At 34.0% G+C, this 69,514-nt stretch overlaps 2 protein-coding genes across 2 annotated transcripts in view; both read left to right on the top strand.

Annotated features, from left to right (window-relative positions):
* The window catches only part of LOC105256474 (retrovirus-related Pol polyprotein from transposon 412), a 3,706-nt gene extending 960 nt beyond the window's left edge, over nt 1–2,746 (top strand). Inside the window, exons 2-6 of the mRNA XM_025414102.1 lie at nt 1–138; nt 254–334; nt 832–1,503; nt 1,613–1,942; nt 2,048–2,746. The exon at nt 1–138 is cut by the window's left edge and continues 85 nt beyond it. Coding sequence (XP_025269887.1) covers nt 1–138; nt 254–334; nt 832–1,503; nt 1,613–1,942; nt 2,048–2,746 — 1,920 coding nt within the window. The remainder of the gene's footprint in view (nt 139–253; nt 335–831; nt 1,504–1,612; nt 1,943–2,047) is intronic.
* Nucleotides 2,747–48,670: 45,924 nt separating this feature from the next.
* LOC105249388 lies at nt 48,671–57,903 on the top strand. Its single transcript, XM_020026974.1, has 3 exons — nt 48,671–48,753; nt 48,845–49,295; nt 57,776–57,903. Exons 1-3 carry the CDS (start codon nt 48,748–48,750, stop codon nt 57,901–57,903), a joined length of 585 nt encoding a protein of 194 aa, XP_019882533.1. The 5' UTR covers nt 48,671–48,747.
* The last annotated feature ends 11,611 nt before the right edge of the window (nt 57,904–69,514 follow it).

Below are 69,514 nucleotides of genomic sequence, written 5' to 3'. Positions count from 1 at the left end.
TCGATCGCGAGAACAACCCGTGTTCGCAAAACCAAACGAGTTCGGCTGTCGAAATCTAATCCGTTTGTCTGCTGCGGTTTAGTTGAGTTGTCGTCGCGCGAAAGCCTAAAATTAGCTAAATTCTTGAAGGATCATATAGTAGGTGATCCGGATAAACCGGGAGCGACCCCGGAATTTAACCGAACATAAAATTGATGTCGGCGGGCATACTCCGATTAAACAACCGTATTACCCCGTTTCGTCAAAAATTTAGGAAGCGATCTACGCGGAAGTCGATAAAATGTTAGCGGCAGGAATTATTGAACCATCTAAAAGCGAGTGGTCAAGTCCGATCGTAATGATAAAGAAACCCAACGGCAGCTATCGATTTTGTCTCGATTTTAGGAAGTTGAACAGCGTTTCGAAGAAGGATGCGTACCCATTACCATACATGAACGCAATCCTCGATAAATTGAGATCAGCCAGTTATATTTCGATTATCGATTTAAGCCAAGCATATTTCTAGATTCCGCTTGAGAGAAACAGTCGCGAATTAACGGCGTTTACAATACCGGGTAAAGGGTTATTTCATTTCACCCGAATGCCGTATGGCCTCACCGGTGCCCCCGCGACATTTCAACGTTTGCTTGATAGGCTTATAGGCCCGGAAATGGAACCTCTCATGCTTTCGCCTACCTAGACGATATTGTTGTCGGGATGCGTACTTTTGAAGAACATCTGACTTGGCTAAAACGCGTATTGAATCGAATTAGAGAGGCAGGCCTTACGATAAATCCTGAAAAGAGTAAATTCTGTCGGCCTCAGGTAAAATATCTTGGATTTCTAATCTAGCAAGAAGGGCTTAAAGTAGATCCTGACAAGACCGCACCGATTGTCGAATATCCGCCACCGAAAAATATCAAACAGTTACGACGTTTTATAGGGATGGCGTCTTTGTATCGCCGATTTATACCGCAATGTGCAACGCGTTTAGAACCGCTAACTCGTTTCCTCCGGAAGAATTTCTCTTGGGAGTGGGGGGATGAACAAAAATCTGCATTCGAATCAATTAAATCGTGCATTACGTCGCCGCCTACGCTGTCGTGTCCGAATTTCGAACTGCCGTTTACGCTGCAAACGGACGCTAGTTCGGTTGGTTTAGGAGCAGTTTTGACACAGGAATCGGAAGGCGTGGAACATGTAATCGCGTTCGCGAGTAGAGCGCTGTCGGAGGCCGAAAAGGAATACTCTACGACCGAGCAGGAATGTTTGGCTGTCGTCTGGTCGATTAAAAAGTTTAGACCGTATCTTGAAGGATACAATTTTAAAGTCATCACAGATCATAGCAGCCTACGATGGTTACATAATTTAAAAAATCCTACAGGCCGTTTAGCACGATGGGCTCTAGAATTATTAGAGTACGATTATACGATCGGAAAGGAGCATTACATCATGTTCCTGACGCGTTGTCGCGTACGAGACTACCGACGAATTATGTGCTGTCGCAATTACCGGAGACACTTGGTACGATGCACGCATTCGAGACGTGGAGAATGAGCCGCGTAAAAATTCCGATTGGAAAATTGAAAACGACCAACTTTATTTTTGAAAGCCGAACGCTGTCGTATCGCAGGTTGTCAACGATCTCGAGCAGTGGAAGCTAGTACTTCCTAAAGAAGCGCGCGCGAACGTTATTAACGAGGCCCACGATGTTCCGCAATCGGGTCATTTAGAAGTCGAGAAAACATATCAGCGTGTAGCGACGCGATATTTCTGGCCGCGTATGTTTAAGGAGATCGCCAATTATGTTCGACATTGTGACATTTGTCAAAGAACGAAGGTAGAGCAAAATGTGCCGATGGGTTTGATGGGACGCCGAGTTGTTGAAACTCCGTGGACGGTAGTAGCAGCGGATATTATGGGTTCTTTTCCGCCGAGTAAAAGCGGTAACGCATATATTCTAGTAATACAAGATCTATTTACTAAATGGATTGAATGCAGTCCGCTTCGGAAAGCAACGGGCAAAAAGATCCGCGAACAATTGAATGAATTAATCGTGAATCGTTAGGGCGCGCCGCGAGTACTCTTGACGGACAACGGCACGGAATTTATCAATCGCGAATTGCAGGCGTTTGCGGACGAACACGGCATAGTTCACTCTACGGTACCTCCGTACCATCCGCAGGCTAATCCGGTAGAGCGAGTCAATAGGATACTCAAAACTATGATTACGGCATTTCTCGAGAATGATCACCGTGAATGGGATATACACTTGGCTGAGTTCCGATTCGCTTATAATACGACGTATCATACTTCTTTACAAGCTACTCCAGCATTTTTGAATTTCGGCAGAGAACCACCGCCGGTTAACACCGTGCGTGGGAGGCAGCAGCCAGCCGTCGAGGTCGCGGAGACGAATCCCGCGAATTGGAAAGAGCGCATAGAAAGAATTCAGGCTTTACGGAATTGGGTAGTAGAAAATTTAGAGGCTGCGCATAGTAAACAGACGCATTATTACAATTTGCGAAGACGAGATCACCGTTTTGCGATAGGCGAGCAAGTTCTGAAGCGGCAGCATGTACTGTCGTCAGCCGCTCAGAATATTTCGGCGAAATTAGCGACTAAGTACCACGATCCGTTTACTATCGCGAAAATGTTGACGCCGGTAGTGTACGAATTACATGATAGCGCTCAGAGATCAATAGGCAAAGTACATATAAAGGACCTGAAATCATATAACGTTCCACCTAATCTCCCAGACAACTAAAATACTAACCGATAACAGGAAGGATGTCGAAAGAATTTCGCGAAACATACCGCGATGTCATCGAAGCTGTCGATGAGTTACGTCCGGGATTCTGGACGGCAATGGCTGACGAAATGAGGCACGTCATGGAGAGCCGCGTCACCACACAAGGCGCGGTGGTGCGCGAATTCCCGGCGCAGCTCGAAGCTGGCCTGCAGGCTGTCGTCACGACCCGGGACGCGAGTACCCAACGCGCCGTGGAGATGGGCAGCGAAGTGGCCGTCCAGGTAACCCCGAGGGATCCCGAACCAGACTCCACGTTCCCGGAGAATCGGCAGATCATAAAGAAGGAATTTCCCTGGGATAACCCCTGGGAGCGAGAGAATTCTCCTACCCGCTGGGAGTGGCCGAAGCCTCCCGCCGGACCTCCATCGCCAGAGTCCTTAAGTCCACCGGAGGGCTGCTGGAATTGTGGCTCCCATAATCATTTGGCCCGAGAGTGTCCGAGGGAAGAGAAGAAGATATATATATACTGCTTTAGATGTGGCACACCGGTAGTGACCGTCAAGTCTTGCCCAAATTGCCGCGCCGGATGGTTGGCGCAGGGCTCATATAAAAAAGGAGTAAGCCACCAAGGGCCAGATTCCCCTAGAGGCCGCCGAGCAAGGGATAACCTTCGGCCGAGACCATATTAATGCTGTCGTTTATTCCGCGCATCCAAAGTTTTTTTTTATTTTTCTCTCTTTCTTTCTCTTTTCTTTTTCTTTTCTCTCTCCTCTTTCGTTGGTTGTCGTTCCCGTGGACCAAATATTATGTAATATCGCGAGAGAGAATAAATAGATTTCTGCTGCTTCCTGTTTCTGAGTTTATAGTTTTCCTTTTCTTTTCCGTGCCGCAATCCATTTTAGTTGCGTTAGCGTGTGGCGTCGCGATCGTCGTTCGCGAAGACTCGTAATCAGCGGGACCGCGAAGAGACGACCCCGCGAGCCAGAATCATGGACAGCGGCTAGTCGCTTAACGTTGTTTTTTTTTGTTAGTGAGAAGTTGCGGTAAATTTTTTGTGTTACTATTTGTGTTCGTGTCTTCCTCGGCTCCGGGGACTTTGGTCGCCCGAACGTGTACGAGCGGACGCAGATAGCGTCCGATTAGTGGCTATGGGTGACCGAAACCGATATGTTCTCTCCTGGCGTGGGGGGGTGTGACGTTGCCATCCTGTCGCACGTCCATCCGCCCCGATATTTTTAACGGAGCGCGGGCCGAGCGGCCGCGCCAGAATCTACACCGGGAGAACAATATCGAGCTCCCCGGAGAGACGAGCATTATTGTTATTTTTGTTGCATTTATCAATTATAATTGTCATTTCTTTTATTGTATCGAGCAAATTTCGGGCAATCCGCCGGAAAAGATGCGGAGGGCGAGAGGGCAGCAAGGGATTGCGGGCGACCGGCGACATGGCGCCTAACAGCGACCGACAGCGGGAGAAATAGCGCTCGGAAGATCAAGCAACAGACGCCAAGGAGGCAATCTCGTTCCTTTCTGACAGGACCGGACAAAGAGCTAATCGGCGCTATCTCCCCCGCAGAGGGGCAAGGACGATAGCTGAGCTTCCACCGGCCATTGAAAATGAGCCCGCGACAGCGAAATTTTGATGTGAGGCCGTTTCGCACCAGGCGCCTAAATACCTCGCATTTCACGAGGCGCCAGGATCTCTCGCGTGCCGCGATATGATTGGCCGCGGGGCTGCGTACCCCTCTATGCGGTCATTGACGCCGCTATCGACCCGGGATGTAAGGATCCAGGGATCATTCTGGTGCGGGAGCTCGACTTAATAAGTCGCAGTTATAGTCGTTGTCGTTTTGTGAACTCTTTGTCGTGTATCGTCGCCGCTATCGAGACAACCGCAAAGGACGAGGCCGAGGATCATCCCCAGCGTAGGGAGAAGTATCGATGAGGTTACTCATCTTTTATTTGTGAGCCATATACGCGATTTGATCCGCCGGCCGGCTGTTCTGCCGCCGTCGCCATTTTCGTGTTTCACGACCGCTCAGACTCAAGATCGAGCCAGCGAGATTTTAGTGAATTTTGGGGCGATCGGAGGCAAGCGACCGAGGAAGAGCGGACAATCGTATTGTAGGCATTAATTGATAAGGTAACGTTCTTCTCTCTCCAGGTCTCGGGGTATTCATTACGCGTAGCTATCTATCGCCGAATATCGACCGCGTGCGCGAAGGATCGCGAAAAGCACACGCCGCCCGTGTCGTCGTGTCGGGTCGCTGCCGCGTGAAATATTCCCGTAAATTATCTCAGGGCGATTTTTGTGTCGGATTTCGTGTATGTCGTCGTCGATTGTTAAGAGTGCGTGTGAGCGTTTATGGTATTTTATTGTATTGTGTGCGTTAGAGTATTTGCGTCTTTGTCGCGCTTATTACGCCGTCGAATAGAACGTAATAAATGCTAATAGATTATTTGCGTCTTTGTCGCGCTTATTACGCCGTCGAGTAGAGCGTAATAAATGATAATCTGTGTCTGTCGAATTTGTCGTGGTGCGAAATAATCGCCAAGGTACGACCGAGAGTGAAATTTGAGCGGCTTGCGCGGAAGAAAGAGGCGAAATGCCGGCAGAGGAAAATCTCCGGCCGCCGTCGGCTATCGAATATCGAAAATATCGTTCGCCTGTCGCATACGAGATCCGTCTTCGCAAAACTATTAGTTATTTCCGATCTCTGGTTAATTAGGCTGTCGAGCTATTAAGTTGACGTTTAAACTTGCGAATTGGGAAATTGTGAAGAAAAGTTAGTAGCGATAAATCGTCGATTTGGTTGTCAAAATTACGATACCTTTTGAGTGAATATTATCCGCGAATATTTTCGTGCCGAAAATCTTTTGTCTTTTGAGAAATATCGTTCCGTCCCGCAAACTCCGACCATAAAAACAAGCTCGGATAAACAACAAGAATATGTTAGCGCTCTCGTTTTCGGTTGTCGATTTCAAGCGAACACTTGCTTTGAATAACGTCTTATTATTCGTGCCAAGATTAATTTGATTGTGTATTTCGTTTTCGTATTTTCTTGAATTTATTGTGAACCGTCGTTTTCAAACTGATCTGTTATTCAAGTTTAGTTTTATATATTTTTTTTTTATATTATTTCTCTATTAATAACATTGTTACATTTCTTTGTTAAAATCGCGTAATTTATTTGAGTGTTAGTTTCTCGTGATTGTCGATACCCGTTTTGTGTCTGTCGCATTTTGAATTAGTGAAGTCTCGCATAATCAATTGCCTTTCTTCCAAAACCCCTCCCCTCTACCGTTAGGCGAGCTAGTCGGCCCGTGGCGAAGCAGGCTATTATTTTTCGCGTTCTTTGTAGTTTCGTGGAAAACTGATGCGTGAAAGACTGAATCTGGCGCCCAACCTATCGAGATATCGAAACGGCCTCCGCTCCGCTGCAACTCGCGCAAGAACGTCCTTCATCCCTGTTCCTCAGAGCGTGAGTACATTAATTTCGCTATTTTTTTTTGACGGCGTTTTCGCTCCCCCGCGCACGCTCCCCTTCAACACCTCGAGGAGTATCGCGAATCATTTAAATTGAATTGAAGAAGCGTCGCAATATACAATATATATATATATATAATAAATATATTATTTATATATACATATTTATATTTACCACACTGTTGTTACAAAGATATAAAATATATATACATACATACATATATATATATACTATATATATGTATATATATATATATATATATATATATATATATACAGGATGGGGAAAAAGTATGAAAGCAAACAATTATTTCCGAAACTATTCATTTTTCGACAAAATGTCTTAGACATAATTTTTATAGTATGAAAAGATGTATTATGTGGCATAGACGGCATGACCTTGAAATGACCCTTACGAGCTGCATACAAATAACGTAAAAAATTTCAAATGGAACTCGTCAGTTTTTGTTACAGATTCTTGTAGCTGATGTCGAAACGTTTACAAAACACTGCATATGAGCACCATTCCCTTAAAAACACTCCCAGTTACGAAACAATTGTGATAATTCGTATCGACGAAATTGAAAATAGACAGCGTACGTGTGATTACATGAATGTGTATAACGCGACTGAACGTCATTATGAGAGATCAGTACAATAGTAGCGATTACTGCAACAAATGGAGAATAACCCGCTTCGATCATTTCTGCCGATACGAAAGACACGCGAAGTTCGTAAAATCAGTTAAGGCGTACATCGAACCGTACTCAAGGAAAGAGATTGCGTGATTCATCCAACCAGTTAAGGCAAGATAAGTGCGATTCATCCAACCAGTTAAGGTAAGATAAGTGCGATTCATCCAACCAGTTAAGACAAGATAAGTGCGATTCATCCAACCAGTTAAGGTAAGATAAGTGCGATTCATTCAACCAGTTAAGGCAAGATAAGTGCGATTCATCCAACCAGTTAAGACAAGATAAGTGCGATTCATCGAACCAGTTAAGGCAAGATAAGTGCGATTCATCCAACCAGTTAAGGTAAGATAAGTGCGATTCATCCAACCAGTTAAGACAAGATAAGTGCGATTCATCCAACCAGTTAAGGTAAGATAAGTGCGATTCATCCAACCAGTTAAGGTAAGATAAGTGCGATTCATCCAACCAGTTAAGGCAAGATAAGTGCGATTCATCCAATCAGTTAAGACAAGATAAGTGCGATTCATCCAACCAGTTAAGGCAAGATAAGTGCGATTCATCCAACCAGTTAAGGTAAGATAAGTGCGATTCATCCAACCAGTTAAGACAAGATAAGTGCGATTCATCCAACCAGTTAAGGCAAGATAAGTGCGATTCATCCAACCAGTTAAGACAAGATAAGTGCGATTCATCCAACCAGTTAAGGCAAGATAAGTGCGATCAGTAAGCAATGTCAATGTGCATACAAATTGTTTGTATCACAATTGTTTCGTAACTGGGAGTGTTTTTAAGGGAATGGGGCTCATATGCAGTGTTTTGTAAACGTTTCGACATCAGCTACAAGAATCTGTAACAAAAACTGACGAGTTCCATTTGAAATTTTTTACGTTATTTGTATGCAGCTCGTAAGGGTCATTTCAAGGTCATGCCGTCTATGCCACATAATACATCTTTTCATACCATAAAAATTATGTCTAAGACATTTTGTCGAAAAATGAATAGTTTCGGAAATAATTGTTTGCTTCCATACTTTTTCCCCACCCTGTATATATATATATGTATATTTTTTCAAAATATAATATACGTTTATATATAGATATTTATACATATTTACCATATAAATGTAACAAAAATATAAAACATAAAAAAAGCTGTAGGAGAGAAACATATCGAACATATATTATATATATCGATATATACAGAGTGTCCCAAAAGTCCCGGACCGCTCGAATAAACATAGTTGTTTTAAAAAAAAATATGTAATTGCAAATTACATATTTTTTTCTTAAAAGCAACTATGTGTTTTCTTTACACCAATTGATTTCTCTCATTATTTTGTACATAAAAGTATTAAGATGAGAAATCGAAAAATGAATATTTTACCAGATATTTTATGGTTTATGCAAAATTAAGAAATGATTTCAAGCTTCATAAGTCAAAAAGAACTTAATGAAAAGATACTTAATTATAGTATTTTGGAAAGCTCTCGAGATAAGGTACAAGAATATGCAATGAAAAATAGTAGGTTCCATTTGGGAAATTGAAGGTGACCTTTATGTGACCTTCAAATCCAAGGTCAAATCATTGCCACTATCTGATGGCCCCTTTCAAGCCGTACAACTTTTGTCTGAAACATTTCTTTCTAAAGTGCACAGTTTATGGAATATTCGACTGGTCCTGGACTTTTGGGACACTCTGTATATATATATATATATATATATATATATATATGTATATATATATATACATGGGGTATCCTATTTTAAGTGTCTACCCCAAATATCTCTCTCATTTTTGATTTTAGAAAAAAATTGTTCAGACATGTTTTGTATGATTTCGAGGGGGCCATAAGATTGTACCATTGATTTGACCTTGAAGAGTCATTTGAAGGTCACGTGAAGGTTACGCCAATTTTTTTAAATGGGACCCCTTACTTTTTATTACATATTCTTATAGCTGACCTCGAGAGCTTTCCAAAACACTGTAATCAAGTGTTTTTTCGTTAAGTACTTTTCGAATTATAAAGCAAATTTACAAAATTTTGATAAAAATATAAAATATTTCGTAAAACATTCACTTTCCGATAGTCTTATCTTACATGATCCAACCAGTCAAGGCAAGATCCGAGCATGATCTAGCCAGTCAAGGCAAGATCCAAGCATGATCCAGCCAGTCAAAGCAAGATCCGAGCATGATCCAGCCAGTCAAGCCAAGATCCGAACATGATCCAGTCAGTCAAGGCAAGATCTTCTTTTGTGTACAATTATTTTAAGTGTTCAAAAATTTGGCCATTCACTTGTATGCATAGCTCTAGTCTATGATGAAAGTCATCCATAACTTTTTCAAGAACACTTACATTAATATTTCTGCAAGCCTGTCTGATCCGGTTTTTTATATTTTCAACGGTTGTAGGCTTTTGCGAATAAACTATATCTTTAATGTAGCCCCAGAAATAAAAATCTAGGGGCGTCAAGTCGGGTGATTTTGAGGGCCATTCTTGAACTCGGCTGCCCATACCAATCTACCTATTCGGGAATTTATTGTTTAAATATTGTGTAACGGCTCGAGATCTATGAACCGGTGCTCCATCTTGTTGGAACCACATTCGTCTGAGTAAATTATTGTCGATATGTCTCAAGAGGTTGGGCAGGTCATCTTGAAGAAATCTTAGATAGATTGCCGCATTGAGATTTTCTTGAAAAAAATATGGACCAACAATAACATCTCCCAGGATGCCTGCCCAAACGTTAATGGATCATTGCCGTTGAAACTCTTGGCTTCTCTGCCAATGTAGATTAGCATCTGAATGATAATGGCAATTATGTCTATTAATGCCTCCTCTATTACAAAACGTGGCTTTATCAGAAAAAAGCGTATCAGCAATGAACCGGGGATTTTGTTGGATTTGATCTCGAGCCCAGTTACAAAAACATACACGGCGTTGGTAGTCCCTCTCTTCCAATTGCTGAGTTAGATGAATGTGATATGAGTGAAACTTGTTGAGTTTGAGAACACGATTGGCTGTTGATTTAGATATACCGTGTTGCCTCTCAATTTGTCTCGTAGAGATTTGAGGATTCAAAGCAACGGCACCTATAATAGTCAATGATGTGACTTCATCAGGGCCCGATTTTCGCCGGTTTCTTCTAAGAAAACCTTGTTCAGCTCTGTCGCAGAATCTTTTTATTACTTTCCTATCAGGATGGCGTCTGTCTGGAAATCTTTCAGCAGTCTTTAAAGCCTTTCTGCTGCCGAGTAATTATTCCTGGCTTCACCCAAAATGTGAATCATGTCAACAATTTCATTTGGTGAATAAGAAGCCATAATTACAAAGAAAAAAAGTGCCAAAATATCAAGAATTCCTGTCTTATCAAAAAAAAGTCAATGGATAATAATATGCGTCTGTCTGAGACTTCGCCAAAATACCGAAAGTTGCCCAAGTAAGAAATTTGAAACAAGCCTCTTGATATTTGTTTCATTAAAAGAATTGACAATTGCACTTTCACGATTGTTACAGTTCATTGATTATCAGGCAATACAGGATTTTGCCTTGACTGGCTGGATCATGCTCGGATCTTGGCTTGACTGGCTGGTTCATGTAAGATAAGACTATCGGAAAGTGAATGTTTTACGAAATATTTTGTATTTTCCTATCTTAAAAAGTGCATGTTAAGTCGATAACTCGAATATATCGAAATGTTGAAGTCTCCTTTTCTGCGATTGGATGCTATTGCATTCCGATATATTCGGGAAGTAGCGCTCGAGCGCTTCGTCATCATAATCTATTTGTTATTCTGCTCTTTCGTGTTACATAATAGTAGTGCGTTAAGAAAGAAGTAAAAAGAATCTCGAAGAGGATAGAAGAAGGAGAAAGAGAGAAATAAGAAAAGTCGAATAAAGAAGGTATATAAATATGTGCATAAATAATGCTCTTTTTTAAAAGAAAGTATGAAAAACTTTGATCACAAAAGGTCATATTACTTGTACATATTTATATTTACAATTATATTTACAATATGTATAAAATATATAAACTATATTATAATTATATGTATGTACATATATATATATACATATATATGCATAATATATACGTAATATATACATTTTATATATATATATATATATATATATATAATATATACATTACATATACACATATATGTTAAATACACATGTATGTAAAATAATATAATAATTATAATTATAATTATTTTTGTTTGTAGTGAAATTACACTAATTTTAAATCCTCTCTGCATTATTGTATGTGCTCTTAATAAAACATTAATACATAATAGAGCAAGATAATATATGGAACGCCGAGCTAAAATGATCGTGTTCTCATTATTTCCATAGATTAATAAAAACGGACAGGAGAAATGTCGGTGTGGGGCTGAATAGTTCAATGGTAAGAGCAGTCGCCTGGCAAGCGAAAGACTCGGGTTCGATTCCCGATTCAACGACTTCGCTCCGATATTTTTCTTGTCTACATTTCTCCAGGGGCATAAAGGGGGTGTTATAGAAGTCTCAAACCAAGAGAATCTATAACTTGGCATACATGTATAGTATATGTCTTAAAAATTTTTTCGCGAACAATTAATGTTCGAAAAAATTTACGCATTACCATTCGCGTTTTTTAGACTCTTATTGCTCGTTTCTTAATTATCATGTTGTATAATATATGGAAGTTATTTATAAATATGCATTATATGTTCTACGTTATCTTATGTACTATGCGTAGTAATGATTTAAGAGTATATATACTAATGCGAATAGTATTCATTATTACTAATCTAATTTCAATATTGCTGGAAGAGTTTGCTTATAAAGAAGCTTATACAACAAACTTGTTATCTAGGAAATCTTATATACTATGCATAGTAATGCTTTAAGAATATATGTATTAATGCGAATAGCATTCATTATTATTAATCTAATTTCAATATTGCTGGAAGAGTTTGCTTATAAAGAAGCTTGTACAATAAGCTTGTTATCTAGGAAATCTTATATATTATGCGTAGGAATGATTTAAAAGTATATGTACTAATGCGAATAGCATTCATTATTACTAATATAATTTCAATATTGCTGGAAGAGTTTACTTATAAAGAAGCTTGTACAACAAGCTTGTTATCTAGGAAATATATAGCTCCTTTATATAAGCTTTTGTATAAACTCTTCCTGTAATATTTAAATTTGATTAATACGTAATGTTGAATTCTAATTAAGTTAGTACGTATATTCTTAACTCATTACAATATGTTATTTATAAAAATGCATGTATTAAACTTTATCTTATATATACCATAATAATGTACTAATGTGGATAGATTTAAATTTATTAATTTAATTTAAATATTGTAAGAAGAGTTTGTTTATAAAGAAGCTTGTATAAAGAAGTGCCTATACATTTTTTAGAATATTAAGAATACTAATACAAGAATTTTAGAATATTAATACAAGATAACTTATATATGTAATACATATATTTTTTTAAATAGTTTAGTTTATTGAAAAACACTAATAAGAATTGTATATAGGTTATATTCAAAAAATGTTTTTAAAAAATATTTAAAATATGTTAAATATATTCAGTAAATTTTTATCAATAAAACAAACAATGTAGGTTTTATAAATATTTCCTATATATAATTCTTTAGTTTTCAAAGGATCAAGTTATTTTTAAAGTTTTACATATTATACTAATTATCTTGCACAAACAATAATAATCCAGAAAATGTATAATCACTTCTTTATACAAACTTTTTTTATTAGCAATTTTTCTTGCAATATTTAGATTAAGAATGTTGAACTCTATTTGCATTATAGTAAATATGTTCTTAAATAATTATTATTGTATATATATAAGATAAAGTATAATTAAAGATAATACATATATATTTATAAATAATTTAGCTAAAAATAGCAAGAATTATAGTAGAAAATATTTATGAAGTATTTATTATTTATTATGTTAATAAAAATTTAATGAACATAGTTATATATATGTAATTGTATAAAGATACGTATAATTCTTGTTATTTTTTAATAAATCAATGTATTATACGATGTATTACTTTGCATACAAATTAACTGGTTAAGAAGTATATATATAATAATGCAAGGAGAGAAAGTTTAAAATTATTAATGTAATTTAACTATAAATAAAAATAATATAATCTGTATTATAATATATACAGGGTGTCCGTAGATTTTCGACCAAAATGAAATAAATAAGTAGATTGGCTCGAATTAAGAAGGAATGACCTGTATTGTTTTGGGATTGTCGCAATAATTAACGAAATATTAAATAAAACAGATCGGCCAATCTGCGTGAGTAAAAGCGCGCGGCGACGAGAGTCGTCCCACCGTAATCCGATACTACGAGCGCGGCGAAGCGGTGGGCGGGTCGCCCTCCGAGACATGATGGTGGTTTGCGATATATCGCAATACCGCGCCGAAAAATGACCCGTCCCCCCTTTTTGTGGCGAGAAAATGATGCGCTATCATTTCCACACAACCTTGCGGTAGATAGCATGGTGCGCTTTTTTTATAGTGGTTTCCTCCATAGGCCTATTCCACTCTCAATTTAAAAATTATTCAAAATGCCATTTACTATACGCTGAATATATCGTAAATGTAAAAAATTAATGGACAGTACCTTTACAAAAATTGATTCGTGGTTGAAAATCCCTCGATAAAATGTATTGCACACGTTGATAATGTGATACGATGATAAAATTCTTCAAGAATCCTTTCTTCATCTCGTACACGAAGACGCACTGCTGGACCGGTTATCCCAATATTATGCACGACACTCAGTTTCACATAATTATTGCACAACACGTAAAATTGTACGGCCACTTGGTTTTCGTGCACGCCCGAGAAATGATTCCATGTAAATTGCAGCCGCACGATAAGTATTTTCTTCCGCTAGTCCGTATGCCACAATCATATCCGTATATTCCTGCAGAGTACACTTCATTTTCTCTGTTAATTTACTACGCAAACACAAGATTTTTATTAAAACGTCTTAGCTCTCGCACGCTGTTACCAGACTGCGTACGCCAGCAGCACGCAACTACAGCTGACAGCTGAGCGGACATGTGAGTGTAAGCGTACGTGTGAGTTCGACGCCTGCGCACTATGATTACACTCACAGTCCGCTCAGCTGTCAGCTGTAGTTGCGTGCTGCTGGCGTACGCAGTCTGGTAACAGCGTGCGAGAGCTAAGACGTTTTAATAAAAATCTTGTGTTTGCGTAGTAAATTAACAGAGAAAATGAAGTGTACTCTGCAGGAATATACGGATATGATTGTGGCATACGGACTAGCGGAAGAAAATACTTATCGTGCGGCTGCAATTTACATGGAATCATTTCTCGGGCGTGCACGAAAACCAAGTGGCCGTACAATTTTACGTGTTGTGCAATAATTATGTGAAACTGAGTGTCGTGCATAATATTGGGATAACCGGTCCAGCAGTGCGTCTTCGTGTACGAGATGAAGAAAGGATTCTTGAAGAATTTTATCATCGTATCACATTATCAACGTGTGCAATACATTTTATCGAGGGATTTTCAACCACGAATCAATTTTTGTAAAGGTACTGTCCATTAATTTTTTACATTTACGATATATTCAGCGTATAGTAAATGGCATTTTGAATAATTTTTAAATTGAGAGTGGAATAGGCCTATGGGGGAAACCACTATAAAAAAAGCGCGCCATGCTATCTATCGCAAGGTTGTGTGGAAATGATAGCGCATCATTTTCTCGCCACAAAAAGGGGGGACGGGTCATTTTTCGGCGCGGTATTGCGATATATCGCAAACCACCATCATGTCTCGGAGGGCGACCCGCCCACCGCTTCGCCGCGCTCATAGTATCGGATTACGGTGGGACGACTCTCGTCGCCGCGCGCTTTTACTCACGCAGATTGGCCGATCTGTTTTATTTAATATTTCGTTAATTATTGCGACAATCCCAAAACAATACAGGTCATTCCTTCTTAATTCGAGCCAATCTACTTATTTATTTCATTTTGGTCGAAAATCTACGGACACCCTGTATATTTAATTATATATATACGCATAATTAAATACACCACAATATAGCTTATATTCTATATACATTGTAAATATAATTGTAAATATAAACATGATACAAATGGTATGATCTTTTCCCTACTTGGTTCAATCATAAATTTTTTTCTCTAGCATGAACTCGTGAATAGTAGAAAATTTTATTGACACAAATATTGAATATATGTTAACTTTTCCTAAGTTTACGTTACAAAAAATGATTTATGATTAAGATTTTATTAATATAATATTAATAATAAGATCTATAAAATTATTTATATAAAATTATATATTAATATAATACAATTTAAATATACATATATTTATAAATAAATATATATATATATATATCGTGAAGTCTAAAAGATACGAAAAAATGTTTCAAACAAAAGTTATATGGTTTTAAGGGGAACATAAGATAGTGTTATTAGTTTGACCTTGAGGAGTCACCTGAAAGTTACGTGAAGGTCACCTTCTACCTTTTAAATAAGACTTTCTGTATGTTTTGCATATTCTCGTAGCTTATCTTGAGAGCTTTCCAAAACACTATAATTAAATTAGTTTTTATTAGTACTTTCTGAGGATAAAATCATTTCTTAATTTTATATAAATTGTAAAATATCTTGTAAAATATTTATGTTTCGATTATCTTATTTTAATATTTTTATGTATAAAATAATGTGAGGAATTGATTGATGTAAGGAAAACATATAATTGTTTCGAAAAAAAATGTAATTGTTAATTGCAAATTACATTTTGTTTTCGAAACAATTATGTGTTTTCTGTACACCAATTGATTCTTCTCATTATTTTGTACATAAGAGTATTAAGATAAGATAATAAAAAAATGAATATTTTATAAAATATTTTACGGTTTATGTAAAATTAAGAAATAACTTCAAGTCTCATAATTCGGAAAGTACTTAATGAAAACTAACTTAATTATAGTGTTTTGGAAAGCTCTCTAGCTACGAGAATATGCAAAAACATACAGGATGTCTTATTTAAAAAGTTGGAGATGACCTTCACATAACTTTCAGGAGACTGTTCAAGGTCAAACAAATGACATCATTTTGTGTCTCCTTTGAAACCATACAATTTTTGTCTGAAACATTTTTTCGTATCTTTTAGACTTTACGAGATATTTCGATATCTTAAGATAAAAAACTCACTCTGCATACATAAAGATATGTATGCATAAATTATACATATGTATGTATGTATGTATTATTTGTATAATTTCTTATATATTACTTTTTTAAATAAATGTAAATTATTAATATTTATTTCTTTTGTTTCAGGAAAGGCGAGAAAGTTATAAAATTGATATAATAAATAGTAGAAAAAGAGGAAAAGAAGAGTGAAGAAAGAAAATCATTTAAGAAAACTTTTTATATTATAAGTTATTTTAATTTATTTACAATTAGTATTTTATATTTAATTATATTTTAATTTTATTGTAATTTTATTATAATATATTTTATTATATTATATTTACAAAAATTTAATTAATATTTAATTTTATTACAGTAGTATTATTAATTAGGGTGGAGTTCCGAATAGGTGAACCCTCCGATTTTTTTTAGACTATACTATTTTTTTGTATTTTTGTGCGCTGATTACGAATATGATAATGAAAATTTGCGACTAGGTCATTTTCAAGGTCAAAACTCCAAAAAATTGCAAAAAATATCAGTTTTTTGATATTATTTCGATAAATATTCATGTATCAAAAAAATGTCTCAAATAAAAGTTATAGTTCTTGTAAAAATATATCATTTATGTTCTATACATTTTTCGCCTAAAATTAAAAGTTTTCGAGAAAATCGACGTTAAAGACGTTGCACATCGTTCAGTTGTACACAGAAGTTCTTTCGAAAAAACTCTGGGGATGAAATAATTTGGACAAAAAACTCTGGGGCTAAAACGACTTGGGAACAAAATAGGTCGGGGGCATATTATAGGGGGGTTCGGGGGGCGAAGCCCCTCGAGAGGCAAACGTAGGAGCAGGAAGAGGGGAGGTGCAGGGGGGGCGAAGCCCCCCCGCCTATGATATAGCTATCTATTATAAAAATTTAAAATAACTTTTAAACATAATATGCTTTTCACCTTGCGTTGGGGTCTTGCTAATCTTTTCTGTATCTATTTTTAGTATTTATATTTTAGACTCATCAGATTTTTAGTAAGGCGAAGATTTCATAAATATAAATTCTATACGCACACACACCTTGCGTAGGGATCTTGCTAATCTTTTCTGTATCTATTTTTAGTATATTTTAGACTCAGATTTTTAGTAAGGCGAAGATTTAATAAATATAAATTCTATACAAGAAAAAAAATATAAAAAAAATTAAAAAATACAAAAATACAAAAAAAAGTATGAAAACAAAAAAAAATTGTGTCAGTTCTTTGTCACGTCTTAGTGGTTGACTCCGGGCTTGGCTGAGAACGAAGAATATATTAATGTTTTCTTTCATGTTTCTTAGTGCAAAGAGAGAGGATCTTTTCTTTTATCTCATTATTTTCGAAAACTATCAGTTTTATGCAAAAAATGTATAGGACATAAATGATATATTTTTACAAGAACTACAACTTTTATTTGAAATATTTTTTTAATACATGAATATTTATCGAAATAATGTCAAAAAAGTGATATTTTTTTCAATTTTTTGGAGTTTTGACCTTGAAAATGACCTAGTCGCAAATTACCATATTCGTAATCAGCGCACAAAAATAAAAAATAATAGTATAGTCTCAAAAAAATCCTCCGATTTTTCAGTTCACCTATGCGCCACTCCCAACTTAACATATACCGTCATTTACCTATTTACCACTAATTTTAGTCTTTAACGTCGATTTTCTCGAAAACTTTTAATTTTATGCGAACAATGTATAGAACATAAATGATATATTTTTACAAGAACTATAACTTTTATTTGAAACATTTTTTTGATACATGAATATTTATCGAAATAATGTCAAAAAACTGATATTTTTTGCAATTTTTTGGAGTTTTGACCTTGAAAATGACCTAGTCGCAAATTTTCATTATCATATTCGTAATCAGCGCACAAAAATACAAAAAAATAGTATAGTCTAAAAAAAAAACGGAGGGTTCACCTATTCGGAACTTTATCCATTAATTATTATATATTGTAATTTATTTTATTTTTTATGTATGTGTAATTAATAAATAAATTATATTATTTAGAAGTATTGATATTATTATTAATAATAATTATTATTAATAATAATTATGATATTGATGATAATCGAGGATATGAATGATATATAAAATTTATATCATTTAATGATGACACTGATGATATAAACTATTATACAGGGTGGACCATTTTAATCTATAATGGAAAATATCTCGGAATGTTGGTGAGATACAACAAAATGTTTCAGACAAAAATTGTATGGTTTCTAGGGGGACATAAGATGGTACCATTGGTTTGACCTTGAAGAGTTATTTGAAGGTCACATGAAGGTCACCTTCAATTTCTTAAATGGAATCTACATTTTCTCATTACATATTCTTGTAGCTTATCTCGAGAGCTTTCCAAAACACTATAAAATATTTTTTTATTGAGTACTTTTCGAGTTATGAGGCTTGAAATCATTTCTTAATTTAACATAAACCGTAATATATCTAGTAAAATATTCATTTTTCGATTATCTTGCTTTAATACTTTTATGTACACAATAATGAGAGGAATCAATTGGTGTAAAGAAAACACATAGTTATTTTTAAGAAGTAACATAAAGAAAACACATAGTTATTTTAGTTATTTTTAAGAAAAAATATGTAATTTGCAATTAACAATTACATATTTTTTCTTTGAAACAACTATGTGTTTTTTTTACACCAATTGATTTCTCTCATTATTTTGTACATATAAGTATTAAAGCAAGATAATCGAGAAATGAATATTTTACTAGATATATTACGGTTTATGTTAAATTAAGAAATGATTTCAAGCCTCATAACTCGAAAAGTACTCAATAAAAAAATATTTTATTATAGTGTTTTGGAAAGCTCTCGAGATAAGCTACAAGAATATGTAATGAGAAAATGTAGATTCCATTTAAGAAATTGAAGGTGACCTTCATGTGACCTTCAAATAATTCTTCAAGGTCAAACCAATGGTACCATCTTATGTCCCCCTAGAAACCATACAACTTTTGTCTGAAACATTTTGTTGTATCTCACCAACATTCCAAGATATTTTCCATTATAGATTAAAATGGTCCACTCTGTATAATATTGATGATAACAACAATGATAATGATAATAATGACAATGAAGATGATGATAATGATGATAACAAAATAATAATTTTAACAATAATTATAGTTTAATAACCATAATAATTAACTTATTTATGTAATTTAATTTATTTAAAATCAGAAGAACAGCAACAATTTTATTAATTCCTTGAGCGTTGTATCGATGTCGATCCATATTTGGTCTTAAAGTAAATGACAATTGTAACTCCAACAATAATTCGTCAGATTCCGTTCCTAAAGATAATATTAATTTTTATCTTAATTGAATTTAATCTAATAATAATAATAATTTATAAATAATAATAATAATATAATAATTATATTATTTAAATAATAATATATAAATAATAATAATAATAAATTATTAATATAATAATAGTATGTAGATTATTTAATAATTATAATATAAAAATAGTAAAAGATATTTCAATAGTAAAAAATTTCTTGTATAAATTATTTTCTTTTTATTAATATTTATTAATAATATTACGTGTATATGTTAAAATATACAACACATCAGATTAACACATTAACACATAAGATTTTATAGTATATATAGTATAGAAAATTCTTTTAAAATGAGACATAAAATTGTACGTACTTTAGAAGAAAAAAAAGAATTTTTACAACGACATCGAGAAAAAAGAAGGGAGAATCAATGACGCCGTCGTGAAAATAACAAATTAGTTGAAAATTCTTCGAAAAAGTCAAATCAACAAACTATTTGTATTGTTGATATATCAAATGATAATCGTGTAATAGAATTAGATTGGAAAATTGAAGAAAATCCTTTAAGTGTTAGATCAACATTACAATTATCTGTAGAATATCAAACTCGTTATCGATCACGGCAGAAAAAACAACCTTGTTTAAATAATATTAATACACTATATATCACTTACTGATGTAATTGAATATTATATTGGTCCTATGGATGTGTATTGTATTCATTTTAATGCAAAACACTTTGCAGCTGAAAAAGTTTCTAATAGAGGATATTCATTTCATGATTGTTGTAATCATGGTGCAGTATGTGTGCAACCATTGCCTGAATTTCCTCAATTCATTTATTTGATGATAGTCACATAAAATCTAATAATTTTTTCAAAATATTCGTAGTTATAACAATTCATTTTCATTTGCCTCATTTAACGCTAATTTAATTAACTTTCAAGGTAGACGACCTGGTCCATATTGTTTTAAAATACAAGGATAGATTTATTATCAAATTAATAAAGCATTATATGCTGCACGAAAGTCCTACTTATGGCCAACTTTTTATCGTAGATTCAAAAGCAATAAATCTTAATCAAAATTCATACATAGATTTTGAAATTGTACAAAACCTTGAACAAATAATGCGGGAATTTAATGTATTTGCTCAGTCTTATCAAATGATGGGTGAAGAATTAGAAAAGCAACGACGTTTAGAAATGGAATCTGGTGAATTATTACCAGAATTACATTTATCATTTACTTTAAGACCAAATGGATCGACGTCGATGCAATGCTCAAAGAACTAATGAAGTTGCTGCTGTTTTTTATACAACTGCTGATGGAGAAATTCCAGACTCATACGTTACTATATGTAATAAAAATATTAAAACTTTACAAAAGTTAGTATTATGGATCCCAATGTTGAACCATGGGTATATCCTTTATTTTATTCACACGGCACTCAAGGATGGCATCGTGATTAAAAAAAATTAAATAGTAATAAACAAATAACTAGAGGACAATATATTAAATACCGTATAGCTATTTATGATGAATTTAATGGTTTTTTTAGGACGTCGTTTATTTCAGCAATGGCTTGTAGACAGTTATGTAAAAATTGAAAAAGATAGAATTGATTATTGTAAAAATCATCAAGAAAAATTAGTGAAACATATCAAGGTTTAAGAGATTATTTACAAACTATAGCGAATAACTTAAATGGGCGTATTGGGAAAATGGTCATAAATGGTCTTCCTTCCACTTATTGGATCGCCACGTAATATGTTACAAAATTATCAAGATGCAATGGCAATTGTTAGTAAATTTGGTAAACCAGATTTTTTCATTACCATGACTTGCAATCCAAAATGGCGTGAAATTGAGGAAAATCTTTTATCCGGTCAACAAGCTTGAGATAAAGATAGACCTAACATATGTGCTCGTGTTTTTAACATTAAAAAGAATTATTTAATTAATTTGATTGTTAAGCAAAAGTTTTTTGGTGAAGTAGCAGCGTTTGTATACGTTATTAAATTTCAAAAACGTGAGTTGCCACATGTTTATATATTAATTATATTAAAATATAATTTTAAAATAACAACTCCGCAGATTGTTGATAAATTTATTTCTGCTGAAATTTCTGAAAATCAATGTGAAAATCCATGTGAAAATCAAACCTTACATGATATAGTTGAGACATATGATTCATGGACCTTGTACCGACTGGTGTTTAGTAGATGGACGTTGTTTAAAACATTATCCGAAACCTTTTCTCGAAGAAACTAGAATGGATCAAAATGCTTATCCTTATTATTGTCGACAAAATAATGGAAGAAATTTTAAACTTCCTGGATATATAGTTGATAATCGTTATGTTATTCCATATTATCCTACTTTATCAATTATATAGTCTATATCAATTATAGTACTATATCAATTATAAATTTAATAGTCATATAAATGTTGAAGTAGTTTCAAGTATTAAATCAGTTAAATATCTATATACATATATTTATAAAGGACATGATGTTGCTGCTAACTATTGAACTAATAACAGAAAGTGTTGTTATTGATCATGATGAGATATATAATTACATCGAAGCTCATTATGTTGGATCTGTTGAAGCTAGCTGGCGTGTTCTTGGTAAAAAACTACAAGATAAAAGTCACGCTATAACACGTTTACCAGTCCATCTTCCTAATGAGCAAATATTATAATTGAAAATGAAAACATTGACGATGCAATGACTTCTGCTTTAGATCAAGTTACTATGTTAATAGATTATTTTTCATAGATTAAATTTATGCGATGAAGAAGCAAAACAGTATTTGTATATAGAAATTCCAAGTTATTATACATTTAAAAAAGAGAAAATTAACGGTAAAAATGTATCACGTTGGGTCAAACGCAAAAGTCATTATAATTGTATAGGACGAATGTATTCCGTTAGTCCAACACAAATAGAATTATTTCATTTACGATTATTGTTACTCACAGTAAAAGGGGCCACAAGTTTTAACGATTCAAGAACTGTAAATGGAGAATTTTGTCAATCATTTTCAGCAGCATGTTTAGTTTTAGGTTTGATTGAAGCTAATGATAAATGGAAAAGAGCTATGAATGAAGCTGTTGGATGGATGATGCCACGACAACTTCGTAGATTATTTGTACGTATATTATTACATTGTCAACCATCCTGAAGAGTTGTGGGAAAACTTTAAAGTAGCAATGTCTGAGGATTATATTCGATATTTTGGTACGTTACAGAGACAAAATAAAGCCTATATGCAAATTAATAGTATGCTTCGTGCTGAAGGTAAAAGTTTTGTAGATTTTCCACAAATGAAACAATTAACAGAAAATGACGAAGAAGAGAATTGCATGATATTTGAAGAAGCTATGGAAATAGGCACCAAACAATATAAACAATTAAATGATAAGCAGAAAGAGATAATCGATCTTATATTAAATGAATTAAATAATAATAATATTAAATAATAATATTATCTCAAATAAATTGTTTTTATATTGATGGTCGAGGTGGAAAAATTGTTGGTAGGTAAAACATATATATAGACATCTATCTATTATTTAGCTATCTAGAATTAGAAATAAACGTGTATGTATAATGGCATTTACTGGTATTGCAGCTATATTATTACCTTTTGGAAAAACAGTTCATAAGATATTTGGATTACCCGTTCCATTATTTGCTGATTTATCATTAACTATTAAAATCCAATCAAAAGAAGCTCAATATTTAAGAGAAATTGATATTTTTATTTAGGATGAAGCACCAATGGCACCACGATATGCTTTAGAAATAATGGATCGAACATTACGTGATATTATGAATAATAATATTCCTTTCGGTGGAAAAATTGTTTTATTAGGTAGTGATTTTAGACAACTTTTGTCTATTAAAGCACATGCTACTCGAAGTGAAATTGTAAATCTTTCTATTAAGTTTAGTTCTCTTTGGAAGCATTTCGTAAAATTCTCTTTAATACAAAATATGCAAGTTCTTCCAAAAGAAATTGAATTTGTAAAGTTTTTATAGAATGTTGGAGATGGATACATTAAATGATCTTAATGATAATATACAAATTCCTGTTATATAGCGTCTATTAATGCTGATATTGTGGAAGATATATATGATGATTTAATAAGAAAAAAAGAGCTTGTTAAAATGTCTAAATGTGCCATACTTTCTGCAAGAAATGTTGATGTAGATGAAATTAATAAGAAAGTTGTGGAATTATTAGATATAAATGATGAACGAATTTATACAAGTGTAGACACTGTTGTAAATAATGACAATGGTGACATGAGTGAAACATTGTTATCAGAATATTTAAATAGTTTATCTCCATCGTCTTTTCCTCCTCATGAATTACGTTTAAGACCAAATAGTATTATTATGTTAATTAGAAATTTAAGTGAAGATCAATGAAGGTCTTTGTAATGGCACTAGATTAATGATTATAGAGCTTACAGATCATTTATTAAAATGTATGATTTTAACAGGTGACAAAACAGGAGACATTGTTTTTTTGAATCGTATAACGTTATATTGCGAAAATGTATTTCTTTTTACTTTTTCCAGAAGATAATTTCCAATAAAATTAGCTTTTGCCATGACAATTAATAAATCACAAAGACAGATAGAATTGGATTAGATATTCGCGAAGATGTTTTTAATCATAGACAACTTTATGTTGCTTTTTCGCGAGTTCGTTCTTGGCAAGCATTAAAAGTTATCTTGGTAATCAACGAAATAACAAATTTGTTAAAAATTATGTATATAAAGAAATTTATATTTAATTTTTTGTTTTTTAAATGTGAAAAAAACAATTTTGTTAAAGTAACAATAATAATAATAATAATTTGTGCAGCGAATATATAAAAATTTTTTACAAATATAAATTTTAATATTGGAAAATTTTACATTTTACTTAAAAGTTATAAATTTCTGCTTATAAAAAATAAATATAATACATAATCTGCATCTGCTCAAAATCATTCAATTTTTTTATATGTAATAACTTTTATATAACATATAATTTTTTACAAATTAATAACTCAAGTATATAAATTAATAGATACCTCATGCTATATAGTACATTACAATAAATAAAAATGGATATCTAGACATTTCGATCTATTTCTTCTTAATAAATTAAATTGTAAGAAATGTATTATAATACTTTTACATTTGGTATGATGTAACAAAGATATTGATTACGTTGTATGAAAATTTATAACTTTGTGTGAAACTATGTGTGAAAATTTATAACTTTTATAAGTAAAAGTTTTATATTTTAGAGATTTGAAGATTAAAAATTTCGTTTTTTTTAAATAAAGCTCTTAAAGTGGACGAATAAAGCTCTTAAAGTCTTACTTTTTTATATAAATTGATTTTGTAATATTTAAACAATTATAAGGATAAAATAAGTAAAAATTGAATAGTTTAGTTTATTATCTATAATTTGCACATTTCCTATATGTTTTAAAAATATGTAATTGTAAAATTTTGATTTAAAATTTTTCTAAAATATTTATGTTATCTTGCAACTGTGTTGGCAATTTGTGGATCTTTTTTCTGCAATGTATTTGTAATATTTTATTACAATTTGCAATATTGCAATGAAATATTACAAAAACATTGCTACAATGTAATTACAATAATTTGTATTGTATAGAGGTTCTCTCGTTTTATCAAAGATATAGAAATATTTTTAACTTACAAAACATAAATCTAGCTACATCTATGGTATATCTATTATACTTACTACACGATGTGGTAGAAGATAACGATATAAATTTTGCATTATTGATAAGAACTTGCCATTCCCAATTTAACTGTGATGAAGTGTAAGTACACGATTAAGTGTAAGTACACGATTAAGTGTTAGTACACGATTAAATGTAAGCACACGATTGAGATTGTGAACGATTAAGATTTTGCGATTAAGAAAAAAATTTTCTTTAAGAAATATAATATTCAAGAGAAAACCTGAGAGAAATACATATAAGGTCCGACTCAAATGTCATTTAAACTTAAACAAGATATGGGTATCTCTGAGAATGAATTTTTCAAAAAATTTTGTATCGAGGAAAATGATTTATTTTAATAAGGCACATTGGGTAGTGACCTTAATCTTGATCACGACCATGACCTTCAAGATCATTTGAAAGTCAATTTTTTTATAAATAGAAATCTGCATTTTTGAGTTCAGAAATCGATAAAGCAAAAAATTTTACGTTTCGATTAAAAGATTCGATCAAGATCTAACAACTTTTCCGGATCTCAAATAAGAATGGTTTTTCTTATTGTTAGTGAAATTTGAAAAGATATTGTAATTGATCTCTTATTGATTTCCGAAAAACTATTCTACAAAGAACGAATCGTCAAATCAAATGACCATGAAGGTCATGGTCGAGATCAAGATTAAGGTCACTACCCGATGCACTTTGTTAAAATAAATAACTTTTGTCGATACAAAATTTTCTGAACAGCTTTTATTCTCAGAGGTACCCATATCTTGTTTAAGTTTAAATAACCTTTGAGGTCATATCGGACCTATAACCTGAGTATATATTTGAACGTAAAATTTCTCGCTCTTTCGATTGTCGATTTCAAAAAAGGAGGGTTTCCATTTAAAAAAATAAAGTTGACTTCCAAATAACCTTAAAGGTCATTGTCTAGGTCAAATTTAAGGTTACCATTAGATTCCTTGTTGAAAATTATTTAAATAATGATCTTAAACTTTTTGAAAAAAATTTTACCTGAGGAAATATCCAGCCGTCCCGTTACTTTTGTGATACCCTATATATATATGCATATATACAATTGATACTATATATATATATATATATATATATATATATATATATATACAGGGTGGGCCATTTTAAATGATCCACTCAAATATTTCGGAAAATAATGAAAAATCAAAAAAATGTTTCAGATAAAAGTTGTATGGCTTGAAGGGGGCCATCAGATAGTGGCAATGATTTGACCTTGGAGAGTCATTTGAAGATGACGTAAAGGTAACCTTCAATTTCTTAAATGGAACTCCCTATTTTTTATTACATATTCGTGTAGCTTATCTCGAGAGCTTTCCAAACACTATAATAAAGTATTTCTTCATTGAGTACTTTTCGAGTTATGAGGCTTGAAATCATTTCTTAATTTTGTATAAACCGTAAAATATCTAGTAAAATATTCATTTTTCGATTATCTTGCTTTAATACTTTTATGTACAAAATAATGAGAGGAATCAATTGGTGTAAAGAAAACACATAGTTATTTCTAAGAAAAAATATGTAATTTGCAATTAACAGTTCCATACTTTTTCTTAAAAACAACTGTATGTTTTCTTTACACTAATTGATTCCTCTCATTATTGTGTACATAAAAGTATTAAAGCAAGATAATCGAAAAATGAATATTTTACTAGATATATTACGGTTTATGTTAAATTAAGAAATGATTTCAAGCCTCATAACTCGAAAAGTACTCAATAAAAAAATATTTTATAGTGTTTTGGAAAGCTCTCGAGATAAGCTACAAGAATATGTAATGAGAAAATGTAGATTCCATTTAAGAAATTGAAGGTGACCTTCATGTGACCTTCAAATAACTCTTCAAGGTCAAACCAATGGTACCATCTTATGTCCCCCTAGAAACCATACAATTTTTGTCTGAAACATTTTGTTGTATCTCACCAACATTCCGAGATATTTTCCATTATAGATTAAAATGGTCCACCCTGTATAATAGTTTATATCATCAGTGTCATCATTAAATGATATAAATTTTATATATCATTCATATCCTCGATTATCATCAATATCATAATTATTATTAATAATAATTATTATTAATAATAATATCAATACTTCTAAATAATATAATTTATTTATTAATTACACATACATAAAAAATAAAATAAATTACAATATATAATAATTAATGGATAAAGTTCCGAATAGGTGAACCCTTCGTTTTTTTTTTAGACTATACTATTTTTTTGTATTTTTGTGCGCTGATTACGAATATGATAATGAAAATTTGCGACTAGGTCATTTTCAAGGTCAAAACTCCAAAAAATTGCAAAAAATATCAGTTTTTTGACATTATTTCGATAAATATTCATGTATCAAAAAAATGTTTCAAATAAAAGTTATAGTTCTTGTAAAAATATATCATTTATGTTCTATACATTTTTCGCATAAAATTAAAAGTTTTCGAGAAAATCGACGTTAAAGACTAAAATTAGTGGTAAATAGGTAAATGACGGTATATGTTAAGTTGGGAGTGGCGCATAGGTGAACTGAAAAATCGGAGGATTTTTTTGAGACTATACTATTATTTTTTATTTTTGTGCGCTGATTACGAATATGGTAATTTGCGACTAGGTCATTTTCAAGGTCAAAACTCCAAAAAATTGAAAAAAATATCACTTTTTTGACATTATTTCGATAAATATTCATGTATTAAAAAATATTTCAAATAAAAGTTGTAGTTCTTGTAAAAATATATCATTTATGTCCTATACATTTTTTGCATAAAACTGATAGTTTTCGAAAATAATGAGATAAAAGAAAAGATCCTCTCTCTTTGCACTAAGAAACATGAAAGAAAACATTAATATATTCTTCGTTCTCAGCCAAGCCCGGAGTCAACCACTAAGACGTGACAAAGAACTGACACAATTTTTTTTTGTTTTCATACTTTTTTTTGTATTTTTGTATTTTTTAATTTTTTTTATATTTTTTTTCTTGTATAGAATTTATATTTATTAAATCTTCGCCTTACTAAAAATCTGAGTCTAAAATATACTAAAAATAGATACAGAAAAGATTAGCAAGATCCCTACGCAAGGTGTGTGTGCGTATAGAATTTATATTTATGAAATCTTCGCCTTACTAAAAATCTGATGAGTCTAAAATATAAATACTAAAAATAGATACAGAAAAGATTAGCAAGACCCCAACGCAAGGTGAAAAGCATATTATGTTTAAAAGTTATTTTAAATTTTTATAATAGATAGCTATATCATAGGCGGGGGGGCTTCGCCCCCCCTGCACCTCCCCTCTTCCTGCTCCTACGTTTGCCTCTCGAGGGGCTTCGCCCCCCGAACCCCCCTATAATATGCCCCCGACCTATTTTGTTCCCAAGTCGTTTTAGCCCCAGAGTTTTTTGTCCAAATTATTTCATCCCCAGAGTTTTTTCGAAAGAACTTCTGTGTACAACTGAACGATGTGCAACGTCTTTAACGTCGATTTTCTCGAAAACTTTTAATTTTAGGCGAAAAATGTATAGAACATAAATGATATATTTTTACAAGAACTATAACTTTTATTTGAAACATTTTTTTGATACATGAATATTTATCGAAATAATATCAAAAAACTGATATTTTTTGCAATTTTTTGGAGTTTTGACCTTGAAAATGACCTAGTCGCAAATTTTCATTATCATATTCGTAATCAGCGCACAAAAATACAAAAAAATAGTATAGTCTAAAAAAAATCGGAGGGTTCACCTATTCGGAACTCCACCCAATTATTTCAAGCCTTATAACTCAAAAAGTAGTTAACGAAAAGGTACTTAATTATAGTGTTTTGGAAAGCTCTCGAGATAAGCTACAAGAATGTGTAAAGATAAAATGTAGGTTCCATTTAAGAAATTCAAGGTGACCCTCATATGACCTTCAAATAACTCTTCAAGGTCAAACCAATGGTACCATCTTATGTCCCCCTCGAAACCATACAACTTTTGTCTGAAACATTTTTCTCTAAACTCAACAGTATTGGAAATATTCGCCTGGCTAGATTAAAATGAAACACCTTGTATATATACAGCGTGTCCCAAAAGTATGGACACACTTGATTTTCTTGGAAAATAAGCGTGCTAGAAAAAAACGTCAATAACAAAAGTTTCGGGAAATCAAATGGTGCATCTAAGAGTGACCTTGAGTTTGACCTTGAGCTTGACCTTCAAGGTTATTTGAAGGTCAAAGTTTTTTTTTAAATGGGAACCCCTATTTTTGATTGTATATTCTTATAGCTGACCTCGAGAGCTTTCCAAAACACTATAATAAAATATTTTTCCCTCAATCATTTATCGAGTTATGAGGCTTTAAATCATTTCTTAATTTTTCATAAACCGTAAAATATCTTGTAAAATATTCACTTTTCGATTATTTTACCTTAATACTTTCATGTACAAAATAATGAGAGGAATGTGTGGTTGGTGTAAAGAAAACATATAGTTGTTTTTAAGAAAAAATATGTAATTTGCAATTAACAATTCCATTTGACCAAAAAAAATTGGTCAAAAAACTTTTATTGCTTTTATTTTCGAAACAAAGCATTTTTTCGAAAATCATCAGATAACAAAAAAGTCTTAAAATAACCCAATAAATCACCCCCTGAATTTTTGCTGCATGTTTAGCAGACACCCTGTATATATTTTAAATATACTATAGTATACGTTTATATATACATATTTATATATTTATGTATACATATTTACCATACATTGTAACAAAAATACAAAATATAAAGAAAAGCTGTAACAGAAAAACATATTGAGCATATATCGAGATATTGAGAAGTGAGCAGCGTCGCGCGTCGTCCGTCGCTTTCGTTGCCTGCTTGGTAAGAAGGAGACAGAAAACTGTATTCTGTCCTCTTCTTTCATCCGAAGCTAGCCGAAGCGCCGAGCTTACACGTACGCTTACGCTCACATCCTCATTACCCCCTCCACTACGCGTTGCTTGCAGAGATCTGGCAGCTTTGAAGGTACTTGGTAGCGCCGCGTTAAGAATAGTGACTCTCAACTCAATGCTCGGACCTGTTTTTTATGTACTTTTTTATGTACTTGGCGCCGCATCGCTTGATCTACAAAATGAATATATTTTTTGAAATTACAGCTACTACCGTATTTTTTGAGAAGAATCTGGCAAGAAGAGAAAAAATGAAAAATATCGTTATTTAAATGAAATTTGAATAACTGTAATTTTCTTCAAAAAGAATCAACATGACTAATTGGGAAATATTTTGATTAGTCTTTTACAGCTTTAAATTGAGAAGCCTAAGTTGATTAGTCAGTAATAAATCCAAGTTCGCAAAGAAATGTGATGTCCTCTAAAAGAGACATATATATTCTTGAAATTTTTGATTGTTCATTTCTTATAAAGAAAGGAGGATTTCTTTTCTTATTGCAAAAATGTTTCCAATACGTTGGCTTAGTGCTGCAAAAAACATTTTGCAGCACTAAGCCAAGGTATTGGACATTGAAGTGAGACATCTGTGTGAACAGCATTATGTCAATTGAGAAGTAATTGAAATTTCCGATGAGTAAGAAATCTATGTCCACTTTTAATTATATTACTTATTTTAGTCAGTCTTCATAGCTGTTGATAATTTAATATCTTTACCACTTAATGCTTCCTGATGAATTATACAATGTATAATAAGGATGTTAAAGTTTTGCTGCTTTAATTGACCGGCGAATCCTATCTTCGAATTTGTCATAGCTTTCGCGCCATCCGTCGTAATCGAAGAACATTTACTAAAATCTACATCAAATTTTTGAAGCGAGTCTTCAATTGCCAAAAAAATATCAAGATCCGTTGTTGTATTATTGTATGTAATGAGATAAAATCTAAAAGCTCCTCGACACAGAAAGAAATTGTCTTGCACGATTCGAATAAAAATACTTAATTGACTCAAGTGTCGAATATCGGTGCTTTCGTCAAGACATAAAGAAAAATAACCTACTTGACTTTAAAAGATTTCTTAATTTTTCTCTTACAGAATTATTGATCTCAGTAATTCTTGACGTTATTGTTTTGCATTAAGGGAAATATTCATTGTTTCCTTAAGAGTTAAGGAATTACTGAAAGCTTTCACTGCTTCGATGCAGTTTTTCACAAATGAACCTTCGGTAAATGGCTTTGAATTTTGCTATGAGCAAAGAAATAGCATAAGATGCGATTAAAGATTTTTGAGAAGAATTTTCAGAAGGTATTGCATCTTCTTGATACACTAATTTCAACCCTTCGATAATACTCCATTTTTCTGAATTTCTCCATTTTCGAATAATTAGAATATTCGACAGAATGACGAATTCTAAAATGTCTCTCTATTGCAAATTTTTTTACTACCGAAGGTTCAAAACCGCAAAGTAAACAAACTATATGATCGGAAATGTAACTGAAAAAATAATTAAATTCCCAAGATTTATCAAATTTCTGAACATACCTTTTATCATCCATTCGTAAGATTGAAGAATGAAGATTATTAATCCTTTCACTGCGAACTTGATATCAGCTGTCAGAGGCTATCTCGAAGGCTAGTCTGTTCGTCCTTTTTCCTGCTGCAGAATAATTTGCAACGCTAGAACTGTATACGTCTAACATCGTTTCGCGCACCTTTCCGATCTTTATTTAAAGGGTACCCTCGGTTAACAATGGTGAAATGCCCTCAATTTTTTTTTTTTTTTTTTGGTAAAAATGTCTTTCATGGGCCTCAAAATGAAGGGTCAACCAGGTCCTAGGTCCCAAAAATTTTTTTGGGCCTTATAGGGCCCAAAAACATCGTTTTTTGCGTTTTATTTTTTTTCTCGCGTTCTAATCATCGGAAAAATCTGAAAAAATTCATGAGTATATATCTTTTGATTACTTTTTTGTGAAATTTTTTTGGAAAAAATTGGAATCCAACATAATCTCGAAAAAAATTATTTAATATTTTAAACGCGATTTTGACCAGCTTCCAGTTTTGGAACGGTTAAAATTCTTTTTTTCTCTTGTAGAACGGAAAAAAAATACGTCGAAAATATATTTTTTCAGATTTTTTCTAGTGGTGCGCCATGTCGAAAAATAATAAAAACCAATAAATCGTCGATTTTTCGACGTTAAGGCATCATTCCCCAAACAGTTATTTGTTTTTATCATTTTCTGATCATCGAAAAAAGTTTAAAAAATTCATGAGTACTCTAGAAGTTATACTATTTGAATAGAATTTTTTTGAAAACGATTTAGGGTCAACATAATCTCGAAAAAAAAAATTTAATGTTTCTAACGCAATTTTGACTATGTTCCGGTATTGAAACACGGAAAAAACTCACGATACATGTATATATATTTGTTTCTATTCATAAATAGTTTTCTTAGTAAGTGATAACATATGCTGACATAAATAGGAACGAAATATTAGTTATGCTGACTTTGACAGACATGTGCAGACATCAGCACAATTCCAAGAGAATATTAGAATTGTACTAGGACTTACGTTGACCTAAGGGTCCTGTCATTAGTGTAATGTTGTTTGAATGTCAACCACAAACCGCGTTCCACTCACTATTGGTAATCGGTACTTAATAGTTTCATCGGTACTCAATTATTTCAATGCTTGCGCGCGTTTCACTATGCAAGTTGTTTGCGTTTTGGAAGTAGAAAGCTTTCTTATTCCCTTTTACTTCCTCCTATTCACTTGTAATTCAGAGATGTAAATACACCTTACAATAGTATAGCTACACGTATAACAGTAATGGAGATCATATCTATATATTTACATCAAATGTAGATTCATAATAATCCCCATTACTGTTATACGTGTAGCTACACAAGTGAAAGGTGTATTGACATCCCCGTCTTGATCCCATATATTCCCTCTTATTTAACTTTGTTCCATTTATCGTAGAACGGGCTAAGTTTATGCCTATTTTACATAGACATATATAATGGACAGAGCATCACGATAGACAGGCAATCGCCCGCTGTAGAGAGAGAGGTACTACATGGGAGGCCTATGTCTGTCTCTTTTGCTAGTATCTTATTGGTAAGTTTCCCGCCTCGATGGGCGGGAACCAACGTTACCAATGAGATACTAGCAAAAGAGACAGACATAGGCCTCCCATGTAGTATCTCTCTCTCTACAGCGGGCGATTGCCTGTCTATCGTGATACTCTGTCCATTATATATGTCTATGCTATTTTATTCAGCGTAAGATGGCCCTTATATATATTGTAAATAGCACTTTCAAGGCCTCGAAAATCCCGAACCAAAAAGTTCGTTGAGCTGAGAGTTGAGAGTTGACGTTTTTATTATTATTATTAAACTTTTTTCTTATAGCAACGCCTCTTAAATTATTTTAAGGAAAATTATAAAATAAACTTGTACAATATAATTTATATTTGCATTAAAAGGTAAATATATTTTCATGTAATTTGAAAAGGTTATCTTTTGAAGTATCCATTATTATACATTCGTTGTAATGTTTATTATTTTTGTCATGAATTATAATTTTTGACAACATTTGAGTAATTAACTAATAATTATATATTTCATACAGTCATGTTCACAAAAACGATTTGGTATAGGATGATGAACTAAAAAACCTACTAGTATCTTTGTTAAAAAAATTCATATTCTTATTAAATGCAACATTAACCAAATATTTAAAATTATCTTTAAGAGTATTAAAAATATTATTTATGTTTGAAAGTTATTTTTTGAACGATTTTATGTCTACGATTTTCTAATGCTGTAGATGTAAACATAACTAAGCCAATTCCAGTGAATTCTAATTGTGCAAAATAATTTTGGAAAATGTTTCTTACAAATATACATTATCTAAATGTTGAAAAATTTTTTTAAATCATTTATTACTAAGTAGTAATATTCTTTGTTTAGCTTACAATCGTACAACCCGTAAGATATTTTTAGAATTTAATTTTTTTCATACATTTTTAAATTGCATAAGACTCGCTAATACTAAAACCTTTATTGTAAACGTTTATTTAGTCTATAAAATAATTATGAATCCTGCTAAAACCTCTAAGGTAATTTTTTAGGTGATTTCTCATGTCAATATCTCACCTAAGTTTTACTACCATTTCTTGTTTTTACTTTGTATTTCAAGACTTTTTAAATGAATTTGTAACTAAAAGATATTTCTTTTTGGTCCTAAAAAAATGTTACTTCAATTTTTGAAAAATATTTAAAAATCCAAACATTCACTGATTTGCTTGAGAAAGCTCCAAATACAAAGTAAATGCAAAAAATATTGATGTGATTTATTAGGTGAGATTTTGAAATGAGAAATTAACAGATAATTTTCTGTAGGGAAAGTATTTAATGTACTTCAATTAATAATATAAGTATATTTATAATTTATTACAGGGAAACTTTCAGTATAAAAAGAAGCCACTAACATTTGCTAGACTAATAACACCACTGCACTTTCCAACTAGTAAGGGGAAAAGTAGTGATGTTATATTTTCTGTTTCAGATTTATTATCCCCTGCAGGTTATTATTACATCAGAATCAAAAACGTTGTATTATAAGAAAGCGAAATTGTGATTAAACCTAATTTTCATAAAAGTACGTATGGTTATATAAATTATTATTGTACTTTTTAATATTTTTTCATACAACATTCATTTTTTTGTTAATGAATGTCGATGTGATTTTTTTTTAAATGGAATAAAAGAAATGTAAACAAGATTATTTAAAGAATTACTATTTCTCATTTGAGATTTCTCCCGAGATCTTAATAAGAGATTTCATTTGTGAATATTGATTGATTCTAATGGCTGATGCTTTCAAGATGTACATACAGGTACATGTATATAGGCCTAAGCCATGTATGACGATGCTCATTTTTATTTTTTAATAAATTCCTTTTTTTTGAGCAAATGTCTTTTCAAACAAATTAAATATTACTCTAGAGTCATTTCATAATAATCTATCGAGAAAAATATATTCGCGATATAGTCCAAAAATTTTCTCAACCAAGGAAATTTTCCCTGACACATTATGTAAGATTTTGAGTGACATTTTTTAGCAGATAATGCATTTTTTGTCAAACTCAAAAATATAAAAGCAATTTAATATTATTTATATAGATAAAAATGGATTCCACACATGAACCTCCTAACAAAAAATTAAAAACAAACGATGCTAAATGTTGCTCTTGCGATTGTATTTTACGCAAAGCTAAAATTGGAAGAACAATTCAGTCTAGAGAAGATGCTGAAGTATTCTGTAGAATGTTTGATTTTTTTGTTCAACAAGGTGATATTATATGTGACAAATGTTATTCGAAACTCAGAAAAAACAAGTTTCAAAGTAAAAACTTGAGCTTAGTAGAGCAATCTTCTTTGCCCTCTAAAACTGATGTATCAAAACCGACTACTTCACAAGATTTACGATCTAACGACGACCAAAATCTATCTCAAGCTTTATCTAGTGCTTCCTTAGAGCAAAATGAGATGAGAAAAACACCAACATCAAGTCAATGGTTACAAGAATTTACTGAGAGTTCCATTCCATCGACTTCAAATGAGAGTTCATCTTATCACCCTACAGATGAATCTCAAACTGAAGAGACTGAACTTATTACTATGGCATTTGAGAGAGTAATTTCTACGAAAGCTTATTGTTTTATGTGTGGACAAAGAAATGACATCAGTGACGTACCTATGAAAGCTCGACTTCAAGTTTTCACAAAAAGACGACTATTTATTCCTAAAAGAAACCGTTGTTGTCCTAAACACTTGTTAAAGAATCGATTTTATGAGAATCTGATTCCTATGATGACAGTATATTCAAAAGAATGTGAAATAGAACCTGAAGAAGTGAAACATTTTATTGATAAACTATCAGATCAACTCGATACTCGACTTCACGATAAAATTGGCTCCCATTTTGTATCTGAAGAACGTATAAAAGCTGTCACTGGACATTCATGGGATGAAATTAGTATGCTTGAAAGTAATTTGACATCAATGAGACAGTCTTCCAATAGAAATATTACTCAAGTTTTAGTGATATTTTTATTTAAATTAAAATCAGGGAATTCAAATGCCTTAATAGCTGCTGTTTTAGAAGTAACTGAGAAAATTGTAGAAAATTCAGTACAAGCTATTTTGAAGTGTTTCCGAGAACAAGTGCTTCCAAAAAATTTTGGACCTACTGCTCATACAAGAGACTTTTATTTACAGCAACAAGCCAAAACTGTTGAATTGCTATATGGTATTGAAGATACGTTATTTATTATTTGTGACGGAACCTACTTAAGACATGAAAAAAGTGCGAACAACGTTTACCAACGAAAACCTTACTCTAGACAAAAAAAAACTCCGTTGTGTAAACCTTTTACCATCTGCACTACAAACGGCTACATTGTCGATCTTGCTGGGCCATTCAACGGAACAATCAATGATGCGAAGATACTTCAACGTGTACTTGAAAATGAAACTGGACTAATGAGTATTTTAAAGAAAGGAGATGTTTTCGTTTTAGACCGAGGGTTCAGAGATGTTAAAAATTTTTTAGAAGATAAAGGCTTTGTAGCACTCATGCCCGCATTAAAAGGAAACACCAAACAACTATCTACAGAAGACTCTAATTCATCAAGGTGTGTCACTAAAATTCGTTGGGTTATAGAATGTGTACATGGTATCATTGGACAGAAATACAAACTCTTGCACCATCAATTTCGAAATCAAGCTTTACCTGATGCTGAAACATATTGCAAAATAGCGTGTTATATTTATAATTTGACTGGTAAACGACTAAATTCTGATGGTATTAATTTGGAGCAAATAATTGAGAGAATGAAATCACGTAAAAATATGGAAAATCATTTAGCTAAAAGAATTTCAGATAAAAATTACAATCAAAAATCAGTACCATTTCAGAAAATATCATCGACTGATCTACTAGATTTTCCAGAATTGACACTACAAGAACTAATACTTTTTTTTACTGGTACTTACCAACTACTACAGTCTATTTCATATTTGGGAGAAATGCTTGAAGATGACAACACACTTTCTATAAGTTTTTTAAAAGACGATCCAGATATTGTGAGGTTTAAAGTAAAATCAAGGCATATTAACAGCAGAACGTATAAATGTTATATTCATTACGTTCCTAATGGTAATGGGATAAATTCCATTAAAGGTTACTGTTGCAATTGTGCAAATGGTCTACGAACAATTCGTAGTTGCTCACACGTTGCAGCACTTTTGTACCATTTATCTAATGACAGATATTTATCTGATGTAATTCGACCTGCACATGTACTAACAAACCTTTTTGACATTGATAATATATGTCCCGTTATCGATGAAGATAGTGATGAAGATTAAGGATGACCAACAACAAAATACGTACGTATAATACAATACAATTTACTCAGCAATGAAGCATGCATTATTTTGTTAAAAGTAATGTAATTATTAACTATTATTAAATTATTGCAGCCTATCTAAAAAAGACGGATTGGATGAGATAAAATAATTATTAACTACTGGTAAAATGACATTGCTCTATTCAGTGTTCTGAAAGTATTAATATTGGAAAAAGATTATCTCATACAATATAACAAGAAGCTCAATGACAAACAGCTTTCAAAGCGGAACAGTGTTTATAGAGCTAATGGCGAAGATTCACTGTAAAAAAAATCTAACGCGCTATTCATGGGACCTCAAGGGTAGTGTGGAAGTCCATGAAAAATGGACGATTTATGGTTTTTTTTTTATTTTTCAACATGGCGTACTACTAGAAAAAATCCAAAAAAATACATTTTTATGTATTAAGATTCTAATGGCACTACCTATCTAAACATTAGTCAACGTACAGGGCAAAGCCTGCATACGTAAAAAATCTTTTTTTAATAATCCTTATTTAATAAAAATTGAATTCAATAAAATTCGAATAGTCAAAAAAATCATTTGACAAGACAAAAAAAATAACCTCGACGTGGTGTCGAACCAGAAACCTTTTTCTTACCGGGAAGGTACGCTACTGATGTACGCTATTTTTGCCTTGAATGATGTTTGAATAGGTAATGCCATTAGAGTCTCCATGTGTAATGTACATTGACCTATCGTCGAATCATGTGTGTCATTTTTGTGTGTGTATAATGTATTATTTTCTGATCCAAACAAAGAAAAAATGATTCTGACCGTTTTAAAACCGGAACATAGTCAAAATTGCGTTAGAAACATTAAATTTTTTTTCGAGATTATGTTGACCCTAAATCGTTTTCAAAAAAATTCTATTCAAATAGTATAACTTCTAGAGTACTCATGAATTTTTTAAACTTTTTTCGATGATCAGAAAATGATAAAAACAAATAACTGTTTGGGGAATGATGCCTTAACGTCGAAAAATCGACGATTTATTGGTTTTTATTATTTTTCGACATGGCGCACCACTAGAAAAAATCTGAAAAAATACATTTTCGACGTATTTTTTTCCGTTCTACAAGAGAAAAAAAGAATTCTGACCGTTCCAAAACTGAAAGCTGGTCAAAATCGCGTTTAAAATATTAAATAATTTTTTTCGAGATTATGTTGGACTCCAATTTTTTCCAAAAAAATTTCACAAAAAAGTAATCAAAAGATATATACTCATGAATTTTTTCAGATTTTTCCGATGATTAGAACGCGAGAAAAAAAATAAAACGCAAAAAACGATGTTTTTGGGCCCTATAAGGCCCAAAAAAATTTTTGGGACCTAGGACCTGGTTGACCCTTCATTTTGAGGCCCAAGAAAGACATTTTTACCAAAAAAAAAAAAAAAAAAAATTGAGGGCATTTCACCATTGTTAACCGAGGGTACCCTTTGCCTTCATTTTTAAAAATGTTTTCTTTTTTTAAATAAAAGCCACAATTTGTTGCTATTTCTTCCTGAAATTATTAATATCAAGAAAATTAGAAGCAACTAATAATTTAAAGAATAAATTAAAATATAAATAATTAAAAATATAAAATTAATTTAATATATTTTTACTTTGTCTTCAGCCGCCTTAAAATAATGATTTGGTAACTACAAAAATAACAAAATTGTTATGTATTTTATACATATATTATTTTTTCCATTTTTATATTATTTCGTTTATATTATGATATTGTTATTATTGATATTTTTTATTATTCTTATGAAATTTTGTAAATATATATATAAATGTAATTATAATTTTTTTATTATATTCTGTATGTGTGTGTGTGTGCGTGTGTATGTGTGTGTCTGTGTGTGTGCGCGCGCGCGCGTGCGCGTATGCGTGCATACGTGTATTATTATTACCGCAAAAATTTCTTCTGATTCAACGTCCATTTTCTTTTGACTTTTATAAGCATTTTTCATCAACAAAAATCAATTTGTAATAATTGTTCTTGAAAACAAATATCTCTTTTTTGTGACTGGAAATGATAAATTATAATTTATAATTAATGCGAATAATTAAAATTTATGAACAAAATTAATGCTTACTTATTTTATTTGGAAGCCCTAAAAATATTCCTTTTCCAACATTATTCTGTCCACTTTTTCGTGAATTTTGTGAAGATGAATCAGAATCTGATGATGAATCTGATGATGATTCTGTGTTGTTTTGATATATGCATTTTGATTTTTGTTGATGAAATAAAGTCGATGAAGAGCAAGAAAATGATGATGTTGTAGCTGATTTATTTATTGGTGAAAACTGATTGTGAGAAAAGAACTGTGAGGATGATAATGCATTATCTTGATATTTACTCAATATACTGTTTTGATATGTTTGGTGGTTCTTGATTTAAGTGTACTACATTTGTCTTTTCTTTAATTGAAGTGAATGTCTGTGTTGTGTGCTGTATCTTGTAAATTATTAGATAATTGATTTTTATGATATGGAGTTGAAGAGCATGAAAATGATGATGTTGTGTTGGCTTCATTTGAAAAAATTGATGTTGATTGAGGATGTAAATTGCGTGGAAGAGATTGTGATAGTGAAGGTAATGATAATGATGAATGCATGTTAGATGTAATTGTTATGTTGGATAAAATGTGCGGACCATTTGCTATCTTTTCTTCAATGTGCCTCTTGTTGGATTTTCTTACATTTTCTAGATATTTTTTGTCACTTTTTTATATATTTTTCCAGCATACTTCTCTTCTATTTTATCAGAGAAAATTTTTTTGGATAAATCATGGACGGTACCATTAGTAGATACAATTAACTTATGCAGTTCATCTTCATTATCTATGATAAAAATCAACACTTAGTAATATTTTTTTATTTTGTTGATATAAGAAAATAGTTATTCTTACACACATAAAAATGTAACTTACCGCTTATGGCAAGAATTTTTGCCTTTGTTTTTTTCTGAGTTTTATAATCTTTCCACGTTAATTTCACTATTTCATTAACATGTCTGGATTTTTTGGGAATAATCGATGCATTAATTACATTTTTTTCTTTGGTTTCCAGCCACAAAATTAGTGCAAATTTCTTGTGCTTCGGCATAATCACATTTATACACTTATTTAAAGTACATGTATTTATTAATGGACTTTATTAATGGACTTTCGGAAAAATTATTTAAATATAATGAGAGAACTGACGACAGCTGTCGAGTGTCTCTTTTTTGATTGCGAAACGAGAAGTTAACTGATAGATAATAGATTTTCTTTTTTTCTTTCTTTACTATCATCGTGTAAGAGATCCGATTTAATGATCACGGTTAACGTCGCAATCACGTGGTCAGGAGATGGACGAACCGGTTGAGGGATTGGTTTAATTCGCGGAAACGGGACAGAAAAACCAAGGAGATCCTTGGGATGGAATACAAATATATTCTTTAAGGAACACTTGGAGTGAGCACAAATGCCGAAGATCGGCAACCGTAAATACAAACCCAAACGCCAATAGAAAAACGCCGAGAACGCGCAGTAAAGATTACATTGCCAAGGAAAACGGTCAGGATTACGAGGCAAGAACAGACTGTGTATTAATCACGGAATAAGACCGCTCGAACAGAACGTACGTGTTACTGCGTACACGGTCGGAATGCAACTTTCCGTCCTCGCGGCCGGACGTGAATAACAACTGCCGGACATGAAAAATAATTGCCGGCCGTAATTCTCAATTGCGGGTCGTGATCGTCAACCAGCGCGCAGCGCCGCATCTAATCGCATTGCGCTACGTCACATAATGTAGCGCACTAGCGCTATAACATGGCGACGGAAGTACGCTAGCGCCAAAATATGGCGACCGCCTTACATTTGCAAGATTGATACCGATATCAGGTACATTATTTTTATCTAACCTTCTCGTCTCGCTTTCTAAAAAAGAAATAATTTCGGTATTTAGTTTTTCTTCTAAAAGACAAAAATTCATTAATTTTTGGTCATATTGTAAATTCTAAATAAATGATATGTCGCACAAATCACTTGAACAAGTTTGCAAGAAACAGCAAGACGTTCGATTAAAGACTATTCTGGGGACTATTCTAGAAATTTTGATATTCTACCCGACCAGGACAATGCTCAATTTGCATTAAATAATCGAAGGTAGTTATTTTATTTGATAACTTATTAATAATCTTGATAAATATTTATAAAAATATTATATAAAACAAAGAGAAAATTCTATATAATCAGAAATATTTTTCAATATTCAGCAATCAAAATGAAATAGAAGACGTACATGAGAGAGTACAATTTTCTCAAAATAGTGACATTGAATCGAATATGGGTATGCAAATTTATTATAATAATAAAATAATAAGTAATAATAAATAAGATAAAAACTTAGAATTTGTGGTGTCTACACACACATACACACACACACACACACACACACACACACACACACACATACACTATAGTGTATATATTTATTTAGAAAGGCATTTACAGTATAAAAATAAAAACCTTTATTATTTATAAAAATAAATGTAATTTAAGTAGTTCACAAGAAAGAGTAGATACTAATAACAGATACGATTTTAGGACTTATGATTCTGCTAATGATCTGGATGATACGAATTCAACTTTTGAAGAAAGTGATGATTCGGATATTTATGATAATACTTATAATATCGACCATGAAAATAATGATCTTAACAATGTCATTAACGATGATGACCGAAATGAACCATTATATCATGGCGCTGAAATAACTGCCGTTGATAGTATGTCACTAATTTTATCTCTTCTTTTACATCATAATCTTACGATGTCATCTATTGCCGACATTATTACAGTTATCGAATCCCATTGCCCTTTTCGAAATTTAAGAAAAAACAGTTTATATAAATTTAAAAAATTTTTTCGTTTAAGTGAGGCTGATGCTGTTAAACATTATTATTGTACAATTTGTAATCGAGAATTAAGATCAATGAATGATATTTGTCCATTGTGTCGTCAAAAAAATAACGCCTATTTTATCTTGCAAAAATCAGTTAAGAGAAATGTACGCAAGACCTTCATTTTATGATAAACTTCAAAGTCGACTTGAACGTCCAATGCAATTTCCTGGAAATATAACGGATATTTATGATGGACAGTTATATCAAGAATGGTTTAACAATGGATTTCTTCATGATCGTAACAATATTTCTTTCACATAGTATACCAGTTTTTAAATCATCAAAAATAAGTCTTTGGTATATCTTATTATGAATGAATTGCCTTTTGATGATAGAAAAAGAAGAGAAAATACTTTACTTGTTGGATATTGGTATAATGATAAAAAACCGCAGATGAACACATTTTTGTATAAGTTTATGAAAACATTCCAGGAATTTGCTGAAGGTGTTCAAATTACATTGATAACAACCATACCTAATAACAATATTATTATTGTGAAAGGTATAATGTTAATGGGAACTTGCGATCTTCCTGCAAAATGTGATTGTTTGAATTTTATTCAATTTAATGGCGATTACGGTTGTCATTCATGCTTATGTAAAGATGAACACATTAAAATTGATCCTGGAAGTTATGTACATGCTTATCCATTTGAAAATGAATTAACTCTAAGAACATCTCAACAATCTATTGAATTCGCTAATAGAGCAAAATCAGACACACCCTTTATGGAAGTAAAAGGTCATACAGTCATTTAAAAAAGAATGCCAGATTTCATTAATGGAATGGCAATTGATCGTATGCACTGTGTTGATGGTGGCGTAATGAAAAAACTGATGACATTATTTTTTGATCAAAAATACTCGAGCACTCCATTTTCTTTATATGTAGTTATAGATATTATTAATAGGCGACTATTAAACCTCCAAAGTTTACTAAATCGAAAGGAATTAGGCTCGTTATATATTAAATAATATGATAAGAAAAGCGTCTACGAGCCACAGCGGATGGTAAATGCCTGAAAAATTCTTTTTAATTGTACGCGAAATTTTAAACGAAAAACACGGCATATGCATATATTTTACTTGGTGCATTTAACCAAGATATAGATTCTCATTTTTGAGAAATTCTATAAAACCCTCTTTACCCCCCCTCCAAAGTTTATTCATCGCATGCCACGTTCAGTTACAGATTTAATGCATTGGAAAGCGTCAGAATTAAAGTGTTTTTTTTTATTATTCCATTCCTGTTTTCGAAAATATAATGCGCGTAGATTATTTCGAACATTATTTACGATTAGTTGTAGCTATAAAACTTCTAAGTTCTGATGTAATTACAGACTTTATGATACAAGTAGCTCAAGATTTTTTACGACGATTTGTTTGTGAATTTCAAGATATGTACGAAATTCAATTTTGTTCGATAAATATTCATGTATTATTACATTTAGGGAATTGTGTAAAGAAACTAAGACCCTTATGGGCTTATACATGCTACGAATATGAAGATTTAAATGGTCAATTATTAAAATTAATTCATGGTACACGTCACATCGATATAATTAGCTAATTCACAAAATCAATTCATCAAAATGATTAGAATATTAGAATTATTGCAAAATATTGATATTAAAAATTTTTGTATGAGAAAAAAAACAAGTTAGGATTATACAACAGATATAACCACATTGTTATAGTATTGGTAAATACAAAATACAATCAATTACAGATATTATTCGAAATGCATTTGATAATAGTGAAATAACATATGATAATTTTACAATATATCAGTATTTCAGACTTCTTTACAATAACAACTTTACAATAACTGTCCATATCTAAAATGTATAATAGAATTCTGCAAAATGAATCATCTATAGTACGATATTATCAAAATAATGAAGAGAAATTAGGTTCCATTTACTGTTTTGTTAAGCTTTCAAATTGTAATCAGCTTACTTGTAATTGTTGTTACCAACATTATGTAATTATTAATGAAATTAAAAAACACGATGTATTTAACACTGTAGGCGATCGATTTGATTATTCTACTACACCATTTTTATATAAATGTTATGTAACCAATAATTTATATGCTGTTAAGGTGAATACTCTTATGATAACTTGTATTTATATGAATTTTGATAATCAAACATATGTTGCTTTTCCTATTAATAAAAAAGAATTTGAATGAGAAAAATTTGTTTAATTTTTTAATTTTTTTAATCTTTTTATTTGTTTAACTTTTTTTATCTTTTTGACGACACATTGATCAAATATGCATGCGCGCATTATATTTTCGAAAACAGGAATAGAATAATAAAAAAAAAATACTTTAGTTCTGACGCTTTCTAATGTATTAAATCTGTAACTGAACGTGGCATGCGATGAATAAACTTAATAATGGTTCATTTCGGTCATCATCATTAATGACATGTTAAGATCATTATCAATATTTTCATGGTTGATATTGTAACGATGCATCCCGGTGCATCGTTACGATTCCCGGCATATCATCTGCCGGAAGCTGCCGCCCGGCAGAACACCCGCCGGGCAGAAGCAGGGGCGCGGTGCGCCCACCTTTTTTAAGACTTCCAAAAACCGTTCGAATCGAAATTCGACCGAACACCGCCGAACAAAGCCGATGTGGCCCGAACCGCCGACCGGTGAAAGCCCGCGTTCGGGCGAAAGGCTCCTACCCAAATCCCTCCGAACGAGCCCGACCGTACCGTTTTCCGAAAACCCGTTCGGAAGGGTTATACCGCCGCGCGCCGACGCGGGCAATTAGCCCGTATAAAAAGAGCCACATTTTTAGCTTTAAGGACATTTTCCCGATCCGCTCTAAGCAGTACGCTTCAAAGCAATCCAGAAAATCCTCTCGAAAAGCACTAAGTAGCTAAGGACAAAAGGTGGAGCGAGCTCCGTCTCAGACGAGTGATCTCGGTTCCGAAGCACAAGTGCAATCCGCCTAATCCGCAGCTGAACTGTCACGGAAGGTGGAGCTCTGAGCCGCCCCGGATCGAGAGATCTTGATCCCAGCTGCATCGCGCAACCCATCCTTCGCAAAAGAAATCCGGAATTGCACGCGCCGACCACCGCCGCACGCGTATTTTGTACTAATCACCGACACCGTCATTTTAAGCGCTCTGCGCACCGGTTAATCACGTCGTCCGACGACGCGCCTAAACGCATTGTATGCAACTAAGCGAGCGCATCTCGACATCCAGAGATAGACGCGTAAATGTCGCCGAATTAAAGCGCATAGATCAGAATTGTACGCGGGCTTTAAATCGCGACGCCGCGAAATAAATAATACAGCGAAAACACCCGTCGATTCCGAGAACCAAAGAATTCTCGAAATACCGGAATCACCGCGACAAAAAGCGCCGCAAAAACGCGCGCTGTTTCGCGCGATAGTAAACACCCGCCGGCGTGCGAAAACGAGGCCGAAATTAAATCAGCGTTAATATTCGGCATAATTACGCGAACCACGCGACTTATACACGAACATTTATATTCGCACACACGCTCACACACTCGTATCACACACACACACTCCAATTCTGTACACATCTTCATCACGATCTGAATAAACGCAATTATACTACACACCGCGTATTTTCATTTAAAGAAACCCAGCACCGGCGATCTATCCGCGCTAGGAAAAACGTCCGAAAATATGACCGTTACAATATTATAAGTATTACCATAAATATCCGAATCATCAAAAGTTGAATTCGTATCATCCAGATCATTAGCAGAATCATAAGTCCTACAATCGTATCTGCTTAGTATCTACTCTTTCTTGTGAATTACTTAAATTACATTTATTTTTATAAATAATAAAGGTTTTTATTTTTATACTGTAAATGCCTTTTTAAATAAATATATATATATATACACTATTGTGTGTGTGTGTGTGCGTGTGCGTGTGCGTGTGCGTGTGCGTGTGCGTGCGTGCGTGCGTGCGTGCGTGCGTGCGTGCGTGCGTGCGTGCGTGCGTGCGTGCGTGTGTGTGTGTGTGTGTGTGTGTGTGTGTGTGTGTGTGTGTGTGTGTGAAGACATCACATATTCTAAGTTTTTATCTTATTTGTTACTTATTATTTTATTATTATAATAAATTTGCATACCCATATTCGTTTTCAATGTCATTATTTTGAGAAAATTGTACTCTCTCATGTACGTCTTCTATTTCATTTTGATTGCTGAATATTGAAAAATATTTCTGATTAATTAGAATTTTCTCTTTGTTTTATATAATATTTTTATAAATATTTATCAAGATTATTAATAAGTTATCAAATAAAGTAACTACCTTCGATTATTTAATGCAAATTGAGCATTGTCCTGGTCGGATAGAATATCAAAATTTCTATTTCCCAGAATAGTCTTTAATCGAACGTCTTGCAAACTTGTTCAAGTGATTTGTGCGACGTAATACACACACGCACACATATACACACACATGCACGCGCGCGCGCACACACACATGTGTGTGTTTATACATACACATTCTATACGGAGTAATTGTTATAGTAAAAATTACTATGATGTTTATATAATAATTTACTATAAAATTTTTTCCGTACACATAAATTTCTTACATATTGCAATTTGTATAATTTACACGGAGATAATTTGATATTAAAAATTATTATAATATATAATAGTTGCAGACCATCAGGATCATTTCAAAGTAAAGTGTTACGTAAAACTGTAAAAATTATGCAATTTAATTAATTCAAAAGTCAATGTAGGAATAAACAAGTATAATATCATTAAAGTAAATTATTGCTACACGTATAAGCATATAGATCTGTTAAGTAGGTGCAAATTAATTTTAAAAGTGTCCAAATTCAATCAAGATTTTGACTCGGGTAAATTTATACAATAAACGGAACGTTTAATTAGTTTAAATTGCAGATAAAATAAATTCGGAGTTATTCATTTAAAACAAAGCGTCAATTATTTATCTCCCGAGATCACCCACATATACATAATCTATACACAAGATATAAAAATAGATTTCTTGTGCAAATATTTGAATAGATATTTTGTATGTATGTGTGTGTGTGTGTGTGTGTATGTTTATAATACTGCACAGAAAATAAAGTTAAGAATTTCAGAAAAATGCCGAATCAAGAATTTATTGTCGTGGAATTCTCTCATGGTATTCAAATAATATCACCGAAAATGTGTGTGGCTACAGAGTAAGAATTTATGCAAATATCCTTCACATTATAAGACAAATTATAGAATTCGGAAGGCGATTAAAAAAAAGAAACGCCAAATCGAAAAAGACGCCCTTCTGATTGGTCTTCTTTTAAAATTGAATGGATTTTTTGCGAGTATCGTAAGTATAAATAAAAATTTTAATTTTTTTCTTCTTTTTCGTAATATATTAATAATATATATTTGCTACTGCTATTTAAAATATTTTCAGCGTCCTTACAAAAGGCCGATGAAAAAGCAAGAAAGGCAATCTATACATCAGACTTGGATATCGACAAGAAAACGAGTTTTTATAAAAAAATTAGAGCGAAAAAAATTGTATCTGCGTTTGAAAGCGAAGATGAATCATGCACAGATGTATATTTACCCTCTCCTTCCTCTCCTCCAAAACGTAAGTACACAAACAGATATATTATATTTATTTATGATACATATACAAAATTTATATTTTACATTTTTTACATTCATGTTTTATTTTGTATTAAAAGATCAGCGATTGTACGCTTATCTCAAATAATTAAATAACTTGAAATATAGCTTTCTCTATTATAAACGATAATTCTCTATTACAAATCTTTGTCTCAATGTTACGATTAAAGGTAATATTAAGTGCGATTATTTTTGTAACAAAAATTCATATCTCGCGATGCTAAATTGAAAACACAGGTGGATCGAGTAACACGCCTATATATAATTCATACGCCAATTTCAAGTGCAATTGTGTGTTTTATGATCATTTATTTCCCGATTCTATAGACAGCTCTAAGCATTAAGGCAGAGATTATCTTAAAAACACATATTTGATAGTCTCTGGCCAACATTCAAAGAAAGCAATATAAAGTGCGATGCAGGTAAGTTATATACAGATCTTTTTATTTGTCATATATGTAAAAATAAGGCATTTTTGAGAATTAATTATAAAATATTTATTTTGTATTATAGACGCAAAAAAATTTGGATCATGCGGCTGAAGTGCTATTGTGGAACAAACAATTAATGTCGATGCTGGGTCTTTGGCCTTTTCGGAACAATGATTTTATATTCTTCATTAACTTTGGCTATTTTAGTTTTCTTATGATTCTAGAATATCTGGATTTATTTCTTTTTATTGATGATCTTGAACACGTAATCATGAACTTAACAGAGAACATGGCATTTTCACAGATATTTGTACGAATGAGTATGTTACGATTATATAATTGTCAAATAGGTGAAGTCATAGCAGAAACTATGAAGGATTTCGATAAGCTGAGTTATAAAACCTCTGAAGAAATTAAGGCATTCATTACATATAATGCTAAGTCAAAGATCTTCGTTAAACTGTTGATTGTGTTTGTCGCATTGACAGCTTCGTCATATTATTTAACTCCGATTATAATTATACTTGGAAATGGTGCGTTGCAATGTTTTATGTAATTTTATTCTGGTGTGTTTAGTATAATTGTATACGTGAAATAAAAAGTTGTGAAATTTTGTATATATACTTGTTCACATACACGCAGTGTGTGCACGCATTCGTATATGTATTATGTGTATTATGTGTGTACATGTGTGTGTTTATTTATACATATAGGATAAGCGATGTTAAAAATCGCTATTTTGTAACTGAAATGAGATATTAAGAAATTGTTTATCAGTAATTTTTTATATTATGGTTGCGAAGGGCAATAATGATTTGTAGCATTAAAATTTTTTCTAGATATTAGAAGTTTCCTTAAATATTAAGATTACCTTAATTTTTTTCAATAGAACATACCTAACAACCTAACCTAACACACACACATTGCATTTTTGCTTTCATAATCACATAAAATATAAAATTATGAATACAATAATATATATACTCTTGTATAACCTTGAAAATCTATTAGAATCACATTTTGAGATTTAATTTTTATTACAAATTTACAAAAATTGTATTATAATATTAATATTATAATATTATATTTATTTCTATTTTATTACATTATTTATAAACATGAAAAAGAGATAAAAATGTTCTTTCAAAAATAAAGTAATTATAGAAATACAATAGCAACAATTACAAACAAACAAATTGCAAAATGGTGTAATCGAATATGTATAGATAACATATTACATTTAATATTACATTTAATTATAGAATGCTTCTTAGCTACAGGTAATGTAACCAAAAGTGAAAGAAAGAGTGGTTATGTAATATAAATGTTAACATATTAATATTCATAATTGCAAATTTTTATACAAGCAGTGAAAAAATTGCAACTAATAATGAAATGAGTCAAAATTCTGTATCTGAATCGCTTTAATCTTTATCACAAAATTTATGTCAAAAACTGTTATAAAATATTGCAAACTGAACTTTTGTAATTGATTCGATAAAAATAGATTTAAAAAATGTTATTTTATCATATAACACTTTTGGATAAAGCAATATTTACTAATAGAAAATTCAATAAACAAAATATATACATTATTAAGTATTTATACAGAATTTTATTTATTTCAATTTTAATTATTTTAATTTTAAAAATAAATTTTTTGAACTATTAGAAGATATTGTTGGGATATAACTCAAAATGCGGATGATATATGTGACACACCATGGCATTATATAAATTTTTAAACATTAAATATTAAATTATAAATATTAAATTGCATACATACTAAAAAAAAAGCTTCTTCTTATGTAATTCTGATATAGAGGAAAAAAAGTTCTTTTCGAAAAAACAAACAATTTTTTTTAAATATTGTATTGAAAACTTTTTACAAGTTCTGTCAAAAGTTTAGAAAATGTCGTTATACAAATATTATAAATATTATAAATATTACAAATATTATAAATATTATAAATCAAGCCATACCTAAACTTCAATAGAAACAGTTAAAAAAATGTTTGTATGGTCAAATGGTACCCATTCAGCCAAGTCTGTCCTAATAGATTTTGTCAAGTGTTTGCTAAAAATTATTGTCAGCAGAGAGACTGCAGATTTTGTCCAAAACTTGTTTTATTAGATAACGATAACAAAATGTTAGCAAAAATGTTACAAAACCTGCTCACATAATTCGATAACAGATTAGTAACGGAAATCGAGCAGGATTAGTACAAAATTACCATTGCAGATTGAAAGCAAAAATCGAGAAAGCTCCGTGCACACAACATAAAAATATGAATAACTTTAGAACGGATAAGTGAGAGAGAGAGGAAGAGAGAGAGTAAGGAATAATGAGAAGGAAAGATAGAGGAAAGGAAAGAAAGAGGGGGAAGATAAAATGGAAGGATAAAAAGAATTGCAATTTTTGAGAGATTTTAGGGCCATATTCGTAGTTTTTATATTTAAGATCATCTTAAATAAAATTTGAAAATGTTACGGTCATTTCATTAGTTAAACGGAATCTTAAGACAACTTAAGATCAGACTTAAGATGATTTTAAATATAAGAACGGATTGTGAATATTGACTTATAAGATCATAAAGGAAATCTTTGCTCAACATATGTTACAGATGTAACATACTGAGAACATTTCCATAACATCTCTTTTCTCCATATTATTTCTCGTATATTCTCAGAATATACTTTGAATATCTCTTATTAGTATATTATTTCTCGTATAGTTTCAGGATACCCTGTAATATTGCATGTGTTTCTTCTTTTTCCCGTAACGCACGTTATCAAATTCGTACTCAATTTTTCATGAAATGGACATAAAGGATTGGTACTAACATAATTCCAAAATTTCTTCTTTTATTCTTTTTAGTCAGTTTATAATAAACTGACTTAATTTAAAGTAATTTGTCTAATAATCTGGATTCCTTGTTGGAATTCAGAATATTAAACAGATTATTTGAAATTAAAATAAGAAATAATCCATTTACTGCGTTTATTAAAGTATTTCTATTGCCGAGTGTATTTACATAATTGTACATAGATTATCGAGATAAATATTTCAATAAGAATAATTTAATAAACAGTAACAGGTGTTTTTTTTAAGTTTTATATTCATTTTTAGTATTCAGTTTTATAGTTTGAAGTTTTAAATTCTATTAGAAATAACATTTTTGTCTGAAGCTTTGATTAGAAAGTAAATAATTTCACATTTTTATTTATTTTTTACATGAAGAATCTATTTTTTATTCTAATAATATACTCATAATATACCAAAAAATATTCTGAGTATATACGGAGTACATTCTGAGTATATACTGAGTAGATTTCTAACGCAGACATAGGAACATCCTTTATACATTCTCAAAATATCAGAGTACGTATATCGAATATTAATGGGATATACATAATCTACGTTTGCAATGTACTGAGTACATGCTCAGGATCTATCTGTGATGGGACACACACACACACACACACACACACACACACACACACACACACACACACACGCACGCACGCACGCACGCACGCACGCACGCACGCACGCACGCACGCACGCACGCACGCACGCACACACACGCACACACACAGAGAGAGGGGGGAGAGAGGGGGGAAGGAGGGAGGGAGGGAGAGAGAGAGAGAGAAAGAGAGAGTGGTTCTGAATTCAGTGCCAAAATTAATACAGCTGTTTTAGAACATAAAAACTAGTCGTAAATGTTACTAAACATATGTCCGAATTTGATATGTGAATTGGTATGGATATTGAATATGTCCGGTTTTGGAGTTATAAGATAATACAGCTGCTTTCTTAAGACAATATAAATTGAAATATAAATTGAAATAAATATTATTTAATGTTCTTTATTTAATATTTTACAAAAGATACTCAAAAATTCTTCGACTTCAATACATTCCAAATAGTTTCCAAAATGCTCGGAACAATTTATTAATTCATTTTCTTTCAACTTATTTTCATATCCTAAAGCAGTACCAATTTTGGCACCGAGTTCTGAGACACGCTGTATATACAGAGTGTCCGGAAATAATCACCTAATTTCTCGTATGCAAGTAGAGTAGGTTAAACTGATAAGGGGAATCCACGGTCTGGGAAATGAAGTTCGGGATGAGGCTTCGTGTGGTAATAGTAGTGCCCGAAACTCATACCATGCTCAAGGCATAGGACTCCATAGGCTGCCGAGAAAAAACACCTCAAACTTCGTGTAGCAATTTATATACCTAATTTATATACCTAAAAATTTTCTCCATTGTCAAACGGCCCGGTGGCCGAAGCGATAGCGAGCCAGCGTTGTAAGCCACAGGTTCCGTATTCGAACCTCTACTGGTGAACTTTTTTTCATAAATTTTTTATGCACTTTATTTTTAAATTTGTTTAAAATTATAATAATAATCATGCACAATAATAATCGTCATCAAATATTTATTATTATTACAATTTTATATTATCTTTATTATTAATTACGTTAATATCATAATCATAAGAATTATAACGAAAATAATATTTTCGTAAAATCTATCGCTGTAAAATATTTATAGACGGTATAATACATCAAATATTATGTGTCTATACTTTTCATTTTCAAAAATTATACCTTGAAAAAGATGAGGCAGGCATACAATTTGTTCTGAGGCTCCGGTTATCTGGCCAAGTTCCGTTATTCTCTTTTGAATATAAAACCTTTTCGAAAAATAGAAAGAGGATCCTGTAACATTGAAAAGAATGAAAACGCGTTGGGCCCCTTATCAACCGTCGACGATATTGAAAAGTGGGGAGAAGCCACACATATTTTGATGTATTATATCGCCTATAAATATTTTACAGCGATAGATTTTACGAAAATATTATTTTTGTTATAATTCTTACGATTATGATATTAATAATAAAGATAATGCCGGCAGCCTATGGGGTCCTATGGCTTGAGCATGGTATGAATTTCGATGCACGCATATATACACATGCACGTTAATTCTCTCTCTCTCTCTCTCTCTCTCTCTCTCTCTCTCTCTCACACTCACTCACTCACTCACTCACTCACTCACTCACTCACTCACTCACTTATTATTTATTCTTATCTTGTAGAGATATCATGATAAATGATTGTTACACATGTAACACATTGTTGGTAACAATGAGACATTGTTCTAATACACATACACTCTGACACACCGTATTAGAAAGCGAAGTTTTTTTCTGTTCTTCTATCGTATTTATTTACGAATTTATTCATGAATTTATTCACTTAATCACTCATCATCGATAAAAATTTACTAACGATATATAAACGATTAACGCACTCAATTACTAACATTCTGTATACAATGATATGGATTTCTTCTTTGAGTATTTTTTGTACGGTTGAATAAGATAGGTTGTATTCTCGAGCAATCATCCGAATACTTGATTCAAGATTTTCTCGAAAGTACGTATAATTTGTTCCGTGTTTCGCAAATTTCTTGCATCGATATTTTCAGTGTCGTGTTTATTTAGAAAGACACTGCCAGTCTCGTACAGTCTCTGAACTGTACGAAGTATTACGGCAGCAGACGGATGTCTTGCTCGATTCGGATACAGCGTATCTTCTTGCAGTTATATGATATTGCCCATGACACTCGCCAAGTGCCATCAGCATATCATAATATTCTTCGTTTGTGTATGCCATATCGTTCTCTTAATGCTTCTAATGATCGAAGAGTTATTGATCACATCATCGATCGCCTTATCTTTAAATTGTTTAAATTGCAAATTCCATATTTTTTCTTAAAAACAACTATGTTTTTTCTTTGCACCAATTAATTCCTCTCGTTATTTTGTACATAAAAATATTCAGGTAAGATAATCGAAAAATGAATATTTTACTAGATATTTTATGGCTTATGTAAAATTAAAAAATTATTTTAAGCCTTACAACTCGAAAAGTACTTAATGAAAACTAACTTAATTATAGTATTTTGGAAAGCTCTTGACCTCAGCTATAAGAATATGTAATAAAAAAATAGGGATTGCCGTTTAAGATTTTTATGATGACCGCGCTTTTCAAGATCATTCCAAGATTAAATAAGTACCATCAGCTAATAGATTTTTATTAAGCTATTTTTTCTATCTAAACTATTTTTTTTTTAAATTAACATTTTCTGAGATATTTAGCCGTTCTGGAACTTTTGCCCTACTCTGTATATATTGTGACGTTGCCGTCTCAACGCGCATCCATCCGCCCCGGCAATCTTGACGGGGCGCGAGCGTAGCGGCCGCGGCAGAAGCAGGATTGCGAGAACAATATCGAACTCCCCGGAGAGACGAGCGATTTTGTTGTATTTCGCGGCTTTACTAATTTTTTTGTATTCGACGGAATTTCGGGCAACCCGCCAGAGAACATCCGGAAGGCGAAAGTAACGTCAAGGGATTTCCTGAAACAGCCTACGACACGGCGCTCCCCGCCGGCGAGCGGAGGAGGAAATAGCGCCCGGATAATCGAGCCACGAGATGCCACGGGGTAACATCGCTCCTCGTCCTGCAAAGGAGGACGAAGGCCCGATCGGCACTACCCTCCAGGAGTGAAGGACAACAGATGGACGTCCACCGGACCACGAAAACAGGGTCTATGACAGCCACAATTTAAATATTCGGGGCCGTTCCGCGCAGGGCGCAGGAATACCTCGCGTGTAGCGAGGCGCAAGGATATCGCGGCGCAATTGGCCGCAAAACTGCGCACCCCTGCGCGCCGTCATTGACGCAGCTATCAACCCTGGATCGAAAGATCCAGAGAATCGCTCTAGTGCAGACGCTCGACGCAATTAGTCATATTAAGTATTAATAGTTATCGTATTGTGCGTGTCGCTATCGTTGGCGGGATCAAGGAGAGGACGGCACCGAGGATCACCTCCCAGCTCGAGGACACATATCGGTGAGGTTGCCCATTATTACGTGTAAGCTACGTACGCGATTCGATCCGACGACCGGCCGTTCTGTCGCCGTCGCCATTTTCGTGCTTTGCTGCCGCTCAGGCCTTGTGCCGAGCTGTCGATTCTTCGTGAATTTCGGGCGACCGGAGACAAGCGACCGAGGTATCGCAGACAGTCGTAACGGGGGCAGTAATAAATAAGGTATCGTTCGTTTCTCTCCGGGTTTCGGGGTGTTAAAAACGCGTAGCAACCGGCTGCCGGATATCGACCGTGCGCTATAAATCGCGGGGAACGCGCACGCCGTCCGTATTGTCGTATCGCTATCGTTGCATAAAACATCCCCGCAAACAATCTACGGGAGATTTTCGTGTCCATCAGCGTTTGTATAATCGATTCGTATGTGTGTATGTGAGCGTCTAGTAGTATATGTGCGAGTGTCTTTGCGTCTCTGCGCTCATCATATCTATAAGTAGCGCCTATTTCGTGACAATTATCGTGTGTTTTTAAGTGTATCGCAGTGCGAGATAATCGCAAAAATTCAACTGTTGTCAAAATTTGAGCCGGTTGCGCTAAGAATAGTGTGAGTAAAGAGCCGAGAAGTACAGCGTGATCTGCGTCCGATGGCGATCGACAATCATCATTATAACAGTGCCTGTCGCAAACGAGATCACTCGTCTTCGCAAAATCCGTAATTATTCTCGTTCAATTATTAGTCAAGCTGTCGAACCTTTTGCTGTCGATTGGAATAGCGAGTTGAGAAATTACGAGGAAAAAGACCAGTACAATAAGATGTCGATTTATGTGCCGAAATTCCGTTACATTTTGGAAAATATTGTTCGGTCTGGCAAACTCCAGCCATAAAAATGGACTCGGGTAAATAACAGAAATGACTTAGCGCTCTCTTAGGTTGTCGATTTCGAGCGAGCATTCGATTCGATTGAATTATCCTTATTACTACCGCTATCGGTTTGATCTATTATATATTTCGTTTTCTCATATTTTTGAATTTATTGTGAATATTCCTTCTTACTCTGATTTATTCCTCATTTTATTTTTATATTATTTTCTTATTAATAAATTTGTTATATTTTTTTATTAAGTCCGCGTAGTTTATTGGAATGTTAGTCTCTCGTGATTGTCGATTTCTGTTTTGTCTGTCGAATGTCAAATTAGCGAAGTCTCGCATAATCAATTGACTTTTTCCAAGACCCTGCCCCTCTACCGTTAGGCGAGCTAGTCGGTCCGTGGCGAAACAGGCTAACGTTTTTCGCGTTCTTTGGCGTTTAGCGAAAATTGATGCGTGAAAAACCGCATCTGGCGCCCAACTTCGAGATATCGAGATGGCCTTCGCTCCGCCGTGGCTCGCGCGCGAACGTCCTCCATCCCTGTTCCGCTGAGCGCGAGTACACTATATTCCCTGTGTTTTTGACGGCGTTTTCACTTCCCTTCGCATTCTCCTTTCTAACACCTCGAGGAGTGTTGCAAAAATTAATAAATTCAATTGAAGAAACGTCGCAATATATATGTTCTGAAATAATCTTTCTCATTTCTCTATATAAGCTTCTATGAAATTTACTAAATACATTCAATTTTATTGAAATCTGTTTGATAAAATCCATATTTAACAAATTTTTTTGAATTTTTATTAAAATAAAAATAAAAAAGAAATTAATTGATTGAGAAATTTCAATATTATTTAAGTATGTATAATTTCATTTATAACTTCCATAAAATGTTTCCATTTGTCTCTGTATTGTGTTAAAAAGATTACTATTTTTTATTAAACTGTAATCTGTGTAATCTGCAATTTAAGAATACGCGTGATTAAGAAAAGATATATTTATTTTATTTTTAATAAAAATACGAAATTTATGTACTGTATTACATCTTTCACGAAATTAATCTTTATTTGTATTATAAAACATGCGCTTAATGGTACATGCTGTTTGCATATGGGTGATAGAAACCCTCTCTGCGGAGTAGCAGACTAGTATCATTTGCCTAATCCACAATAAAGGAGACAAGCTCACATGCGGGAATTACAGGGAAATATTCTTTCTAAGTACCGCCTATGAAATATTTACAGCTGTCATCAGGGTTAAACTGGAAAGTCTTACCGAAAATATCCTAGAAGAATACCAGGCAGGTTTCAGATTTGGTAAATCGACAATGGACCAACTGTATACAGTCAAGATGGTATCCGAGAAGTGCTGAGAGTTCGACATTGATGTATATCAATTATTCGTCGACTTTAAACAAGCATATGATAGCATCGACAGAAATAAGTTATACTCAATCATGCTGGATTTTGACATACCATCTAAACTAATGAGACTCGTGAAGGTGACCATGCAGAACTTTTAATGTCAGGTTAGGGTAATGGGAGAGCTGACAAGTAACTTTGGAGTAATGCAGAGTCTCAAACAGAGGGACAACCTAGCACTGTTTAATTTGGCTTTGAAGAAGGTAATACGCAACACCTCAGTTGACGTCAACACAACAATACTCCAAAAATCGCAACAGATCATTGGACGATCTCAATATACTAGAAAGGTCGATACTAACAGTGAAAGAAGTTTTTGGAAATTTCGAAAATGACGCGAAAGAGGTGGGTTTGAAGATGAACGAAAATAGAACTAAATTTCTATTACAAACCAGAAAACAAAAGACCAGACTGGGACAGAACGTCACCTTTAATAGATATAATTTTGAAGTAGTAAAGTTCATGTATTTAAGGTCAGAAGTCAACACAAACAATGGCGAATCCAGAGGTCACAAAGAAATTATCTGCGGCGAATCGCACCTTCTTCTCCACTACTATCAATTATGAAATCGAGGAATGTCCACAGAGAAACTAAATTACGATTCTACAAAACTCTTATCCATACTATAGAGTCCTATAGAAGCGAGGCATGGACGATAACGACCAAAATGGCAGACAGGCTGGACTGGACAGCTTTGAAAGGAAAATGTTGTGCAAAATTTATGAAGCTGTAAATGAAAATGCGCATTGGAGAATACGGTTCAACCACGAACTATACGATTTGTATAAAGAAGCCAGACTTTCGGTACACATCAAACTGATGAGACTTTGTTGGGCAGGACATGTCCAGAGAATGCCAAATATGCGAGTACCAAAGAAGGCCAGAAAAGAAACGACCTAATGCGACAGCCAGGAAGGAAACGATTTGTCAGAAAGCCAAGGGAGCCTGCGATGGGAGGAAGCTAGGGATGCCAGAGAGCTGTTGAATGTTAGAAGCTGGAGAAGTCGGGAAACCGTAAAGAATGGAAGAAGAAAATAGAGGAGGCCAGGACTCGATTTGGGCTGGCATCGAAAAAAAAATTACTTCTTTCAAGTTAATCTTTATTCGTATTATAAAACATGCGCTTAATAGTATATGCCGTTTGCGCAACTATGATTTGTCACTAGCTCAATTCCAGCGATTCTGTCAAAAACAATGATCGTGAATGATTGTGTGCGTGTGTGTGTGTGTGTGTGCGCGCGCGCACGCATGTAAGTTAATTATTAAACGCATAACACATACACACATCACACATACGTACTCGTACACGTATGCGTTGTGACGTTGCCGTCCTGTCGCGCGTCCATCCGCTCCCGTAATTTTAACGGGGCGCGGGCCGAGCGGCCGCGCCAGAAGCCAGATAGCGAGAACAATATTGAACTCCCCGAAGGGACAAGCGATTTTATGTTAGTTTGCGCTTTGATTAATTTTTTTTGTATATTTCTTTGTATTAATGAACACTTGGGCAACTCGCCGAGGGGCATTCGTAGGAAGGAAGACGTCAAGGGATTTTCCGCAGCGATCTGCGACACGGCACTTTTTGACAGCAAATAGAGAAGGAAGTAGCGCCCGAAAAATCGAGCCAAAGGACGCCAAGGAATAACGTCGCTCCTCCTCCTATAAAAAAGGGGACGAAGATCGGCGCTATCCTCCGGGAGAGGAAAACGACAGCTGAGCCTCCATCGGGTCACTAAACAGGGGCCCGAGCACAGGGGCGACAGCAGAAACTGAATTTGGGGCCGTTTCGTGCAGGACGCCAGAATATCTCGCATATCGCGAGGTGCCAGGATCTCTTGCGTGCCGCGATTTGATTGGCCGCGGAACTGCGCACCCCTGTGCGCGGTCATTGACGCAGTTATCGACCCTGGATCGGGAGATCCAGGGATTCACTCTGGTGCGGGCGCTCGACTCAGGTAGTCGCAATCAATAATAATCTACGTTGTCGTTTCTTGTGGTGTTTGTCGCTGTAGAGACCGAGCCGAGCGCGAGACCGAAGACCATCCCCTGCAGGAGGACATACATCGGTGAGGTTGCCCATCTATTTTTGTGAGCCACGTACGCGATTCGGTCCGCCGGCCGGCCGTTCTATCGCCGTCGCCATTTTCGTGTTTTGCGACCGCTCGGGTCCTGTGCCGAGCCGTCGATATTTCGTGGATTTTCGGGCGATCGGAGACAAGCGACCGAGGAATAGTCGTAACGTTAATTGATAAGGCAACGTTCATCTCTTGCCGGGTTTCGGGGTGTTCATTACGCGTAGCTATTGACCGCCGAATATCGACCGCGTGCGCGAAAGATCGCGAAAAGCGTACGCCGCCCGTGTTGTCGCATCGCTGTCGTTGCCGCGTGGAACATTCCCGCAAATTATCTCTGGGCGATTTTTGTGTCTAACTGCGTGGTTGAAATCGATTGTTAATTGTGCGTGTGAGCGTCTATTCTATTGTATTGGATTGGCAAGAAAGTAATTTCGGTTTTACCATATAGATGGTCTCATGTTTGCGGTCACGTGTTTCTGTTACTGTCAGAACTTTTTTCTTTTGACATTTGACAGATGGCACCTCTAGCTTATTTAAGAAGCAAATCGCGCGCTATTTTGTTTGCAATTATTAATTCAGGATTGATTTAAACATGGAGTGCCGAAACGAACATTTTCGTCACATTTTACTTTTTTATTTCCGCAAAGGGAAGAAAGCTGCTGAGGCTCATAAAGATATTTGTGAAATTTATGGTGGTGATTGCATAACAGAACGCACATGTCAGAATTGGTTTAAAAAATTTCGTTCAGGAGATTTTTCGCTCAAAGATAACCAACGTTCCGGTCGGCCTATTGAAGCTGACGATGATGAAATTAAAATTCTAATTGAATCCAATCGCCACATAACTGTGCGAGAGATTGCAGAGAAGTGCCAGGTATCACATACAACCATTGAAAATCATATTAAACGTCTTGGACTCGTCAAAAAGCTCGACATTTGGGTACTCCATGAATTGAAAGAAATTCACTTAACACAGCGCATAAATGTCTGCGATATGCATCTCAAGCGCAACGAAATTGACCCTATTCTGAAAAGAATTATTACTGGAGATGAAAAGTGGATCGTCTATAATAACATCAGCAGGAAACGATCATGGTCCAAGAGTGATGAACCAGCTTCAATCATATCAGAGAAAGCAGAGATGCATCAAAAGAAGATCATGCTGTCAATTTGGTGCGATTACAAAGGCGTCGTGTATTTTGAGCTGCTTCCAAGGAACCATACGATTACTTCAGATGTCTATTGTCAACAACTGATGAAACTGGAGAAAGCCATCAAAGAAAAACGCCCAGAATTGGCAAATCGTAAAGGAATCGTCTTTCACCAGGACAATGCAAGACCTCACACATCTTTAATGACTCGTGGCAAATTATTGAAGCTTGGTTGGGAACTCATGTCCCATCCGCCCTACAGCCCTGACCTCGCATCTTCAGACTATCATTTGTTTCGAAGTTTGCAGAACTCCTTAAATGGAAAAAATTTTCATAACGACAATGATCTCAAATCGCACTTGTTAAGTTTTTTTGATAGCAAGGACCAAAAATTTTATGAGCGCGGCATTATGAAATTGCCAGAAAGATGGCAAAAGGTCATTGACCAAAATGGAAAATATATAATTGATTAAAGTGTATTCGTTAAAAAAACTCAAGAGTTTTATTTCACACTAAAATTACCGAAATTACTTTCTTGCCAACCCAATATAATATTGTGTGCGTGAGAGTATTTGCGTCTTTGTCGTGCTTATTAGGTCGGTGAATAAAGCGTAGGTGATAATTCTTGTTTGTCGAATGTGTCGCGGTGCGAGGTAATCGCCAAAGTCCGATTGCGATTGAAATCTGCGCTGTTTGCGCGGAGGAAAGAGGTGAAACACCGGAAGAGAAAACTCTCCGGCCGCCGCCGGCTATCAAACATATCGCTCGCCTATCGCATACGAGATCTGTCTTCGCAAAATCAATAATTATTTTCGCTACATGGTTAATTACGCTGTCGAACTCTTATGCTGTCGATTACAATAGTGACCTGAGAAATTGCGGGGAAAAGACCGAAGCGATAAGACGTCGATTTGGCTGCCGAAATTACGATACGTTTTGGGGAATATTATTCGCAAATATTTCAATGTCGAAAATCCGTTGTATTTCGAGAAATATCGTTCAATCTAGCGAACTCCGGCTATAAAAACGGGCTCAGAGAAATAACAGAAATGCCTTAGCGCTCTCTTAGATTGTCGATTTCAAGCGAATATTCGATTTGATTGAGTTATTATTGTATTATGAGTACCATTACTGACTTGATTTATTGTATATCTCGTTTTCTCATCTTTTTGAATTTATTGGGAACATTCGTTCTTACTCTGACTTGTTATTTAATCTTATTTTTATACTATTTTCCTATTAATAAACGTGTTATATTTCTTTATTAAGCTCGCGTAATTTATTTGAGTGTTGGTCTCTCGTGATTGTCGATTTCCGTTTTTGTCTGTCGAATGTCGAATTAGCGAAGTCTTGCATAACCAATTGACTTTCTCCTAAAATCCCTCCCCTCTACCGTTAGACGAGCTAATCAGCCCGTGGCGAAGCAGGCTATCGTTTTTCGCGTTCTTCGTCGTTTCGCGAAAATTGATGCGTGAAAGACCGCATCTGGCGCCCAACTTATCGATATATCGAGACGGCCTCCACTCCGCCGCGGCTCGCGCGCGAATGCCCTCCATCCCTGTTCCGCCGAGCGCGAGTATATTATTTTCGCTACTTTTTTTGACGACGTTTTCGCTCCCCCCCTCGCGCTCTCCTCTCCAACACCTCGAAGAGTGTTGTGAATAATTTCAATTGTAGAAACGTCGCAGCGTATATGCACTGCGACGTTTCTTCAATTTAAATTATTAATCTCGCCACACTCCTCGAGGTGTTGGAGAGGAGAGCGCGAGGGGGGGAGCGAAAACATCGTCAAAAAAAAATAGCAAAATTAATGTACTCGCGCTCGGCGAAACTGGGATGGAGGGCGTTCGCGCGCGAGCCGCGGCGGAGCGAAGGCTGTCTCGATATATCGATAAATTGCGCCAGATGCGGTCTTTCACGCATCAATTTTCGCGAAACACCAAAGAACACGAAAAATGATAGCCTGCTTCGCCACGGGCCGACTAGCTCGCCTAACGGTAGAGGGGAGGGGTTTTCGGAGAAAGTCAATTGGTTATGCGAGACTTCATTAATTCAAAATGCGACAGACGCAAAGACGGATATTGACAACCATGAGAGACTAACACTCAAATAAATTACGCGAGTTTAACAAAGGAATATAACAAATTTATTAATAGAGAAATAATATAAAAGTAAAATGTAAAAATAAAATTGAATAACAAATCAGATTAAAAACGGAGGTTCACAATAAATTCAAAAAGATGATAAAACGAAATACACAATCAAATCAATCATGGCATGAATAATAAGAAGTTAGTTATGTCAAATGTTCGCTCGAAATCGACAACCAAAAAGAGAGCGCTAAGGCATTCTTGTTGTTTCTCCGAGCCCATTTTTATGGCCGGAGCTCGCTGGACTGAACGATACTTCTCAGAATACAATGGATTTTCGACACTGAAATATTCGCGAATAATATTCACCCAAAACGTATCGTAATTTCGACAGCCAAATCGACGTCTTATCGCTACGGACTTTTCCTCACAATTTCCCAGTTCGCAATTCTAATCGACAGCCCAATAGTTCGACAGCATAATTAACTATAGATAATTAATAATTTTGCGCAGACAGATCTCGTATGCGATAGGCGGGCGATATGTTCGATATTCGATAGCCGACGGCGGCTGGAGATTTTTCTCTCTCGGCGTTTCGCCTCTTTCTTCCGCGCAAGCAGCTCAGATTTCACTCTCGGTCGTACTTTTGCGATTATCTCGCACCGCGACACATTGGACAAATGCAAATTATCCCTTACTACGCTCTATTCACCGGCGTAATAAGCGCGACGAAGACGCAAATATTGTAAATTCTAACGCACACAATACGATATAATACAATAGACGCTCACACTCACACTTAACAATCGACGACGACATCCACGCAATCAGACACAAAAATTGCCCCGAGATGATTTGCGGGAATATTCCACGCGGCAACGACAGCGATACGACAGCACGGGCGGTGTATGCTTTTCGCGATCCTTCGCGCACGCGGTCGATATTCGGCGGTCGATAGCGTGTAATGAACACTCCGAAACCCGGAAAGAGACGAACGTTGCCTTATCAACTAATGCCTACAATATGATTGTCCGCTTTTCCTCGGTCGCTTGCCTCCGATCGTCCGAAAACTCACCAAATATCGACGGCTCGACACAGGGCCTGAGCGGTCGCGAAACACGAAAATGGCGACAGCGGCAGAACGGCCGGCCGGCAGATCGAATCGCGTATGTGGCTCACAAAGGAAAGATGGGCAACCTCACCGATACGTGTCCTCCTGCTGGGAATGGTCCTCGGCCTCGTCCTCTCTCGTATCTCGACAACGACGATAGACAAAACTCACACGACAACGAAAATCAAAAGTGACTGCTTCAGTCGAGCGTCCGCACCAGAGTGATCCCTGTGATCCCTGGATCTCTCTATCCAGGGTCGATAGCTGCGTCAATGACCGCGTAGAGGGGTGCGCAGCCCCGCGGCCAATCAAATCGCGGCACGCGAGAGATGCTGGCGCCTCGCGACATGCGAGGAATTTTGGCGCCTGTCACGAAACGGCCTCAAATTGAAATTGCTGTCGCGGGCCCATTCTTAATGGCCCGGTGGAGGTTCTGCCGTTGCCTCTTTCTCTCTTTCCTTTCAGAGGGCGGCTTAGGTCGGACCTCCTTCTCAATTATTAAATGAGAGGCGATGTTACCCCCTCGGCGTCCTGTGGCTCGATTTCTCGGACTCTATTTCTTCCGCCGTTTGCTGTCGCTGGGTCGTAGTTCGCCTTCAGAAATCCCTCGATATGCCTCTCGCTCTCTGGATCTTCTCCGGCGAGTTGCTCGAAATTCGCTCAATACAAAAGAATGACAAATAAAATTAACAAATGCGTAATATAAGATAAGTTCGCTCGTCTCTCCGGGGAGTCCGTTAATGTTTTCACAAAGTGGCTTCTGGCGCGACCGCTCGGCCCGCGCGCCGTTAAAATTATCGGGGCGGATGGACGCACGACAGGACGGCAACGTCACATATATGGATGTTTGTAAACATATTCACACTAGAACTTAGCATCACAATACTTCTGCTTATAAAAATGCATAAGACAGAAGTAAAACATTTTTCTTATATTATTAAGATTCAAGATAAAGCTCATTAAAAACTCAAATTTAAGTGGTCTAATCATTTATTGAGATTCATGATCTAAATTTAATTTTAACTAGGCATGTATTGATATTATTGCACGAGACACTATGATGTCTCCTGATATGATATAATCATATTGCATTCTTGCTACATTTCCATCATTACGATGTGATAACATGTGATCATGCTTTATTTCTGCTGCACTTTTGTCTTCAGTATCCAATATAATAAATCTTGTTTAATATTTATTATGTATCTATTGTTACGATGTAATAGCAAATAAATCTTGTTTAATATTTATTATGTATCTATTGTTACGATGTAATAGCAAATAATATCGATTTTATTGCATTTTCACGATCATATTATTATACACTCCCCAGCAAAAAAAGCGGTACACTAAAAATTTAGGAAAAATTTACCAAACTTCAAACGCTTGTAAAACAGGAAATATTTATGATACGGGGGTGTTTAAAAAACGAAATTAAAGCTTGAAGCCAGTACTTTGAGAAACTTTTAATGCCGATTAAGTGGCGTGCTTAATTTACTAATGGTCGATGACAGAACGAAAACTTGCAAAATCGATAAGTACAACGTGCAGTTTCTAGAATTGTGTGGAGTGAAGCAGTTGACGTAACTCAATGAAGTAAAAAGCGCGTGAAAGTTCGAAATTTTCCCTTCAAAATGCGCTTTTGCGGAACTCGATACAATAATTTTTCGCTAAGTTATGCCAATCTGAAGAAAAAGTGTTTTTTACGAGATAATAATGAATTATGAATTGTAATGCCGCCGTTATGAGTGCAAATCACCACAATTCTGTCCAAGCCATATTGTTAGTCTGAAAACATATCAGTGTGTGTGTGTGTGTGTGTGTGTGTGTGCGCGCGCGCGCGCGCATATGTGTGTGTGTGTGTGTGTGTGTATTTGCACATCACAAGGATAAGGACCCCGTGGTTCGTCAACTCTCACAGTATTTAAAGTGTTTCCGAACAATCGCTTGAGACAGTATCTGATCGTATGAATGAAGTAATACGCGCACGAGGAAGTCATACCCATTATTAGTGCACATGTGCGCGCACGTACACACACACCATAAGGAGGGTTTGGAGTTTTTAAATACTGTGGAGTTGACGAACCACGGGGTCCTTATCTTTGTGGTGTGCAAATACACACACACACACACACACACACACACACACACACACACATACACTGATATGTTTTCAGACTAACAACATGGCTTGGACAGAATTGTGGTGATTTGCACTCATAACGGCGGCATTACAATTCATAATTCATTATTATCTCGTAAAAAACACTTTTTCTTCAGATTGGCATAACTTAGCGAAAAATTATTGTATCGAGTTCCGCAAAAGTGCATTTTGAAGGGAAAATTTCGAACTTTCACGCGCTTTTTACTTCATTGAGTTACGTCAACTGCTTCACTCCACACAACTTTAGAAACTGCACGTTGTACTTATCGATTTTGCAAGTTTTCGTTCTGTCATCGACCATTAGTAAATTAAGCACGCCACTTAATCGGCATTAAAAGTTTCTCAAAGTACTGGCTTCACGCTTTAATTTCGTTTTTTAAACACCCCCGTATCATAAATATTTCCTGTTTTACAAGCGTTTGAAGTTTGGTAAATTTTTCCTAAATTTTTAGTGTACCGCTTTTTTTGCTGGGGAGTGTATATTGATAAATTGTGATACCAGAAGTTAAATTTAATGAACACATAAATGAAATCTGTTGTATGTTTTGACGGAATTTTCTGCAAAATCATAATTAAATTTATTAGTTACTGCTAATTTATTATATATTGCTAATATATAACCTATGTACTGCTAATATATAACCTATCGCTAACATTTTGCTATCTGGAAATAATAAATCTCACAATAATAATTTTAAAGATTTATTTAGATTTAAAGATGTTTTTAAAATGTCTTTTTTAAGATTTTACACAACCTTCTGCATGTTTATAAATTGTTGCATGTAATAAAAAATATCAAGGACATACTGTCCAAAAGGAGAAGGTTCCATAAGATCGGTTTTCGACACCCGCTAATTTTATTTTAAAATATAAGAAACGTTTTATTTTTGCAAAATATTAAAGCAAGATGATTTTAGACTGAACGGATATATTTCGAAGTATCTAACACAATTAATATTATTTTTAACATCAATGCTGTTATGCTACATATTATTTTGCACTTGTGCAGTGTGTGTGTATATATGTGTTTCAAGTAGAGAAGAAAGTTGAAGACATTTGTATGTATAAGTTTAGCTGTGATTATAGGGATAAATGTGTTCGGTTACCTATCAGCGTATTTTAGGTATGTACAGATTTTAATTATTGTATCTTTTTAAACTAATCGTTAAAAAGGAAGCACCTAAGAGTAAATTCACAGATTTTACCCAACTTTAAATATGTTTTAGTATTAATTTCTTTCCTCATTCCTTACTTTCATCCTTATCTGTACTTTGAGGCTAACCATAATCCATTTTGGGTTCATCCGTCACTATTTACCATCATAGTGGGAATATTATTATTTACTAGAAGGATCTTAATATCACTCTATGGTGGTATGCTCGTCGGTGTTTTTAGAAAGGCCAGTCAAAAGTCAGCATGAAATGCACGCGAATACTTCCGCCAGCACTTATTTGGTCAGCGACCGATCTTCCAGGGATCCTGCATAGCAATCGGTATTGCATCCAACGAGCGAGATTCCAACATTACTTTAGAGTTGCATATAACTGTGTTAAATAGCAGCAGGTATAAGGTTTGGATAGCTCAGTGGTTTAGAGCAATTGCAAAAGACTCGATTTCAATTCCCGATCCAACGACTTGCACCTTACATATTTTTCCAGTCCACGAATATTGTTTTCTAGCAATTATTTGTTGGATTGCAAAATGTGTGGATGCTCTCTTCATAGGATATGCTGTTGTCACAGATAGATTCTGTCATTCGTCAACTAAATGAGCGTATAGACACGCCTGACCTCCTCCCTCACATACATCTCTATCTTTACTTGGAATATGTATACTAACCCTCCTTCTGGAGAATTTTGCTTCATTTCTATATTTATACGGAATCTTTTTGGAAAAGTTCACTATCGCCTGGCATTTTTTTCAAAATATTCTTTGTATTAATCACTAATGTGAGCGACGTATTATAAATGGCAGTTACTGTTCGATTATAAAGTGAATCAAGCAGCCAAAAAAGAGCAAAACTATCCCTATCCTAACTCTTATAATAAAAAAATAAGGGTTTTTGCAGGTAGCAACAATTGCAATATAATCGAATTTTCACCAATAGAAAAACTTTCACAGAAGAAAAAAACATTGACTAGTCATATGTTACGCCCAAGAGACTTCACGATTCTTTTCTTTCCCATAACTAGCGCATAACTCCCAAAAAATCGTTAATGTCAATCAAATTGGAATAGGATTTTCAGTAAATGCTTCAAAAACGACAGCCAGATGTTAACTATAAAATCATAAAGAGAATTATAAAATAAAAAAAAGAATAGCATCCGGTCACAATTAAGGTGCAAGCCAGTCAGCCGAATTTGATATTTTTCTATCACTTAAAACCTCAAAATCTAAAAAAGCTATAAAAATAAAAGGAACTATTCATAAAAACGCGAGTGTCACGACACATGAACCTATCTTAATTTCAAGGGGATAGTAAAAATCATCCCTTGTCTTTAGCAGATAAACTCTGCAAGACATAAATTACTGTCACCTCCGATACTGAGAATCCTAGACCTCCCTGAAAAACGCTCTCCTATTCGCGAACGAATGTAATAAAATTCTGATTTGTTACATTTTGTTCTAAACGCCCATAAGAAGGAGCAAGGAAGAGACGATAGAAATCTAACAAGAGTTTCTATTCGTTAACTTACCCAGCTCTTCACCCTACCTAGAGGGTAATCCAAAACGATATATAAGCGCGAACTTGAACAAATCATCATCAATTAGTCAGTTTTCTTTCAGAACCTTCGCTACCAATCAATCAGTCAGCTTCTTTTTTGAAACCTCACTATCATTGCGTCGGTTGTCAATCCGTCGAATAATCAGTACAATTCTGGATGATACAGCGTTATCGTTAAATTGTTACTCAGTGCCACGCTAAGACCGAAGACCTCCCGGATTAATCGACAGCCCTCCATATTTTCAATC

The sequence above is a fragment of the Camponotus floridanus genome, unplaced genomic scaffold, assembly GCF_003227725.1.
Source record: "Camponotus floridanus strain SB8 unplaced genomic scaffold, Cflo_v7.5 scaffold110, whole genome shotgun sequence".
In the NCBI taxonomy this organism is placed as follows: domain Eukaryota; kingdom Metazoa; phylum Arthropoda; class Insecta; order Hymenoptera; family Formicidae; genus Camponotus; species Camponotus floridanus.
This window is presented reverse-complemented; position numbering and strand designations above follow the sequence as displayed.

What these genes read in the sequence shown, in the direction of transcription:
- LOC105249388 (XM_020026974.1), top strand. An exon ending in TATAATTATACTTGGAAATG is followed by an intron (nt 49,296 to 57,775) that starts GTGCGTTGCAAT and finishes AAATATTTACAG; the next exon opens with CTGTCATCAGGGTTAAACTG.